Source organism: Schistocerca americana, chromosome 1 (assembly GCF_021461395.2).
Source record: "Schistocerca americana isolate TAMUIC-IGC-003095 chromosome 1, iqSchAmer2.1, whole genome shotgun sequence".
Classification (NCBI taxonomy): domain Eukaryota; kingdom Metazoa; phylum Arthropoda; class Insecta; order Orthoptera; family Acrididae; genus Schistocerca; species Schistocerca americana.
Window position 1 is genome coordinate 712,501,325 of NC_060119.1, and position 72,089 is coordinate 712,573,413.

Below are 72,089 nucleotides of genomic sequence, written 5' to 3' on the forward strand. Positions count from 1 at the left end.
CTCTGACCCTCATCACATCATTAAGTAGGAGCAATCGACTCCTGCCTGTTATCCGGTAGGTGGCAATGATTATACTGCAGCGTTCTCACTACAATCGTGTGCTTATTAATTTTATTTCATCGATTACATGAATTGGCAACATGGAGCTACAAATTGGTGCAGTTATAATGAAAACCGTAGTACATGCACGTATATACGATGGTTGTTCTACAAAACCGCCCCGATGTTTTTTTTTACAGCCGTTAATATAAACGCAAGAAAACATCCTATTACCCGCTTCAAACGTAATGTTTCTTCTGCACGTGTGCGGAGTTTTGAACAATTCCGGCGTATGTCAGAACTCAAGTGAATCATTAAAATAGCTTCTACGCAAGACACTTGTTACAAGCAGCGTGGTATAGTTGAATTCTTGGTTTCGGAAGCATTCATAAACATTTGTAAGCAATGTATGGTAAAGATGCAATTGATAGGAGAACTGTTAGACCATGGGTGAAGAGAATTAAACTCAGAGATCTGATCTGCCACGTTCGAGACGTCCTGTGAGACGGTACTGTTCCAACACGGTGAATCGTGCGTATGCTATTATTGACGCATCGCAACTCGACATTTGGCTCTGCAGCTATAGATGAGAGATAGAACTGTGTATGCAATGAATGAGACTTTTGGATATTCAAAGAGTTTGCTCAAGATGAGTCCCACGAATGCTCCTAACAGACCGGAAGATTGAAAGAATATCAATTTTTTCCGAAGTGATGGAGCTGTTTGACTCCAATGGAGAGGCCCGCATCTCGTGGTCATGCGGTAGCGTTCTAGCTTCCCACGCCCGGGTTTCCGGGTTCGATTCCCGGCGGGGTCAGGGATTTTCTCTGCCTCGTGATGGCTGGGTGTTGTGTGATGTCCTTAGGTTAGTTAGGTTTAAGTAGTTCTAAGTTCTAGGGGACTGATGACCATAGATGTTAAGTCCCATAGTGCTCAGAGCCAATCCAATGGAGAGGCTTTTCTGTCTCAAATCGTTACAGGTGACGAAACGATGGTGCATCAATTTCAGCCGGAAAGAAAAAGGTACTCACTGGAATGGCCCCACTCGCGATTACCAATAAGGAAATTAAAGGCAGTTCCCTCTGTGGGCAAAATCATGACGACAGTCTTTTGGGATAGCGATGGTGCTATTCTCGTGGATGTTTTGCCGAAAGATTCTGCCATTAATTCAGAGGCACATGTGAAGACTCTGAATAAACCCAGTCACCGTTTCCGATTTCTTCGGTCTCACAATAATTCAAAAGAAATCTTCCTCCAATACGATCATGCACGCCCACACACACGTGTCATAAAACCCGGTAACACGTGGCCAGACTGGATCAGACATCACGGCCTGACCGACCCTAATGCCAGACCGGGTGCCCTCGGACGTCCATGTGTCTGGGCCATAACACGACGTGGCATGGACTCGGCTAATGTCTGAAGTAATGCTGAAAGGAATTGACACCATGAATCCTGCAGGGCTGTCCATAAATCCGTAAGAATACTAGAGACTGGAGATCTCTTCTGAACAGCACATTGCAAGGCATCCCAGATATGTCCAATAATGTTGATGCCTAGGGAGTTTGGTAGCCAGGGGAAGTGTTTAAACTCAGAAGAATGTTCCTGGAGCCACTCTGTAGCATCTGTGGGCATGTGGGCTGTCGCATTGTCCTGCTGGAATTGCCCTAGTCTGTCGAAATGCACAATGGACATGAATGGATGCAGGTGATCAGACAGGATTCTTACGTACATGTCACCTATCAGAGCCGTAAGTAGACGTATTAGGAGTCCCATATTACTCCAATTGCACACACCCCATACCAGTACAGAGGATAGAGCAGTTTGAACAGTCCCTTGCTGACATGCTTTGTCCGTGGATTCATGAGGTTTTCTCCATTCCCGTACACGTCCATCCGTTTGATACAATTTGAAACGAGACTCGTCCGACCAGGCAACATGTTTCCATTCATCAACAGTCCAATGTCGGTGTTGATGGGCCCAGGCGAGGCGTAAAGCTTTGTGTCGCACAGTTATCAAGGGTACATGGGTTGGTCTTCGGCTCCGAAAGCCCATATCGATGATGTTTCGTTGAATGGTTCGCACGCTGACACTTTTTGATGGCTCAGCATTGAAATCTGTAGCAGTTTGCGGAACGGTTACACTTCTGTCACGTTGAACGATTCTCTTCAGTCGTCGTTGGTCCCGATCTTGCAAGATCCTTTTTCGGCCGCAGCGACCGGAGATTTGGGGTTTTACCGCGTTCCTGATATTCACGGTACACTCGTGTAATGGTCGTACGGGAAAATTCCCACTTCATCGCTACCTCGGAGATGCTGTGTCCTATCGCTCGTGCGCTGAGTAAAACACCACGTTCAAACTCACTAAAATGTTGATAAGCTGTCTTTGAAGCAGCAGTAACCGATCTAACAACTGCGCGAGACACTTGTTGTCTTATATAGGTGTTGCCGAAGGCAGCGCCGTATTCTGCATGAATTCATATGCCTATAGTAGCTTCTTTGGCGCTTCCGTGTACATGTTCTGAGGAAACAACTGTGGCTCATTGTTTATTGAACTACCTACGTGCACCATGGGACTGTTTACACATGTTTATAAGAATCACATCCAATACCGATTTTCAATTCTCAACGAATATCACTAAAACAATGGTCACATGACATATACTTTTGATACTTTTATAGATGTTATAAGAAGAGATCAAGCTGTCGCCGTATATGTTCCATTGACATATCTTCTCTTCTTTCCTTTACTTTGTCAGAAATACTACATTACGACCTTCATTGATAATAGAGAGGATGCGGGCATAGGAAAATGAGTTCAATCTAGTCTTCTCCTTCTTTGAATTCTCTATCGTATTTCCTTGCGTGACAGGGACAGTACCACGTTCATGATTTGGCAATTAACTTTGTTTCGATCACGGTCTGGGTATGGCAAGCTAGCGCATTGCTCGTTCAGTTGTAACAGCAGGTTCCATCAAATAACCATAGGCTTCATAAATGTGGAACAGAAAATTTTTATAGATGTACATTATATTAGTATACGGGGTGGTAGAGGTTAAGTGCAGATAATTCTGTTGGTGACTGCGGAAAGTGTCCTGAACAACATCATATCATGCACTTGTACTATATACGGCGTCTAAGGTGGAACGTCAGTGAATGGAACATGTCAAGCTAACGTAAACAGATGTGCTACTGTGATTTTTATTGCATACTGTGATTTTTACGACGTAACAATCATCTGTGAGAGATACATATACGGACATGGCTGTGTGCACAAGGTGGTTTTTTATTATAAATGTTTTATATCTGACAAACCTTTATGTAAAGTGCTACGTTTCATCCACTAATATGACAAATTGACCTGAGGCCCCGACTCACAATTTTCCCTTAGGCAGCAGGTTAGGTGTTGAAGTGTGGACGCATGGACGCAAAGGGGTTAGTCTACACTGACAGGCATAGTCCACTTCGTAGTGCAGAAAACACCAGGCAGTGAACTCTGTGACGTGTTTGCGGAACGACTGTTTGAGAGAAAAAACAAGTAACACACTGTAGTGGGTACATATTAAGATACCAATGATCACACTATCTGCACTTATACCGCTAACACTAAATCATTTGTTGTACCATTCATATCATTTATCTTTTTAATTTTTAATTTTATATAATTTTTGTTTTCGTTATATGTACGCTCCTTGAAATTCTGGTTTTGTCAGCAATGAAATATAGGGAGTGAAAGATTATCTATAGCTTGTACAGAACGCAGCCGGTAGTTGAGTCGAAGGCACTTAACTGAAACCGATTGAGACAGGAGCGCAGCCAGTGTCTGGAAAAGAAGTTATTATATGAATATCAAGAAAAGCAAAACACAGATCACGAAGTGTGGTGTAGGTGAGTCAGGTGACGCGAACATTAGGAAATGAGACACTGTAAGCAATAGGTGAATTTTCCTATTCGGGCAGGAAAATAACTGTTGGCAGTAGAAGTAAACAGGAATTAAACTGCAGACTGGCAATTGCAAGAAAAGACTTTCTGTTAGAGAAACTTTGTTAACAAATAATACCAGTTTGAGTTAGAACGCGTTTGGAGAACACCTTCGCACGGATGTGAAACGTGGACGAGGAGCAGTACAAACAAGAAGCTTGTGAAAAGCGGTCTGACAAAAGAATGCTAAGTGTTAGATGGAGTCATCGGATATGAGTAACTAATGAAGATGGATTGGGTCAAATTGGGGATAGTAATACTTATGATAGAACTTGACGAAAAGGAAGTATAAGAGTCATTCTGAGACATCACGGGACTTAATTTGCCAAAGGAGTGAAAAGCGAAGGCTTCACTACAGTAAGTAAGTTCAAACGAAGTCGGCGTCAGTAGTTACACAGAGATGAAGAGACTTGTACAGGACAGACTAACGTGGAGAGCTGTATCAAACAGTTCTTCTCACCGAAGACAACGTTTAAACTGTGTGACTCCTTTAAATTAATTTAAAAAAGGTAAGTAAACTCACACCCCTATATCTTTCGCAACGAACTGCATTTAGATCTAGAAAGAAAGCCAAATAGTAAATGTATTTCATTACAGACCAGTGATAACACATCCATGAAGCAAAACGCGTTTGCTGACAAAGATGCACAATTTCTTGTTGCTGCAGAGACCGATTTAAAATAAATGAAGTCGTCTCAGGTTGTTAGCTGAGTCATGGCATCGTGTTCTCACAACATTTTGACGTGTTTCCTACATGTTATCTTCAGGCCTTAAGATGATGAGTAGAAACCTAATTGAAACGTTGCGACAGCACGACGCCATTAGTAGGCTGATAAACAGAGAAGATTTCATGAATGATGTTCGCCGAGAAAGTCTGAATTCTCGTATAGGTTTTAGAATACTTGCAATATCTAAAACCTGTTCACGACCATGTGTCGGCCATCTGTGTCGTAAATATCAACGATTTTAGTAAGATACGCATCAACGATTTTAGCAAAGTACGCAGTACAGTTAGTTAACAATGGAGTGCCCCGAAGTCAACATTACTAACATTTTACCAGGACGGATGAGCAGTTTGTGCTCTTACGCGCCTAGAGCACTCCTGACTGCCCAGAGTGTGTGTGAATATTGGTTACACATGACGCTACATCGGAAAAGTCGTGTAGTCGCATGATATAGAAACATATCTTAACTGTCAGGGAACGCTCTTGCGTGCATGTGATGTCATGTACACCATATCTAGTATTTAAGTGTGTTGTATTGCGCGTAAATCCAATGATAAAGGGAACTACGTTGAGTTCGGATTGTTTATGTTAATATTTTGTGTATGATCATCCGAGTGGCAGGTGTGCGTTATTGGGAGAAAATTGTTTGGCTTTCTCGAGTGCGTCGCGCTCTAATTCTCTACGTTGATTCTTCGTGACAAGAGCAAAAACTTAGTCTGGAGGCGCCGGGTATCGATCCCGGTACCTCTCACATGCTAAGCGAGCGCTCTACCATCTGAGCTACGCCCCCAGTTGCTACTTACGCACCGGTGGACCCGTTCTCAGACAGTCCTCGAACTCTCAACTTTCACCGCTCCACTTGGAAGTGGTCCAGAGCTCCTTGTACACACTGTGACTGGGCGCCATCATCCAGCCGGGAGACTCAAATGCGTAGACATATGATCCGTTAGTAAGTGCTGTGATAATCTTGTTCAGAAAGTACATCGCTTACTTACCAAATGAAAGGAATCGACTCAAAACAGAGTGAATTTCTTCGAACTTTCGAGCGGTTCTAGGCGCTCCAGTCTGGAACCGCGCGACCGCTAGTTCTAGCTAGTCCTAAGTTCTAGGGGACTGATGACCTCAGATGTTAAGTCCCATAGTGCTCAGAGCCATTTGAACCATTTTCTTCGAACATTCCGCACCACAGTGTTATTTCATTTTACTCCAGACATTTAGAGTAGCAGTACTGCACGTTGTCTAATTGCTGTGTACGAATAGGTATACAAAATGGTATTGTTTCAAAATGAACTAGGAATGGCTTGTCAATTTGATTCTTGGGAAATTAGGACAAGATTTTCACTTGGCACAAATTCCCTACGCAATACGGGTTAAATGATACGCCATCCAACGTGAAACGGCATGCGTCATTAACGAACTGCTTGGTAAATAAGTGTTTACTGTTCTGAAAATGCTGAGCTGTTTCCTGACTACGTATTCCGCACGGATAACACAGAGAATCTGTTTACAAAGTAATGCTATTTAGCGAGATGACACAGTGACTTAGACAGTGGACTCGTATGTAGGGTGATAGTCTTTCAAATCTCCATCCGGCGATTCTGATTTAGGTCTTGCTTAAGGCAAATACTAGGATGGTTACCTTGAAGGACACACTTTAATTGCTTCTACAGCCTTCCCCGAGCCTAACATGGTCCGGTCTGTAATGATTGCGCCTTCGACGCGGCACCAAACCCTAAATGCATTTCTCCTGCGCGTATTTACGAACATTCCTGGCTTGAGTATCCTTGGTGTACTTTTTCGGCTATTATGGAGCGCGTTGTATGTAAAGGAAGTGAAATGAATCGGCAACTCATTTTCTAAACACAGCAAGTACTACCATTACAGGAGAAAGCGAACCGAATACGTTGCCAGGCTGGGAGCACGACATTGCTTATGCCTAGAAGAAAACATGGAGGAGGGGGGTCAATAGTACCGTACACTCCAGTATTCTTACAAGAAGGCAGTTGTCATACTCTGTATGTGCATACGACAATGTCATGCGTAGCACAGCGATGAAACAACCCATTAGTTTGAGGCTGTGAACACATCCTGCATAAAACGAAATATTGACCGGCAAGTTTGCTCCACAATATTCCTTGCGCACCATCACTTTGACAACATTTATTCACGGTGTAATTTGTACGAATCACGTTTCGTCTGCATAAGCCACTAGTCACGATAATTCGTGTGCAGAAATTTTGTAAAATGAGATGGAACTATGTCCTTTCGTTTGCACAAGGTGACCCTTTTATTGTGAAAGCTGTTGAAACCTTATCACATAAACAGAATATTTTGCGTCAGTTTCCTTGTTAGTTCTGATGCCCACCCCCGTGCGACAAAAGCTGTGAAGTTTTCGCAAAGTTGTTTTTCCTCGTAACGTTCATAAAATCGTAGATACCGCTGAGTAGTAATAACCCCTTTATCCACGTCGTCAGTGCGATATTTATTGTATGTACTTTACAACAACTTCTCTGGGGTAGGGACTTGGATTCTACTCCGCTAACGAGGGGATCACGGTAAGCGGCGTAACCGGATTTCCAAGAAACTTGGCTCACTGCCGGAGGGGTCAAACTAATCGAACGCGTGTCTCGGCTTTTCCGTAGACGTTAGACTGTTTCTGAGAAATCGACGATCAAAGTTTTGGCGGTAATTTATGTGTCTCTTACCGAGCAAACAGTTCCACCGAGACGGTGGCACAGTGCCTTTCGCGCCCCGGATTGGGAAGTCGACAACTATTTTCGTTTTTATTTTTGTTTTTCATTTATCTATCCGTGTTCGAGAGGATTACTACACGAATATTTTCCAATGTATATTGAAATGAATGAATTAAAAGAAAAGCAATTAATGAGTGGAAAAATTATTTGAAATTGTTTTCTGTGAAATTCCTGTAGTGTATAGTGACCATCATCAATTGCAAACGCCAATTATTGGAAAAGTAAACCGTTATGAGTGGTATGCCGCGAAATTATTGACGGCGCTTTGAATTTTCAGCGATGTTAACGGGGTTTTGTTTCCAGAGTGGGATCCTTAACGAGAAATGTCACTGTGGCAAATCCGTTTTGGCGCGACGCTCGTGGTATTCGGAATCTGTTTCGAGTGTTCCACGATCAATATCATCCAAGGAAATGCATACCAAATGTTCTTGAAGAGTAAACATAAGAATGAAATTATGAAGTAGGAACGGATATAAGAATGAAATATGAGAATTGAAAAAGATTGTAACCCATGAACATATATTGTATAATAAATGTGCGAGACTTATTGTGAAACCTAGATGTAATTTTACAATTAATAAAACGGCCCTGTACGCCCTAACTTTATAAGAAAGATTCATGAAGTAACTTTCTACGAACATGGCTAGGTAAATGACAAAAAGAATAAAAACAAGTTTCGAACAAGGGTCCCAAAGTGAGCGGCCGCGGATCTAGTCACTGTATCACCAGATGGGCTGAGCTTATCGCCCGCTAAAAGGCACCTCAAGTACATCGAAAACTTTGACGGTCGTTTTCTCAGAAACTGTCGAGTATCTGCGGATAAGCCAAGACACGTGTTCGCTTATTTAGGCTCCTCTTCTACTGAGCGAAGCTTCTGGGAAATCGGGTTATGGTACTTACAGTGCTCTCCTCGTAAGTATTGTGAACCTCCTTCCGTTTTTTGTACGTTGTAGACTTACTGAACTTTTAACATTTTGCTTCCACGTTCTGTAACTTATTGCGTCAGCACTGCCACTCTTTTCTGCTTCTCGTCGTCAATAACTTTAATGAAGGTAATAACAAGCGAAGGAGTTTTCCTCGATCACTTTCCGTGTTAGCGTTGCGAGATAACAACACACTTGACTTTGAACTGGAACGTGGCTTCAGTTGGTCACGTGCCCAAGTTGGTTCCCTCTGCGACCAGGTGCAGGTCGATTAATACCCCTCATTTACTCTTGTAAACGTATGATTTCGCGCCAAGTGTTACATTATGTGAATTGATGAACCACATAGTATTAAAAAGTTGCTTGATCCAAGAGATATATTTCTAACGGCGAGTGCATAATATGAAGATGTTTTGCAGGGTACAGAATTCAACTATTCTAAAGTTAGTTGTCGGATATAGTTATTTGCCCCGAGTGGTATATTTCAGCGGAACTCTTGTTTTTCACAATTGACTGTAAGCACTTTCTTCACCGCTCAGCAGTGTGTTAAGAGCAACTTTCGGTGTCAAATCAGCGTCTAGAACTCTGCATTGATCCTATCAGATGCGATTAAGGGCATTCCGGTCGCTCCGGAACTGGCTCGCAGCCAGTGCAACTTGGCTGCGGTGCGGGCAGTCTGCACGGCACGGCGGAAAACTACTTTCAAGAAGTACTTCCGTGTGCCAGCAGCAACGTGATGCGCATGCGCTGCGGGTAGCGGATGTAACAACACACTCACTACGGCCAAATATTAGAGTGTGTTGCTGCATCGAGAGGATAATACTACAGGATTAATTTTGAGGCTGATAACAGTGTGCGTTTTAGAGCTGCACGGAAATGGAAATCTAAGGAGAAGTTCACACCCATTTCAACGAGCTGAGCAACTGACTATTGAGCTTTTATGCTGGAAACCTCGAGATATCGACGGTGCCTTTGGGAAGACTGCTTATCACCGTATGGTTGTCGATTATTTATCAATGTTTTCGAATCTGTGTAGTTGAAAAATATCCATCGTTGGAATTTGATACTTCGTGGCTGCTGAAGCAGCAAAATGCCATTTCTGGCTAGTAAACAACGTGCCATTTTTCTGTTAAATTACGAAGCTTGGTGCTGTGGATAATAGCCACTATTGACGATGAGCCGTCCTCGGAGAGAATGGTGGGTCCGGTAGTTCCACTGTGTTTTCTGAGGGGAGTCAATTGTATACTGGTAATGTCTCTTTTTTTCCCCAGAACTTACAGTTCTACAATTTAGGTGAATATGATATCTACGTGTAATATTAGCATACTAAAGACACAGTCGTGCATGAAACTAGCAATGACGGTGAAAAGTGTATGCAAATCTGCAAAACTTCCGCCTTTAGAGTTTTGTTTCATTTACGCCCTCCAATCATTAATGAGACGGAATTATACTTTCTCGTTTCCGTTATTTTACTTGCAATCGCAATATGGATTACATTATGTGCTAGGAAACTATATTGTGACGAATTTCAGTCCATATAACGATTCCAGATCGAAAAGAGCTTGCAGGGCCTCAGAAAAATTGAAACTGAAATTTGTGGGAAGTTCTATGGGACCAAACTAATGAGGTCATTGGTCCCTAAGTTTACGCACTACTTAATGTAACTTAAACTAACTTACGCTAAGGACAACACACACTCCCATGCCCGATGAAGGACTCGAACCTCCGACGGGGGCAGTCGCGCGAACCGTGACAAGGCGCTCCAGACCGCACGGTTATCCCGCGCGGCAGGGCCTCAGAATACGGTTTCCTACCAGGATCGGGTATAGTGCTTGTAACGGTAACACCGACCACCTTAAACGGCAATCGATGCTAACGTTAAATCCCTGCGAGGGATTTTTGAGTAAGTTGTGACCGTGAGATAACAGATAACCTAATGGGAACAGAACAATCAGGCTGGGATTCCTTTCCGAAACACTGCACCAGAGTGTAACCAACAGCAAACAGATGGGTCAGGAATGGACGTTCTCCCAGCGCAAAAGCAAGCTGCAATATTGCGTATTAATATCGGTCGCCAGCCTAATTAGGCATTCTTGTGTCAAGCAATATAATAAAGCAGAAGGCAATGCTAAGGCTAACCTAAGCTACCTTGACAGACACTAAACTCTTTCTTTATATCTGTTCACACTACAATACAGGAACCTAACCTTGCAAATAAATGTACTACTAAAATGGTAGTCAGACAACCACATGGCCAATGAGATAGCAAACAGTAACATGTGCCTCTCAACAACACGTACCTTAAATGAACTAAATGCAGCAGTTCGTAGACCGTATCACCAACACACATTAAACTAATAGCAATGCTAAACAGGAAAAAGCATGTAATGATTCTGAGTTAAATCAGGGGTCTATTAATGATCATACTCTACATTGCTTAGTACAGGGTCTCTGTGCCTGTGCATTGACCAACTTGTTGTAGAATAGCTAACACAGTAAATATTTATTTCTTAAGTTCGGTTTGAAGTAATTAAATAGAATACAAATGTAACTACACTGGCTCTGAAGGAGCTATTGATTTGCTTTACTAACGAAGTAGCCTAGCACATAAGGGCCTTCAAACTTTCATGGTTTGAAGAACCATGCTCATTAAAAAAACTACAGAAGTATGTATGAGAAATGGTAAGTATTATCATCAGTAATTATTAATTAAGTAAAGAAGAACAAAGTATAAATCTTTAAATAACAGTCGTGCTTTGATAAGCAGTCTTTTAACCTACTCAAAATATAGTTGTCTGTGCAAATGCCAACACAACGTTAAATCCAAGTTCAAACACTTTCTCATGAAATGAACGCTGATAAAACTTCGTACTTCTGATAAAAGTTCATAAATGCAGCAATTTATAATCTTTTTCAATTCAAATCAATATTATTGTTGTTTTAACTAACAACTTTTCTACTTTCAGGCAGCTTTTCAAGGAAGGCAAGTTATTTAAGATAATGACTGCAGATTAATTTAAAAATGCCCTGGAAATGAAGTTCTCAGAATATGAAACTGAACTTTCGACTCTATAACTCCATACATTAGAAAGCTATCACAACTAATTTTACAGCTGGCGAATAAACTAGGACACTTGGAATTAAATTCACAAGGATAGGATTCCTGTCCAGGTTTCTGATTTGGGATAATCGCAGGTGTAAGATAGAGTTTTTAGCAACACCACAATTATTATTAAAATCAACCAAATTTCACAAACACCTTAGTCCACTTACAGGGTGCCAAATGGACACAATTTAGATGAAGGCTGGTGGCACTGGTGGTGTAATTTGTAGTGGCTGTTAACCTGGCGACGATGCAGTCATGGCAGTAGTGTTGGCCTCGGCCTGTTACAGCTCATTTTGACGTCGGAACTATATTTTTACAGGGCCAAAAACCATGCTATGATAATAGTATCACCAGATGCAGCATCCGAGGCCCATACATACTGCTATTAAGTTCCTCTGGCCTCAAAACTCCAAGAACATGAGCCACAATGATCCGCTAGTGCTAGCGAGATGTTAACCAAAGCACTGCTCGGCCCAGACTCCTTAACCGTCACAAAAGACGCCACTTGTGCGCCAACCACACCATTTTCACTCCGCCAGCCTACTTCCTTAGCTGCGGGGCTTCCCCCACGTCTTTTAGGTTCAGTCCTACATTCCCTAACTATGGAACAAGTTATTTACAGTACATTATATAACAACCATTCCAGTAGTTATTTAAACCAAGAAGCACAGTTTAATCAACATCGTTCAAAAAGTTCCCATAACTGAAATATGTATACACTGTCAAAGAATTGCCGTGGCAGATACAACACTCTACATATGCAGAACTACAAACTGACATAGAAACACCGATACAAATACAAAATAGGTCGAAAATAGGTGTTACATGCTGAGCCGTATGTGCTGGCATTACGGATGGTTTCACTATTTTAGCCTGATACTGATTAATCTTGTATCACGATATTTGCCACTGTGCGTAAGCCATTGTTATTCTAGCCCACTTGTCTAAGGTTTGATTTGCAAAATGCTGCTATCCAGAATGTTTGTCAGGTTCAGATTTCTAGCGTATTCGAAATGTCCAACATGGTGAATTAAGTTATTTCAGTAAGCGTCAAATATTTTACTCATGCAACAGTAATGTTTTGTTTCGATTCGAACGTTACTGGTAACAGCAAAGGTGCTGATCATTTATTGTGGACGTGACTGGAAAGTGTAATAGAGGCGTGCTACCATTATAATCACAATGATGAAAATGGCTTTAAAATAGCTGGTTGGTGACAGAATAATAGTCACAGGCTGTTTCTGGACCCACTTATTATTCTTACGCGTTTCGGGCTCTGCCCATTTCAGATGACAGGTTGAGAAATTGGCAAAAGAAAATTTTTTTTTTACTATCTTGCAAGGTTACACAAATGTCTTAAAAGAGGACACATGCCCAAACACAACTGAACATCAAAGACATTTAAATACGGCCGATACATAATTACTAGTAATAATTACATCTGTTGCAATATTGATACTATTTTTTCTTATATTACAAAGAAAAGTAATACCAACAGTAGGCACAGACAGATTTAGAGACTTGCAGGGTTTTAGTGACACACTCTTCTGACGTTGGATGGCGTAAGTGCTTTGACGCTGCCGTATATCACCTGCACGTAATTAAAAGTGGTAATTTGAGTACATATTATGGACATAAAGTATGTACAGATAGTTTCCTTACATTATGAATAAAAATTAATGCGAACTTGAGGTAAAGACAAGTTTGAAATACATACAGAGTTTTCAGTAAAGACATTTTATAATTTTATGCAGAAGACATGTAGTAAAAAGAGGAACAAAACTAGGAGCCTGTGTCTAGAGCTAAAAGTTGCTAAATAAACCATAAAATACGCAGGAGAACACAACCTAACCGAATGAAATATGGGAATGCAGTGTTTTGTTCGCATTTTTACTCTTCATTTGTTCGGCAACCATTCGCCAAAAATGCTGAAGAACCATTGTCTACTGCTAGTGACCTACTCATTAACTATTAGCTTTTGGGTTTAACGGCGGATAGTGTAAATTTCAATCTCTTCCATGATATCTAGTGTTCTACCTTTCTGTTCCGAATATTTAAAAAAAAACTATTTACTTTTGAATCCGTTGGATTTCCAAATAATTAGATTAGATTCAAATTTAAATAATCAACTAGAACAGACTTAATTATTTCGCCACACTGTTGTCACCCGGCCGCACATAAACGAGCTGACTTTACTTCAATTTTTTATGAGACTGCAAAACTTGTTTTAAATAGTGATACGACTGATTGGGAAATTGACACAATGGTTCAAGGTGGGGAAGCAAATGGATTTACCGATAAAGCAATTGAAAACCTAAGTATAAAATTTTTCTGAAAGGTGGCGAAACAAACAGTCTGTACTAAAATTCAGTCGCCCATATTTCTCATTCTTATATCGGCTCATACTCCGAAAAAACTGCCAACGTTTTTAAAAATCTGACATATAAGTTGGTTTTCGAATAAATAATAAACTAGGTCTGATTTTGCGCCAGAGCGTAGATGAGGGTACACAAATACAGCGACGAAGATAATTATAAAATAAGGTGCGGGTCATGTATTAGTTTTTATAGACGAGTAGAGAATTTAAGATAAGATCAGGGAGCACACATATGCCAGAAACGGCAGCACCCTTGGTTGTCACCTGAGAGAGCAAAATCACTGTTTACAGTCAATCGAAAATAGCCTAAGTATTTTACACTCGTAACAAAAAGGCAGAACAATAGATATCATCAAAGAGCTTGAAATTTGCACTAACCGCCGTTCAATCCCGGATCTAATAACTGGTGAAGAGATCACCATCAACAGACAATGGTTCTATAGCATTTTTGACGAGTTTTTTTCCGAACAAATAGAAGGTAAAAATAAGAAAAACAATCTGTCCTCAACAAATGGTAAAAATGTGAACAGAAATCTGAATTTCCATACTTCATCCGGTTAGGTTGCGTTCTTCTGCGTGTTTTGTGGTTTGTTTAGCAACTATTACCTCTAGACACAGGCTCCTAGTTTTGTTTCTCTTTTTACTGCATGTCTTCTGCATAAAATGTCTTTGCTGAAAACGGTGTATGTATTTCAAACTTATCTTTACCTCATGTTGGCATTAACTTTTATTTGTAATGTAATAAAAATCCGTATAAATATTACAATAGATATTGCAGTTATCACTAGGAATTATATTTCGGTCATACAGCGCAGCGCCGCAGCACTTACGCCATCCAACGTCAACGAGCTCTCTTATGTGGGACTGTCTGGCAGCCACATAACTCGGTTGTAAACAGCATACACGCTAGGTCATAAAGGTATTTGCTGAGTGGACTAATGAACTTTACGTTTCCTTCGATGTTAATTGTCATTCTTGTCAAAGTTGTACATTCATTTTGTACTAAAAAAATGGTATGTATTCTGTTTTAAATGTCTTTAATATTCAGTTGTGTTTTAGCATATGTCCTCATTTAAGACAGGTGTGTAATTTTGCAAGATTTAAAAAAAAATTGTTAGCAATTTGAAGATGGGCAGAGCCTAAAACGCGTAGTGATAATAAATGGGTCCAGAAACTTCCTGCGACTACTATCTTGCGACCAACCTGCCATTTTAAAGCCATTTTCATCATGATGATCACTTACACTCGGTAGCAGCATCTTCTTACGCACCTCTGATACTTGCTTGTTGATCGGTGTGTTTTTGACGAACGTTGATGAAAGTTGATTGAAATAGCTGACTGTAGGCACATCTGTAGAAGAGAATGATACACTTCACGTGGATAATTAAGTATGAGAAAGCTTTGTGCGAGATGTATGTAACTGGAGATTCTCCTTCCAAAAACTGCGCTGGTGTTACTATTTCCTCACGGTCTCCAATAAAGACCGTTTCAAGTTTATATGGAACAGTAGCGGGTGTTTACAAAATATGATTTATCACTGGTTACCCTAACACTTTAATCTCCAGATTTCTGTGTTCTCTAGAGTTGGTGTCATGTCTGATTATTTTGACTATATGCTATGTGTCTATATCCATAATGTAAAGCAATACTAAATTATTGACCACGTTCTGTCTATTGTGATATTTTCTATTGTGCATGTATTTATATCAGTGCAACCCGTTCGCCATATGCATTAATAAAATCACGTAAAAATTAAAGAGCAGTAATTCTCCCAGTTCAGTGAGCTTATATATATTGGAACTGAACAATTTTTGCATTCCCCTTACTTAACAGTCATATACAACCGTTCGCTCGACGAAAGATCCGTAACCAAAGACTGGAAAGTTGCACACGTCAAACCAATATTTAAAAAAGGCAGTAGGAGTAATCCACTAAATTACAGGCCCATATCATTAATGACGATATGCAGGAGGATTTTGGAACGTACATTGTGTTCGAACATTATGAAGTACCTCGAAGAGAACGGTCTATTGACGCCCAATCAACACGGGTTTAGAAAACGTCTTTCTTGTGAAACACAACTAGTTCTTTAGTCGCACGAAGTGTTGTGTGCTATTGACAAGGGATTTCAAATTGATTCCGTATTTCTATATTTCCAGAAGGCTTTTGACACTGTGCCACACAAGCGGCTTGTAATTAAATTGCGTGCTTACGGAACATCGTCTCAGTTATGTGACTGGATTCGTGATTTCCTGTCAGAGAGGTCACAGTTCGTAGTAATTTGCGGAAAGTCATCGAGTAAGACAGAAGTGATTTCTGGCTTTCCCCAAGGTGGTGTTACACGTCCTCTGCTGTTCCTTATCTATGATTTAGGAGACAATATGAGCAGCCGTCTTAGGTTGTTTGCAAATGATTCTGTCGTTTACCGACTAGTAAAGTCATTAGGTGATCAAAAGAAATTGCAAAACAGTTCAGAAAAGATATCTGTATGATGCAAAAATTGGCAATGAACCCTAAATAGCGAAAAATGCGAGGTCATCTGCATGAGTGCTGAAAGGGATCCGTTAAACTTCGGTTACATGATAAATCAGTGAAATCTAAAGACCATAAATTCAACTAAATACCTAGGAATGACTATTAGAACAATTTGAATTGGAAGGAACATATAGAATGTGTTGTGGGGAAGGCTAACCAAAGACTGCGTTTTATTGGCAGGACACTTGGAAAATGTAACAGATCTACTTAGAGACTGCCAACACTACGCTTGTCCGTCATCTTTCTCGTAGAATACTGCTGCGCGGTGTGGGATCTTTACCAGATAGGGCTGACGATGTACATCGAAAAAATTCAAAGAAGAGCAGCACGTTTTGTATTATCGCGAAATAGGGGAGAGAGTGTCACTGAAATGATACATTATTTGGGGTAGACATCTTTAAAACAAAGGCGTCTTTCGTTGCTGCAGAATCTTCTCACAAAATTCCAATTACCAACTTTCTCCTACTTATGCGAAAATGTTTTGTTAACGTCGACCTACATAGGGAGAAACGATCATCACAACAAAGTGAGGGAAACTAGAGCTCGCACGGAAAGATATAGGTGTTCATTTTTTCCACGCTCTGTACGAGACCGGAATAATAGAGATTATTATGAAGGTGGTTCGATGAACTCCTGACAGGCGCTAAAATGTGATTTGCAGAGTATCAATGTAAATGTACATGTAGAAGATAGTTGATTTGTAGGATCAGTCTGTCAAAGGCAAGTGCCAGGCTGTGCATAATACGTCATAGTTACATTAAGGAAGGATACAGCACTTCGAAACTATTCTAACAGGATGGTAATGCTTTCATTACTTTGTCTGTGTTCCACCTATTTGTTTGAAAGCGCTCAAGTACAACAAAATAATATGAGATTGTGAGATAGGGTAGTCAAGAAAAGGACGCTCTGTAGTGGACGTCATAGAACGAATGGAAACTGACTTTCACAGTCAGCTGTACGTAAAACACATTATACAGCAAACAATTAAATTTACGTTTGAACATTGTCTTTTCTCGCTACAATGACATCGTTATTATTTAGGCTGTAGTCAATAATTTTTTGATACCTGAAGGTAGAAACCGGTAGTAAATGAATAATTATTTTATCAGCACGTCTTGACAGTTTGATATTTAATACTTTTCAGAGCACGAAGTCGTGTTTGTCAAGCATGGCGCAGAGCTGGTGATTGAAGAGTGGACTGTGGACAGCAACTATAAAGACCGAAGGCAGTTAGTCGGATGTATCTAAAATTAAATGGCGAGAGCAGAAGTTTGAGAATGTGTAGTTTCTTGTATATTGCTTGGAAATGAGAGCGTGCATTCTCTGAACGCGTTGTTGAAAGTGAAAAACAGATTATGTGGGTAAATTCTACGATGAGAGTACGTACACCAGTAAATTTATGACTTCACGATATTCCAGTCTATTACACGTAATGGAAAAGCACGCTACAGGACTCAATTAATTAGTAAACAGTACTGACCGAATATTATTGACACTTACAGCTTCATTATAACACATAACACTGATCTACATACTACTTATTTTCTATGTAATGAGACAGCAGTTTTATTTTAATTTTTAAGGTCTTGGTTTAAATAGTAATTTTTTTTTCAGTGGATAAAATAAGACTATTTTATCAATTACAGACGGATGTAGGAATTAAAGTTTCAGAATTAGCAAAGGAATGGAGACGTGTGCATGAGTGGGGCCACCTTTAAGTCTGAAATAACATTGTTTATTTCACATACACAAGAACTTAAACAAAAAACGATTGAAATCAATAGGGCATCGTGGAGGTAGGAATAAAAATAAACTACATCGATACCAAATTCATACATAGTAAAATTACGCTTTAAATACAAATAATTATTTTGATGTAGCATGATCGGTATGTTTGATACATTTGTGAAAGAAATTTGAGTAGATTGGTACTTATTTTTCATGCAATAACTTCTTAGTAGCTGGAAAAGTTACAATTTTTTCATCAACTTCCGTTAGCACTGAGCTTTTATTTCTGAGAGACTATGAAAGAAATAATAAAATTTGCAAATTAGTGTCCTGCAAATAAAACTGACAATTTTGTGTTTTTATTTTTAATAGTTCACATGAAAATGTTCATTATGTGGCAGGAAAGTTAATTTGCGGAGAACGCTGTCTTAAGTTGCAACAGCAACTTGATGACGAGTTCTCTAGGGCCTCAGAAAATCCTTTTGGCGGTCTGATACTTCATCTACGCATCTTTCAACAACTTTTGTCACTTGTCTAGCTTGCCTCACCAAATCAGTCTTTTATCAGCTCTCTCACAGTCTATGAATGCCATAGTACTGATCATATATTTTCTAGAGTACATCACAATAATTCTTCTTTTGTTTCCTGTGACAACACCATCTTATACTCCGAAGTATGGAGTGCAATATTCTGTGTCTGTCTACAGATCTTGACTATTTCCATGTATTATGACCGAAGGGATCAAACATTTAGTGCAAATAAATGGATACCAGGGATCAGAGCATGTGTACCCGTATAACCACAGTCTACAAAAAGCTGTCGTGGACATTACGAATCCCCATGAACCATGGACTTTGCCGTTGGTGGGGAGGCTTGCGTGCCTCAACGATACAGATAGCCGTACCGTAGGTGCAACCACAACGGAGGGGTATCTGTTGAGAGGCCAGACAAACGTGTGGTTCCTGAAGAGGGGCAGCAGCCTTTTCAGTAGTTGCAGGGGCAACAGTCTGGATGATTGACTGATCTGGCCCTGTAACACTAACCAAAACGGCCTTGCTGTTGTGGTACTGCGAACGGCTGAAAGCAAGGGGAAACTACAGCCGTAATTTTTCCCGAGGGCATGCAGCTTTACTGTATGATTAAATGATGTTGGCAACCTTTTGGGTAAAATATTCCGGAGGTAAAATAGTCCCCCATTCGGATCTCCGGGCGGGGACTACTCAGGAGCACTTCGTTATCAGGAGAAAGAAAACTGCCGTTCTACGGATCGGAGCGCGGAATGTCAGATCCCTTAATCGGGCAGGTAGGTTAGAAAATTTAAAAAGGGAAATGGATAGGTTAAAGTTAGATATAGTGGGAATTAGAGAAGTTCGGGGCAGGAGGAAGAAGACTTTTGGTCAGGTGAATACAGGGTTATAAATACAAAATCAAATAGGGGTAATGCAGGAGTAGGTTTAATAACGAATAAAAAAATAGGAGTGCGGGTAAGCTACTACAAACAGCATAGTGATCACATTATTGTGGCCAAGATAGACACGACGTCCGCTCATACTGCAGTAGTACAAGTTTAATGGCAACTAGCTCTGCAGATGTTGAAGAAATTGATGAAATGTATGATGAGATAAAAGAAATTATTCGTGTAGTGAAGGGAGACGAAAATTTAATAGTTATGAGTGACTGGAATTCGACAGTAGGAAAAGGAAGAGAAGGAAACGTTGTAGGTGAATATGGATTGGGGCTAAGAAATGAAAGAGGAAGCCGTCTGGTAGAATTTTGCACAGAGCATAACTTAATCATAGCTAACACTTGGTTGAAGAATCATGAAAGAAAGTTGTATACATGGAAGAACCCTGGAGATACTAAAAGTTATCAGATAGATTATATAATGGTAAGACAGAGATTTAGGAACCAGATTTTAAATTGTAAGACATTTCCAGGGGCAGATGTGGCCTCTGACCACAATCTATTGGTTATGAACTGTAGATTAGAACTGAAGAAACTGCAAAAAGGTGGGAATTTAAGGAGATGGGACCTGGATAAACTGAAAGAACCAGAGGTCGTACAGAGTTTTAGGGAGAGCATAAGGGAACAATTGGCAAGAATGGAGGAAAGAAATACAGTAGAAAAAGAATGGGTAGCTTTGAGGAATGAAATAGTGAAGGCAGCAGAGGATCAAGCAGGTAAAAAGACGAGGGCTAGTAGAAATCCTTGGGTAACAGAAGAGATACTGATTTTAATTGATGAAAGGAGAAAATACAAAAATGCAGTAAGTGAAGCAGGCAAAAAGGAATACAAACGTCTCAAAAATGATATCGACAGGAAGTGCAAAATGACTAAGCAGGGATGGCGGGAGGACAAATGTAAGGATGTAGAGACTTATCTCACGAGGTTGGTTGGTTGTGTTGGGGAAGGAGACCAGACAGCGAGGTCATCGGTCTCATCGGATTAGGGAAGGACAGGGAAGGAAGTCGGCCGTGCCCTTTGAAAGGAACCATCCCGGCATTTGCCTGGAGCGATTTAGGGAAATCACGGAAAACCTAAATCAGGATGGCCGGACGCGGGATTGAACCGTCGTCCTCCCGAATGCGAGTCCAGTGTCTAACCACTGCGCCACCTCGCTCGGTTATCTCACGAGGGGTAAGATAGATACTGCCTACATGAAAATTAAGGAGACCTTTGGAGAAAAGAGGACCACTTACATGAATATCAAGAGCTCAGATGGAAACCCAGTTCTAAGCAAAGAAGGGAAAGTAGAAAGGTGGAAGGAGTATATAGAGGGTCTATACAGGGATGATGTTCCTGAGGACAATATTATGGAAATCGAAGAGGAGGTAGGTGAAGATGAAATGGGAGATATGATACTGCGTGAAGAGTTTGACAGAGCACTGAAAGACCTAAGTCGAAACAAGGCCCCGGGAGTAGACAACATTCCATTAGAACTACTGACAGCCTTGGGAGAGCCAGGCCTAACAAAACTCTACCATTTGGTGAGCAAGATGTATGAGACAGGCGAAATTTCCTTAGAGTTCAAGAAGAATATAGTAATTCCGATCCCAAAGAAAGCAAGTGTTGACAGATGTGAAAATTACCGAACTATCAGTTTAATAACTCACAGATCCAAAATACTAACGCGAATTCTTTACAGACGATTGGAAAACTGGTATTAGCTGACCTCGGGGAAGATCAGTTTGGATTCCGTAGAAATGTTGGAACACTTGAGGAAATACTACCCCACGACTTATCTTAGAAGAAAGATTAAGGAAAGGCAAACCTACGTTTCTAGCATTTGTAGACTTAGAGAAAGCTTTTGACAATGTTGACTGGAATACTCTCTTTCAAAATCTGAAGGTGTCAGGGGTAAAATACAGGGAGCGAAAGGCTATTTACAATTTGTACAGAAACCAGATGGCAGTTATAAGAGTCGAGGGACATGAAAGGGAAGCAGTGGTTGGGAAGGGAGTGAGATAGGGTTGTAGCCTCTCCCCGATGCTATTCAATCTGTACATTGAGCAAGCAGTAAAGGAAACAAAAGATAAGTTCGGATTTGGTGTTAAAATGCATGGAGAAGAAATAAAAACTTTGAGGTTTGCCGATGTAATTCTGTCAGACAGCAAAGGACTTGGAAGAGCAGTTGAGCGGAATGGACAGTGTCTTGAAAGGAGGGTATAAGATGAACATCAACAAAAGCAAAACGAGTATAATGGAATATAGTCAAATTCAGCCGGGTTATACTGAGGGAATTTGATTAGGAAATGAGACACTTAAAGTAGTAAAGGAGTTTTGCTATTTGGGGAGCAAAATAACTGATGATGGTCGAAGTAGAGAGGATATAAAATGTAGACTGGCAATGGCAAGGAAAGCGTTTCTGAAAAAGAGAAATTTGTTAACATCGAGTATAGATTTAAGTGTCAGGAAGTCGTTTCTGAAGGTATTTGTATGGAGTGTAGCCATGTATGGAAGTGAAACATGGACGATAACTAGTTTAGACAAGAAGAGAAAAATGGTTCAAATGGCTCTGAGCACTATGGGACTCAACGGCTGAGGTCATTAGTCCCCTAGAACTTAGAACTAGTTAAACCTAACTAACTTAAGGACATCACAAACATCCATGCCCGAGGCAGGATTCGAACCTGCGACCGGAGCGGTCTTGCGGTTCCAGACTGCAGCGCCTTTAACCGCACGGCCACTTCGGCCGGCACAAGAAGAGAACAGAAGCTTTCGAAATGTGGTGCTACAGAAGAATGATGAAGATTAGATGGGTAGATCACATAACTAATGAGGAGGTATTGAATAGAATTGGGGAGAAGAGGGGTTTGTGGCACAACTTGACTAGAAGAAGGGATCGGTTGGTAGGACATGTTCTGAGGCAACAAGGGATCATCAATTTGGTACTGGAGGGCAGCGTGGAGGGTATAAATCGTAGAGGGAGACCAAGAGATGAATACAATAAGCAGATTCAGAAGGATGTAGGCCGCAGTAGGTACTGGGAGATGAAGAAGCTTGCACAGGATAGAGTAGCATGGAGAGCTGCATCAAACCAGTCTCAGGACTGAAGACCACAACAACAACAACATTTGGAGATGGGTCTGATAATGGGGTTATTAACTAAATGTATGTATGGACATGTACATATTCGTGTTGGGTGTGTGAACAATGTGATGTGCTACAGAATTGTGGTCCTCTGATCCATAAAGATTTTTTGCATAAGGTGCCGGAGCAGATGTCTCCTGGCACATAATCCCACTACTGCTAGCAGCATTCGTCAGCATTATCGCAAGAGACTATCGTTACTCCGTTACTGATGTAATGTCCTGTAGGTTTCTTCATTTAGAATACCTCTGTCATTTAATCGTACCATATCTGCACTGATCAAACAATATAATACACACTGCAAAAACAATGTCAGTACGTTATTCTGCAGACTCGGCGTGTAAAACGCAAACAATTGCCTGGAGTGTACCACGTTAGGCTACTGTGGGAACATGTCCCACTAATATATTATCTGCGGAATTACTGAAAAGTTTGAATGACACGTAGTGGCAAACAAGTGTCAGCGTATTTAAAGAAAATTAAAAATACTTAGAATGAATCTTTATGTAAAATATATATGTCATTTTAAAGAATGAAGTCCCTAGTATTATTTTAGTTTGAAAAAAAAATTGTCATTTTCCAGATCTGGGTTTCTGAAACAATAAATACACGGTATATTTGAAACCACAAATCTGTGATCAATGTTTGCTGCAAATTCTAGTCTATGACAGTGAGATATAAACATAGACGTAAAAAAATCACAAAATTAAAGAACTGTGTTGAGAATAGCAAAGACAGCAGCATAGACGAATAAGTACGAGTAAATGGTTAACCAGAACGGCAGGAGTTGCGTATATTAAGGAAACTGTTGTTCTGAAAATGAATCCAATATGTGTAGAATGTGTAGCCTAACAAAATTCTCTGCTGGATTTCTCGTGAATATAAATGACTTAGACGACTATCGAATGGAAAATGAGTAGATGACATCTGCAGAGATCAGTACTAGTTGCGGGAAGCTACTCTTTTAACTATAGTTACTACCAGAACCATTGAAAATATCAAAAACTGTTTTCGTAAAACATTATGTTTGAAACAGGCGAGTATTTTGTGCGTTGTTACTTTTCGAACATTTTTAAACATATATTTTGACGCAAGTATAATTTTTGTATTGGAAAATGTACGCATTAATGGATTTCGAGAGCGTTTCAAAAGTGGGGAGTAGTTAAATGGCTCTTTTTGTGTTTAGCAATAAAGCTTTGCAGAGGAGAGCGTGGAATGTGCTATATACAAATCAGCAGACAGAAGGTACTGAGCTGTCTCAACTGCTAGGCCACATAACGGTCGACGACTGTGGCGGAACATAAACTGTGTTCACGTGATTCACCCTTACAATGGACACATTCCCCATCTGTTTTATGAAAGGTATCTGCTTAATACAGCATGACAGCAAAGAAGTCCTGTAAAGAAGTGAACGGGGTCTATCATTAAAATTAGCTTCTTTACAGTGGATCCATCCAGTTTCTAATAATCTTGGATTTTCGCAGCTTTTGTATCATTTCTCTGCCTATGTTGTTAGCGATGACGCACTAATTTCGTGCGTAAAGATGTAGACAGAACCATTCACCTAAGTGACCGAGGAAAAGACGGAGAACATTAAATGGATGATTGTATTCAGATTTTAACTGGGCTCCTTTCACAATACTCACGGTAGCATCATCTGTCGTAACTGGTCTGTTATAGTCCAAACGCTTTTCTTTAATACGGACCACACCGGCCACTTGTATAGTCACTGCACAGAACACTCACCTAATAACTGTTACACAAACCAGTGCAGTAACGACTTGAAATGGTTGGTTAAATATTAGTGGTTCAGTGCTACTGACATATCAGAGTAACACTAATCGTGAGAAATGAATGATACTAATGAAAAATGTGACAAAGTAACAAGAAATAACACCATTAAATCACTATAGAAGCTGGATTAATGTGTGCATCATTCCTGGATAACATATATAACGCTTACAACATTCAACAGATTTATGATACGTGAGATAAAGTAACTCTTAATATTTATGTATATACAGGGTGGGTTTTTGTCACGAGACAACGAAATATCCCAAAAACGAGGCATTGGATTAAAAAATCGGAAAAACTGAAAATGGTATCCGGCAATTCAAAGGTTGATCACCCTGCCACACCCCCCAGGGGTATGGCGTGGCACAACTTTGGAATCGTAAATGTAGTTTTTATTGTTGAATCGGATTCTGCGGGAACAATTACGTATATTTTGTATGTGACACTTTTGTCGTTGCGTGATTGATGGCGCTGTAATCGACAAATAACACAACTGACTTCCCAAACGGTATTATCTTGAGAACATTGGATCAAAAACAAAAACAGAGGCGAGTGTGGGAAACGGCTCAGTGTTTTGTAGTTTTTTTGAAATATTCATTCATTCATTCATTTTCTGACTTGATCTCACTATGTGCACGTTGTCCCTCACTTCTTAAATACTTTCCTTCATAATCTATGTTATCAGTTAGAATGCAGATTACTACGATAAAAGAGAAAATTGAAAGTCTTTACATTTATGGAGAAAGCAGTAGGAATGTCGATAGGGCTATAGCCCTTACGTTCAACGTTTTCCAAGCAAAGTACCATCATGCTCTTCTGCCGAGGAGGCAGGAGTTTCGTATGTTCTATAAATTATTCAGCATCGGACACAAATAGACTGATAATGCTGATGGTATTGATGATATGATACGAACTCAAAGGTGGAATCATATTTAAAAGACAACTAAATAAGGGGAAGTACTGTGACCGATTTGTGTACACCATAATTTTTATAATCCATGGGCCATAAAGGTGCATAAACTGAATGTAAAAGGATGCCACTAGAGGACTGGCCCGATGAACTGCCCCGTCTACGTCATTGCCAGCCTCAGCAAGCATTTGCGTTGTTGCCGTTATCGAGTGCTTCGCGTTCTCCAATTTATTTTGTTTTGTGTGTTGCGCGTTGTTTTCTGTTCTGATTTTTAAAGGAGTGGTCCATTACGGGATTCGAATAAGACTTTCACTGCAACAGAATGGGTGAGCGACCCCTATAACCATGCGTTAGTTCTACTTTCGCAGAAGATCGAATCACAGGTGTAGATTGCCAATCCTACGACAGAGAAAAGGGGGGGGGGGGGCTGCTCTCCCTTCAGGCGGTTCTGATTTGTTTACGTTTGCTGTCGACTGCCACTATACCGCCACCGGTGCTTCTCTCTATTTTCATGGGGAATGTTTACTTCACTTGGTTTTCTGCCTTACGGCAGGTATTGTCATGGGGGAAGCCTTGTCAGAGAGGTCCACCACGTGAGTGTCTAGGGAAGTTATTCCAGTGGTGGTTTCTCGTTGCCTGCGGCTGATGATGTAATGATAATGAGGACAACACAACACCCAGTCCCTGAGCGGAGAAAATCTCCGACCCAGCCGGGAATCGAACCTGGGCCCTTGGCGTGACAGATCGCCGCACTGACAACTCAGCTGTCGGGGCGAACGGGGATTGTTTAAGCAGATGCATATGTAGAATTCTTCTGGCATCCTAATTCGGCTGGAGATACCCAGTTATTTTCGTGTGAATCCGTCGCGCTGTCCTCTGTATATCTTAAAGGACCTGGAGCAACTGCCCATTTCTAAGGAACCAGTCACCGACGAATCTTTAAACCCTAATCTTTCCTTCCTTGGAACAATATAGAGATCGAAAGCAACCAATTATTGACTATTTGTTTTTTTCGAAAGAGTAGAAAAGACGGAAGTCAGTAGTGAGCAGACGTGAGAAAGAGAAAAAAATTATGACATGTTGTCCAGATCTGAGTATTTTATTTTTCACTATTTTTGCTGCGGTTCTCACAGTTCCATATTCTACCATTTGTGCATCTTTGTTAGGGAGCCGCGATACAAAATTCCTACTACGTTAGTATGTATTATTACATCATTTGAAAACAGTCCCGAGTTACTATATTCGCTACTCAACGAAAATGTGACCATTGTCTGAGTGCCTTATCTAAGCATCGGCGTAGACTAAAACGAACGCAAAGTATCACAACTGAATTACAAATATTTTCCCTTTCGTTGTTGACCAGAATCCGTCAGTGCACACAAGTTTGCTGGTATTTTTCAAGAAGGACCCCTCTCTCTCTACCTGCTCATTGTCACATTACACTAATGACGAAAGAAATTTCTTGGTTTCAGTGATTGTACCAGGAACACAAGTTGCAGAATATGGAGCCTGGATTCGGTTCGGCTATAAATTACGCAGGTTTAAAACATGTAGGTGCAATAGCGAAGGACAATTTTCTTCATCCGAATTTGTTCCTCTCTGCAAAGAAGTTATAAATAAAAAAGTTCATAAGCGGTAGAGCACTTGCCCACAAAAAGACAAGGTCCCCAGTTCGAGTGTCGGTTCGGCACACAGTTTTAATCTGCCAGGAAGTTTCATATAGACGCACACTTCGGTGCAGAGTGAAAATTTGATTCTGGAAACACCCCCAGGCTGTGGTTACACCATGTCTTGCGCAATATCCCTTCTTCCAGGAGGGCTAGTCTTGCAAGTTCTCAGGAGAGTTTCTGTGAAGTTGGGATGGTAACAGACGAGGTACTGGCGGAAAAAGAGCTGCGAGGGGAGGTCCTGAGTTGTCTTGTGTAGCTCAGTCGGCAGAGCACTTGCCCGCGAAAGGCAAAGGCCCCGCGTTCGAGTCTCAGTCCGCCACACAGTTTTAATCTCGCATGGAGTTTCAAGTTTGATTAAGATAATTGATGACTGAATACACCAACAGTATTTCATGCTCCTCTGTAGAATAGTATATTTCAGCATACATAATTGACACAGCGATGCAATTTCGTATTATTTTTGTTTTTAGTATCTTGTGTCATCGTTATTATATTGTGTCATCGTTATCAGTATAATGTAAAGCTGTCAACAACCCAAAGGTTAATTTGGACGCCACTGTACCTATAACCCTACCACTATTATTGAAATTTAGTATGTTTTTATCTAAATAACAGAAACTCTGTCTCTGAGTTGCCACGTATAACCCTCTTACTAAAATTTAATTTAGTTTCCAAATAAAGTACACTACGGGAGGATAGTCCTGTTTGTAGGAAAAGCTAATCAATAGCGTTACCCTTTTTACAGGATTTGGCCGTGTGTTGTGTCTAATGGATAAATAAATCAGACTACTTCTTTTCCTAAGATATTACCCAGCGATTAGAGAGAAACGCAGTATGAATAATATTATACTGAAGCTAGGACAACTCAGTTCCAATTTCATTTAGTGGTTTACAACATGTGATAATGGTCACCAGCCTATCCAGGCAATGAAACAGTGAAGTATTGGAAAAGCGGAAGTATGAATTTTGCCTACTTTCTTGCTACCGTTTAATTTGGTTTTCCAGATAAATATTATTCCACTTAAACAATGTTTGACTACGCCCTTATACATTACGTTTTTAAAAGGGAAAAAGCCCAGTAAATAACTTCAAGGAAGCTAAAAATGTTTGGCGAATGGGGACCTTTAGAAAAGCACTTTCCATAATCAACAAACTTAAATACTAAAATACTTCGACATTACAGCACACACTTTTTATACTTAACATTTCACTGCAAGAAAACCTCTTTCTTACTGGAATTTGCTTTCAAAAGCTATTATTCTTTGAACTAATTCTGTATAGTCATTTAACAGATTCTAGTACATTGGCTTCACTCTGATTGAATTTTACTTAAGCAAAGTGTTACTACAACGCTTTGCAATAGTTAATAAAACTTTTTTATTATTTACACAAAAATAATTTAAATGGTACCTGTTTATATTAACTTGGCAATTCATAAGTCTATAAAACAGGATACTCGGATTAATCAAACACCAGGAAGGAACCCTACTAGTATATAGGTGTATGTTTAGGATGAAATAAGAGGGTGAACCAGTTTCTTTAAAGTTCAAGAATGATTATTAAAACACAGTTTAAATTAATGGTTCACGCTGTACAAAAGTAAAAGAATACAAAAAAATCTTATCTGTTGGCTGTATGCTTGGGTATGGCGAACAATTATGACGGCTATACTACTTACAGTACAGTCTGCAAGTATCTTGCTGTTTGGGCTCAATTTCTGTTCTTGGCGTCGTTGAGTTTTACATACAGTAGCCCAACAACTCGCAGCTATGCCGTAAACCATATGCAGTCTTCATCCGAGGCATTTTTGTGCAAATCTGCAGGCAAAGCTTTTCGTGTTCCACAAGAGGTTTGCCTCAATCTCTGGTGCCTATAGACTGTGTGACTTATTCCCGCACTTGCTCTAGGTAGCCCGCCAGTTCACCCTTGCCACCTTTTCCACTCCCCAGAGCCACTTTCGTTTCAAACAAAAGCACACTAGAGGGTTTTACATAACACCTATTTCTTACATTGTTCCTAAGCGTGGCCATTTCTTAAATTTTCAAATTTACATCAATATGAATAATTTATACACAAAATGTCATTAGAAAATTATTTAACATAATAAACAATTTACATAATATTTTACATGCATAACTCAAATACAGTGCAAAGAACTTCGAACTCTAGTATAGCACACTTTACTTTACATCTACAGAAAATGTAGTACCAATATGCGAAAATTTTAAAGCAAAAAAAAAAATTATAAAAATTTAAATGAACCCTAAACAAATAATGTTATACGCTTTACTAGATATGGTCCTTTTGCCATTGCCTTCTATCGACTTTTGAACTGATATATTCAGCCAGTTATAGATGGACATAAAACTTAATGTGCATTCTGAATCTCAGTGCAGTTCGGCATTTTTCAGTTTAACTAACATTTTCAGGGATGAAACAAGTGATAAATGACAGAAAAAAGTTTTAGGACTGATCGGGAATCGAATACCACACCTTCGAACCCATAGAGCGGCACTTGACGCTTTAGGCACCGAGTCATACAAAAATGGACCTGGAGGCGCCGGGTATCGATCCCGGTACCTCTCACATGCTAAGCGAGCGCTCTACCATCTGAGCTACGCCCCCAGACGCAAAGAAATGACAGCTTTGAATGCTGTAATGGAACAGTAACCGGGGACTCGTGCTTTCTCTGCCCCTCGCAGGAGCTGCCAAACCAGTTTTGGCACCGACCGACTAGCAGATTTCACCAAACGCGTGTACTACAGTAATTTGCCGGTCGCCATGGCAACTGGGGGCGTAGCTCAGATGGTAGAGCGCTCGCTTAGCATGTGAGAGGTACCGGGATCGATACCCGGCGCCTCCAGAACATTTTAATGTATTAGCTCTAACTTTAGCTCACTACACGACATTTGGAAGAGTTCCTGCATAACTAATAGTTATGACAGCATGCCGTAAGCAAACCAATATTTTTTGTCACTTGTGAGCTACTGTTTCACCATGAGTCAACCATTACTTTGTTGTCTGTGAAAAATATCCAACGTTTCTCCCGTAGTTTATCAGTTTCATAACGATGGATGTTTAACTCTGTGTTCTGCCTTACGGCAGATCTTGTCACGGGGAAAGCCTCGTCAGAGAGGTCCACCGCATGAGCGTCTAGGGAAGTGATTCCAGTTGTGGTTTCCCGTTGCCTTCCACTGATAATGATGAAATGATAATGAGGACAACAAACACCCAATCCCCCGAGCAGAGAAAATCTCCGATCCAGCGGGGAGTCGAACCTGGGCCCCTTGGCGTGACAAACCGCCGCGCTGACCACTCAGCTTTCGGGGCCGACGATGGAGGTGTAGCATGTACTATTATTGTAAATTTTTATCTGCATCCAGTAAGTGAGATGAGTATGGTTGATACATTACTTTACAGGTCAGAAAGAGAGTGGGGTGGTTGAGCAAGATTCATATCCACTCTCAGGCGCTCTCGTTTAGGTCTGTCAGAGTTTTCCGGAATGGTTTGAAAGGAATGTCAGTAGGTTTCTTAAACAATGAATTCCATGACGTACTGATCAGCAGATGTACACACACAAGTTTATTGATGGAACTGAATTCACTCTCTGTAGTACTGAACTCTGTCATATTAAATATGGTTCGCTAGCAGCTCTTCGGCCAATGACACACAGTTAAACGTATCACTACTACAAAGTTAATAAATGTCCTTAACAACGTAACTACTTTCGAAAAGATTCCGCGATTCGACCACTGAACTAAAAATTTTTATACCGCTAACAGGTCACACGCTGCCTGAAGCTCACTCCCAGCAGCTGCCACCGGTAACATTCATAACGATAAATACAAGGACGACAGTTGAAAGTGAATATAAAAAAATCCAAAAGAAACGCCACACGCAGTTTTCACGGTAACAAATTGGAATTTATTTGCTTCAATTAAAACTCCGTCCCTCTCACTAGCCACAAATATCTATCTAATTATTTTCGTCAGCAGTCGAAATAACGTCGAAATGACAATGTAATTAACTATAATAAATAAATACGAACAAATATTAATGGAAAGGGAAGATAACGTCTGTTTTTATCCATTCCGTACAATTGCTGTTTCAAGTTCAAAAATGGTTCAAATGGCTCTGAGCACTATGGGACTCAACTGCTGTGGTCATAAGTCCCCTAGAACTTAGAAGTACTTAAACCTAACTAACCTAAGGACATCACACACATCCATGCCCGAGGCAGGATTCGAACCTGCGACCGTAGCACTGTTTCAAGTCCTTACCACCTCTCATAGAATTACAATCAGATACCTCAGGTTGCCCCCCATGAACCATGGACCTTGCCGTTGGTGGGGAGGCTTGCGTGCATCAGCGATACAGATGGCCGTACCGTAGGTGCAACCACAACGGAGGGGTATCTGTTGAGAGGCCAGACAAACATGTGGTTCCTGAAGAGGGGCAGCAGCCTTTTCAGTAGTTGCAGGGGCAACAGTCTGGATGATTAACTGATCTGGCCTTGTAACAATAACCAAAACGGCCTTGCTGTGCTGGTACTGCGAACGGCTGAAAGCAAGGGGAAACTACAGCCGTAATTTTTCCCGAGGGCATGCAGCTTTACTGTATGATTACATGATGATGGCGTCCTCTTGGGTAAAATATTCCGGACGTAAAATAGTCCCCCATTCGGATCTCCGGGCGGGGACTACTCAGGAGGATGTCGTTATCAGGAGAAAGAAAACTGGCGTTCTACGGATCGGAGCGTGGAATGTCAGATCCCTTAATCGGGCAGGTAGGTTAGAAAATTTAAAAAGGGAAATGGATAGGTTGAAGTTAGATATAGTGGGAATTAGTGAAGTTCGGTGGCAGGAGGAACAAGACTTCTGGTCAGGTGACTACAGGGTTATAAACACAAAATCAAATAGGGGGAATGCAGGAGTAGGTTTAATAATGAATAGGAAAATAGGAATGCGGGTAAGCTACTACAAACAGCATAGTGAACGCATTATTGTGGCCAAGATAGATACGAAGCCCACACCTACTACAGTAGTACAAGTTCATATGCCAACTAGGTCTGCAGATGACGAAGAAATTGAAGAAATGTATGATGAAATAAAAGAAATTATTCAGATTGTGAAGGGAGACGAAAATTTAATAGTCATGGGTGACTGGAATTCGAGTGTAGGAAAAGGGAGAGAAGGAAACATAGTAGGTGAATATGGATTGGGGGACAGAAATGAAAGAGGAAATCGACTGGTAGAATTTTGCACAGAGCACAACATAATCATAACTAACACTTGGTTTAAGAATCATAAAAGAAGGTTGTATACATGGAAGAACCCTGGAGATACTAAAAGGTATCAGATAGATTATATAATGGTAAGACAGAGATTTAGGAACCAGGTTTTAAATTGTAAGACATTTCCAGGGGCAGATGTGGACTCTGACCACAATCTATTGGTTATGACCTGTAGATTAAAACTGAAGAAACTGCAAAAAGGTGGGAATTTAAGGAGATGGGACCTGGATAAACTAAAAGAACCAGAGGTTGTACAGAGATTCAGGGAGAGCATAAGGGAGCAATTGACAGGAATGGGGGAAATAAATACAGTAGAAGCAGAATGGGTAGCTTTGAGGGATGAAGTAGTGAAGGCAGCAGAGGATCAAGTAGGTAAAAAGACGAGGGCTAGTAGAAATCCTTGGGTAACAGAAGAAATATTGAATTTAATTGATGAAAGGAGAAAATATAAAAATGCAGTAAGTGAAACAGGCAAAAAGGAATACAAACGTCTCAAAAATGAGATCGACAGGAAGTGCAAAATGGCTAAGCAGGGATGGCTAGAGGACAAATGTAAGGATGTAGAGGCCTATCTCACTAGGGGTAAGATAGATACCGCCTACAGGAAAATTAAAGAGACCTTTGGAGATAAGAGAACCACTTGTATGAATATCAAGAGCTCAGATGGAAACCCAGTTCTAAGCAAAGAAGGGAAAGCAGAAAGGTGGAAGGAGTATATAGAGGGTCTATACAAGGGCGATGTACTTGAGGACAATATTATGGAAATGGAAGAGGATGTAGATGAAGATGAAATGGGAGATATGATACTGCGTGAAGAGTTTGACAGAGCACTGAAAGACCTGAGTCGAAACAAGGCCCCCGGAGTAGACAATATTCCATTGGAACTACTGACGGCCGTGGGAGAGCCAGTCCTGACAAAACTCTACCATCTGGTGAACAAGATGTACGAAACAGGCGAAATACCCTCAGACTTCAAGAAGAATATAATAATTCCAATCCCAAAGAAAGCAGGTGTTGACAGATGTGACAATTACCGAACTATCAGCTTAATAAGTCACAGCTGCAAAATACTAACACGAATTCTTTACAGACGAATGGAAAAACTAGTAGAAGCCAACCTCGGGGAAGATCAGTTTGGATTCCGTAGAAACACTGGAACACGTGAGGCAATACTGACCTTACGACTTATCTTAGAAGCTAGATTAAGGAAAGGCAAACCTACGTTTCTAGCATTTGTAGACTTAGAGAAAGCTTTTGACAATGTTGACTGGAATACTCTCTTTCAAATTCTAAAGGTGGCAGGGGTAAAATACAGGGAGCGAAAGGCTATTTACAATTTGTACAGAAACCAGATGGCAGTTATAAGAGCCGAGGGACATGAAAGGGAAGCAGTGGTTGGGAAGGGAGTAAGACCGAGTTGTAGCCTCTCCCCGATGTTGTTCAATCTGTATATTGAGCAAGCAGTAAAGGAAACAAAAGAAAAATCCGGAGTAGGTATTAAAATTCATGGAGAAGAAATAAAAACTTTGAGGTTCGCCGATGACATTGTAATTCTGTCAGAGACAGCAAAGGACTTGGAAGAGCAGTTGAATGGCATGGACAGTGTCTTGAAAGGAGGATATAAGATGAACATCAACAAAAGCAAAACAAGGATAATGGAATGTAGTCTAATTAAGTCGGGTGATGCTGAGGGAATTAGATTAGGAAATGAGGCACTTAAAGTAGTAAAGGAGTTTTGCTATTTGGGGAGCAAAATAACTGATGATGGTCGAAGTAGAGAGGATATAAAATGTAGGCTGGCAATGGCAAGGAAAGCGTTTCTGAAGAAGAGAAATTTGTTAACCTCCAGTATTGATTTAAGTGTCAGGAAGTCATTTCTGAAAGTATTCGTATGCAGTGTAGCCATGTATGGAAGTGAAACATGGACGATAAATAGTTTGGACAAGAAGAGAATAGAAGCTTTCGATATGTGGTGCTACAGGAGAATGCTGAAGATTAGATGGGTAGATCACGTAACTAATGAGGAAGTATTGAATAGGATTGGGGAGAAGAGAAGTTTGTGGCACAACTTGACCAGAAGAAGGGATCGGTTGGTAGGACATGTTCTGAGGCATCAAGGGATCACCAATTTAGTATTGGAGGGCAGCGTGGAGGGTAAAAATCGTAGAGGGAGACCAAGAGATGAATACACTAAGCAGATTCAGAAGGATGTAGGTTGCAGTAGGTACTGGGAGATGAAAAAGCTTGCACAGGATAGAGTAGCATGGAGAGCTGCATCAAACCAGTCTCAGGACTGAAGACCACAACAACAACAACCTCAGGTTGAAAAACAGCGGCGTTAGGCGACATTCCAATCCCACTCCCCGATTTATTACTGCTCCCCTTTTATGGCTTTAGACTCCTGTAACTGCAGTCTGATTTCTGTAAAAATTGTAAATGACCTTTCCCTCCACTATTTTATCACTGGTACCTCCAGAATTTCAATGAGGGTGTTCCAGTCAACAGTGTCATATCTTTCCCTTAATCTTCAGATACTTTTCTTTAATCTACCTTCAAAGATAAATTGAAGGGTCAATATTGACTCACGTGCTCCTAAAGGTCGATTTGTACCAGTCTTCTCACTGTTCTCTAAATAATTGATATTAGTGTTTTGGAACGAGGATTTTTTTTGTTAGGTGTCGACTGAGCTGTTTAGCATACCACTGAGAAGGTACAGATTCTATCGCTAGTGACCAGCAGAGATGGAAAGCTGCCCATAAGCTCATGTGGATTAAAATAAAACAAGGTCACGCACCGAATAACTGCTTAGTGGAAGTGGCCCATTGGAGCATGAAGGTGTGGGTAGCACATCTCATACAGACATATCGATAATGAAGACCAACGGACTACAAAAGGACAGTAATGGTCACTATAAGAAAACGGTTTACTGCCGAAAGACAGCAAACATGCTTTATTCTCTGAATCAAAAATGCGTACAAATAATAAGTGGACAAGAGATTGCAAATACGTACCATAGCATTGGCGCAGGATGGCGGGTCCATGAAAGAACGATATAAGCTGTGTCGGAATATGGGCAGTGATTGTGGTTGTCGGAATATGGGCCGTGATTGTGGAAAAGGTTAATGAGTTACAGAAAGGTCACAGAAATGTATGAACAAACACCGTTACTCTCAGACAAGTGTATGGTGAGTGCAACTATCTGGCTGTGAAAATGAAATCAGTATACGAGACCCTGATTCATATTAAGTGACTTTGTGCTTGCGTCGTCTTGTGTCAGGCAAATCCAACACCTTCCATGAAAACCCTGACATGATAAGCAAATCCAGTAGTATGTCACATAGCTCCGAATAAATCGTGACATTAAATTAACCAAAGTAATACGAGTAACGATTGAGCAAATGGAATACCACAGACCAACACAAGAATGCCTAAATGCATGTCATACCTTCCCACCGTCAGACAGACGCAGTTCCGAGGGGAGAAACGAGAACAGAAGCCGAGAGCAGAACCGTGTTATGCTAGAAGGCCCTACGATAAGGGACAGACACCCACGTCGCCAGCTAACCGACAAGACCACCGCCCAGCCCATGTTAAAAGCTAGAGCCCTCCAGAAGAACAGTATAGATCTTACGATAACACTAAAAGGGCCACACCAGCTGCAAGTTTTAGCGTGAGACTTTTTCGCGTCTCTGTTACGTTGCAAACTTTAAAAACATTGCCCCACCACGAAAAGTATAACGTTTCTCATTGGATAGACAGAATTTTTGTAGTCGGAGCTTAAGGTTAACATTGAGACCCTGATTGGTCAGATGAAAACACAGCCAGATAGTTTTTTTAACCAACTTCGGTAAATTGTAGTAACGAGAAGTTTAGAAAGGAGTTGCTTCGGAGACGGCGAGATGCATGGAGCTGCGCCGGCCGCCGCCCCCTGACGAACACCGACAAGGTAATGAACGCACGCGATGCCGCATTTTTGAGCGCATAAGGCTTCACTCAGAACTGCAGAAGTCTCATCTGTTACATCCCCTTTTTACGTAATACTAGTGTCGATCGTCAATTGAAGCTCATGGTATTCACATTTGCTACGTAAGTTAAAATCTGAAACGCGATGATTTTTCTGTTATATAATTATTGAGAAGCCACATCAGCCACTGTAATTTACGACAAGTTAGATAAGTAATTAAAGATAATTGAGGGTCACTGTAGACCATTTTCATAGTTTTCTCTTTTGTGTAACTTAATATAAACCTAGATTATCAGGAGAAAGAAAATTGGCGTTCTACGGATCGGAGCGTGGAATGTCAGATCCCTTAATCGGGCAGGTAGGTTAGAAAATTTAAAAAGGGAAATGGATAGGTTGAAGTTAGATATAGTGGGAATTAGTGAAGTTCGGTGGCAGGAGGAACAAGACTTCTGGTCAGGTGACTACAGGGTTATAAACACAAAATCAAATAGGGGGAATGCAGGAGTAGGTTTAATAATGAATAGGAAAATAGGAATGCGGGTAAGCTACTACAAACAGCATAGTGAACGCATTATTGTGGCCAAGATAGATACGAAGCCCACACCTACTACAGTAGTACAAGTTTATATGCCAACTAGGTCTGCAGATGACGAAGAAATTGAAGAAATGTATGATGAAATAAAAGAAATTATTCAGATTGTGAAGGGAGACGAAAATTTAATAGTCATGGGTGACTGGAATTCGAGTGTAGGAAAAGGGAGAGAAGGAAACATAGTTGGTGAATATGGATTGGGGGACAGAAATGAAAGAGGAAGCCGTCTGGTAGAATTTTGCACAGAGCGCAACATAATCATAACTAACACTTGGTTTAAGAATCATGAAAGAAGGTTGTATACATGGAAGAACCCTGGAGATACTAAAAGGTATCAGATAGATTATATAATGGTAAGACAGAGATTTAGGAACCAGGTTTTAAATTGTAAGACATTTCCAGGGGCAGATGTGGTCTCTGACCACAATCTATTGGTTATGACCTGTAGATTAAAACTGAAGAAACTGCAAAAAGGTGGGAATTTAAGGAGATGGGACCTGGATAAACTAAAAGAACCAGAGGTTGTACAGAGATTCAGGGAGAGCATAAGGGAGCAATTGACAGGAATGGGGGAAATAAATACAGTAGAAGCAGAATGGGTAGCTTTGAGGGATGAAGTAGTGAAGGCAGCAGAGGATCAAGTAGGTAAAAAGACGAGGGCTAGTAGAAATCCTTGGGTAACAGAAGAAATATTGAATTTAATTGATGAAAGGAGAAAATATAAAAATGCAGTAAGTGAAACAGGCAAAAAGGAATACAAACGTCTCAAAAATGAGATCGACAGGAAGTGCAAAATGGCTAAGCAGGGATGGCTAGAGGACAAATGTAAGGATGTAGAGGCCTATCTCACTAGGGGTAAGATAGATACCGCCTACAGGAAAATTAAAGAGACCTTTGGAGATAAGAGAACCACTTGTATGAATATCAAGAGCTCAGATGGAAACCCAGTTCTAAGCAAAGAAGGGAAAGCAGAAAGGTGGAAGGAGTATATAGAGGGTCTATACAAGGGCGATGTACTTGAGGACAATATTATGGAAATGGAAGAGGATGTAGATGAAGATGAAATGGGAGATATGATACTGCGTGAAGAGTTTGACAGAGCACTGAAAGACCTGAGTCGAAACAAGGCCCCCGGAGTAGACAATATTCCATTGGAACTACTGACGGCCGTGGGAGAGCCAGTCCTGACAAAACTTTACCATCTGGTGAACAAGATGTATGAAACAGGCGAAATACCCTCAGACTTCAAGAAGAATATAATAATTCCAATCCCAAAGAAAGCAGGTGTTGACAGATGTGACAATTACCGAACTATCAGCTTAATATGTCACAGCTGCAAAATACTAACACGAATTCTTTACAGACGAATGGAAAAACTAGTAGAAGCCAACCTCGGGGAAGATCAGTTTGGATTCCGTAGAAACACTGGAACACGTGAGGCAATACTGACCTTACGACTTATCTTAGAAGCTAGATTAAGGAAAGGCAAACCTACGTTTCTAGCATTTGTAGACTTAGAGAAAGCTTTTGACAATGTTGACTGGAATACTCTCTTTCAAATTCTAAAGGTGGCAGGGGTAAAATACAGGGAGCGAAAGGCTATTTACAATTTGTACAGAAACCAGATGGCAGTTATAAGAGTCGAGGGAAATGAAAGGGAAGCAGTGGTTGGGAAGGGAGTAAGACAGAGTTGTAGCCTCTCCCCGATGTTGTTCAATCTGTATATTGAGCAAGCAGTAAAGGAAACAAAAGAAAAATCCGGAGTAGGTATTAAAATTCATGGAGAAGAAATAAAAACTTTGAGGTTCGCCGATGACATTGTAATTCTGTCAGAGACAGCAAAGGACTTGGAAGAGCAGTTGAATGGAATGGACAGTGTCTTGAAAGGAGGATATAAGATGAACATCAACAAAAGCAAAACAAGGATAATGGAATGTAGTCTAATTAAGTCGGGTGATGCTGAGGGAATTAGATTAGGAAATGAGGCACTTAAAGTAGTAAAGGAGTTTTGCTATTTGGGGAGCCAAATAACTGATGATGGTCGAAGTAGAGAGGATATAAAATGTAGGCTGGCAATGGCAAGGAAAGCGTTTCTGAAGAAGAGAAATTTGTTAACATCCAGTATTGATTTAAGTGTCATTAAGTTATTTCTGAAAGTATTCGTATGGAGTGTAGCCATGTATGGAAGTGAAACATGGACGATAAATAGTTTGGACAAGAAGAGAAGAGAAGCTTTCGAAATGTGGTGCTACAGAAGAATGCTGAAGATTTTATGGGTAGATCACATAACTAATGAGGAAGTATTAAATAGGATTGGGGAGAAGAGAAGTTTGTGGCACAACTTGACCAGAAGAAGGGATCGGTTGGTAGGACATGTTCTGAGGCATCAAGGGATCACCAATTTAGTATTGGAGGGCAGCGTGGAGGGTAAAAATCGTAGAGGGAGACCAAGAGATGAATACACTAAGCAGATTCAGAAGGATGTAGGTTGCAGTAGGTACTGGGAGATGAAAAAGCTTGCTCAGGATAGAGTAGCATGGAGAGCTGCATCAAACCAGTCTCAGGACTGAAGACCACAACAACAACAACATAGATGTGATATGGCATAGGTCATCCTTCGATCCAATGTAGAACTTGGAAACCCATTCAGGGAATATTCGTTCACATTTTTGTTGAACGCAGTGGTTTTCATCCTGCATTAAAACATTTCCTTTTATCAATAGTGCAATTTATAAACAATGTTTTGTGAGTTGAATAAAATTTCCAGTGGTAAACTTAACTGCTTTTTCGACGTTATTTTACGAGCTAACTAAAAATAGGAAAGCCTTGAACCCCTTCCACTAAATTTAGTTAGTATTAAGATTCTTTTACAGGGAGTGCAGTGGAACTGACGCTGAAATCATTAAGTATTTAGTTGTATCATCGCTTGTGTCACTGAACTCTACATGTCATGTGTGGTCTGCCGTCTCCTTACCAGCAACAGGTCCCAGGTTCAAACTGGTCAATTCCCTAAGAAACAGGCTCAGAGCGTCGTTGCGCGAAAGTGGTAGGGAGACACGACTTAGAACAAACAGACACCACGCAGAATGTTAGAGTCTCAGCGGGCACAAAGACAGTCCATGCATAGCAACCTAAGGGTGTGCAAAAGCCGACGACGGCTGTAGTGCTCGCTGATAATTCTAAGTTCAGCACGGCCTTTACGTTCTGCTATAAGCTGGAAATACCTCTCTCTGCGGCTCTCAGACCCAGCGGACAGCCTTAATCCCTGGACCAAGTATCTTCAATGACGCCCTGATGAGTGTTCTGCCACTCTCCCCTACGCAATTTCGCCGGTTCTGTCAGTGTTAGAATCTCGCCAATTAACTGCAACAGACTTTCCGAGTTCCAACCACTTGCAATTTAATAAACACTAAACTGAACTCCGTCCGAAGAAGTGTCGGAAGACCCAATGGTACTGACCATCCGCCGTGACATCCTCAGCTGATAGGCGCCATAGGATGGAGACATGGAAGGTCGTGAGCCACGCACGCCGCTCTCCAGACGGTTGTTACTTTCCTTGACCGGAGCCGCTGCTTCTCAGTCAAGTAGCCCCTCAATTTGCCTCACAACGGCTGAGTGCACCCAGCTGCCAACAGTGCTCGGCAGATCGGATGGTGACCCATCCAAGTGGTAGCCAAGCTCCACGGCGATCGAGGGAACAGGTGTTACTATCGCAGCAACGCCTTTGGGAATTTAACGAAGGAGCTTAATAAATTTCCTACCCTTGCGAATATTGTTGTGGTTAACTGGTGAGGCATACTTCTCCCTCAAGACGGGGAAAAAGGCAGAAAATCTCCCCTACTATGTATCAGATTTCAAGTCACGGCCAATGCAAAGACGTCCACGTACATATGTGCTGGAACTTCCCTCCCCCCTCTCCCCCTCCCCCCAGTAACGAAATTAATTACTAAGATCACCACAAAAATTAGTCACCCACTTTGCACGCACAGACGAATCGTAAAGCCTTTACAGATGGGGCCGCGATCGATTCACATGCTCAATCATGCCTTTACATGGCATAAGACTGTAGCAATCACTGAGACATTTATGTTTCATGTAAACAGTGCACGTTAACATGGGTAAATATAAAGATGTGACACAAAGGAAAAGAGGGGAAATGGTGTTTGTCTGTGTCCATGGCCATCAGATGTATGCTGGATTAGTTGGTGTTTTGCAGTGGACTGTTCAGCATGTGTGGTGTAACACGCATAGCCACGAAACACGATGTCTGAACAGTGGTAGGGAAATACCCTTAGAGTGACCAGAGACGCGTTTCACGGGCTGTGAATCAAAATCAGTTCCAAACCTGACAGAAATTATAGTGAAAAATGCAATCATCGGCAGTTATTACTGCTGCTTGCAGTTTTCATGCAGCGTTAGAGATCTGACTTGATTTACCGGTTGGATATTCACATTGGATTAACAAACAGGTTATGTGTCAATTTTTGGAAGCAGCTGCCACATAACATATTCGCACTTGTAATCACCTGCCTTTCTCCGAATTGGAATTACTATATTCTTCTTGATGTCTGAAAGTGAATACACAACGTGTTAAAGTAGATCAGCATGTCTCTTGATAAATGAAACTGAAGTGACATAAAATAATTATTTCAGTTTGTAAAGTCCTATGCAGTAACATTACTTATTTCAAATATCATATTGCAGTGGTGGATCAAAGAATAAAATGGCTACCAGAACTGTTTTTAATGGTGCTGTTCACAACATTTGTTGGCATGTTCAAGAAATATAGGATGAGCAATGTAATGTACTTCAATCAGTGTTTTTGCTGTTTCGAATGCCTGAAGGTGGTGTTACTTAAACGTTTGCTCACGATGAAAGTACGCTGTTAGTAGCAAGAGGATAAAGTGAATGCCATGTCGAGCTTCTTGTACCCACAGATTTTGCAGAAGTTCAAAAGTTAGGTCATAGTGGCATTTATTGTGATACGATGAAGAGGTCTTAGTTATCTAGAAGCTGCACTCCATCTCTCAATCAAAACAGCAGACAGTGCTATCTGAGATTGTCTGTGGGGTCATCTACTGCCACAGACAACGCGAACAAAACTGCGAAATGCCTATGGACTTCTTTTGCCCATTTATTTTACTTGCGAAATAGGACTTAAAAGGAGGAAGTTCACGAGAAAATACTGTTGCTCTACCTGCAGCACGCACATATTTACGGATTCTCCCTTGGCAAATTACTTGATAGCTTTTTCAATCACGCACGACAACAATTTTTAGTTTGCGCACAATGTAGCTTCATCAACTGCGCTCTACAAAAGCATCAGACGTCTTCTTGCACGATACTAAACACACAGACTTTCATTTGAACTGACGACACGGAAATGTCTCGAAAACTACATATCGGATAAAAAAAAGTTATAATTCCAATTTGTTTGTCTCGGAGTGGGACATCCAACGATACCACTCTCGAACAGCCAGCTCAACCCGTGCGTGGGTGGCGGGGGCAACTTTGAAATCTTCAATGAGAACCCGCGTTTTTTGTTGCAGATCACGATTCTATGGCAAAATCTACAGACGTTTTGTCTGATGCATTTTCTTCGTTTCGCCACAGATGGCATTGTAATAGGAGGAACAGAAATGGATATACAATCGTAATTTACGACATGCTACTCAATGGCGCTTAAATATCGGATGGCACGTGGGAACCCACCTCTATGTTGAGAGGGTAGAACGGAACAGTATTTCATAACTTCTAATTGGGAACCCCACTCGCAACGTTGTAATCCTCCGACGTATCGAACATGGTACTGCTCGACGGGAACTACGACTTACCATAACATGCAGTACGCTGTGACAGGAGATCACGTGTCGTGCAGACGTAGAACATATAGCAACTGTAAACATTGTAATACGTGCGCAGTGTTTATTGCCTCTACATCTACCTGTTATTTGGACTACAGATGTACTAGTGAACGATGAATGTTGCAACCACAGAAGAAGAAAAATGAAATGATCCTGATTTACGGAGAATGTAAGAAAATATTGAGGCTGCTGTTGCGTTGTTTGCCAAGCGTTTTCCAGAGAAAGCTTGCTCTCGTTAGTTCTTTTATGTCTGATGGCAGCGTACAGAGAGGCAAAAGGAAACGAAGTAAACTTGTTACAGGAGAAGCTAATGAAATAACTGTATTAGCGCAGTGCACCACAAGCCACGGATAAGCACTCGGCAATTACATCGCGATTCCGTATGTTCGTAGGCAGTATTGTCACAATACTGTATTGTCGGAAGTACGAGGGTAATCCCAAAAAAGTAAAATCTCCTATTTTTTTATAAGTAGATAGACCTGTTTATTTCTACAGTGGTTTCCATCAGTTTACAGCTTGAACATTTAGCTATTTTTCGACATAATCACAATTTCTGTCGATGCTTTTTTGTAGACGCTGTGGCAGTTTTTGTATGCCCATGTCATACCAGCTTGCCGCCATGCTCTTCACAAAGCTATGATCCTCTTCTTTCACCGCGTCGTCGGAGCTGAATCGCTAGGACTATAATTAACGCTGACAGGTACTGTGAGACTCTGAAAAAACTCAAACGGGCAATTCAGAACCGGAGAAGATGAATGTTGGGCAAGGGTGTACACATTCCCCATGACAATGCTCGCCCACACATCCCTCGGCAAACAGTTGCTCTCCTGCAACAGTTTCAGTGGAGGATAATCACCCACACACACTGCAGTCCTGACTTGGCGCCCAGTGACAATCACCTGTTCCCTAGGTACGAAAGAACATTTGACCGGAAAGCGATTCAGCTCCGACGTCGAGGTGAAAGAAGACGTTCATGACTTTCTGAACAGCATGGCGGCGAGCTGGTATGACATGGGCATACAAAAACTGCCACAGCATCTACAAAAATGCATAGACAGAAATGGTGATTATGTCAAGAAATAGCTAAATTTTCAAGCTTTAAACTGATGTAGACCGTTGTAGAGATAAACAGGTCTATGTATTTTTAAAAAATAGGAGACCTTACTTTTGGGATTACCCTAGTATCATTCATACCACGCGTCACTGCACCAAGAATTTCATGACACCAATTTCCACAACCGGGTAGTGTTTTGTGAATGAGCACGTTCTTTTCCGAGGCACTACTTTCCGATGAGTCTACGGTCACAAACCATGGTAGCGTTAACCGGTATAATACGCATTACTGGGGTGTAGACAGTCCCCACTGGTTACAAGACGACCATCAACGACCCCCGTCGGTTAATGTATGTTGTGGCACCATGGGTAAGAAGCTCATTGGTCCGTACTTTATCGACGGCACGTTGAATGGATGCAAATACCTAACGTTTTTGGAATAGGAACTACCGCTACTACTGCAGAATGCCCTGGACGTTCGACAGCGTATGTGGTTTCAGCATTACGGTTGCCAAACGCATTACGCAGCTGAAGCACGGGATGTATTAGATCTGACACCGGTAGGTACGTCGGCATAGGTGACTCTATTAATTGGCCCTCTAGGTCGTCGGATTTGACATCGCCGGATTTGTTTTTGTGGGGATATTTAACATATAATGTATATCAGCAAGTGCCAACAGACCGTGAAGACATGGTCGACCTCATCAGAAGCGCCTGTGCTGACATTCCCGCAGCTGTGCTTCTGTCCCGTGTACGGTCATTTGAGATGCTGGACACTAAGTGTATTGAAGTTGCCGGTACTATGTTTGAACACTTACTCTAATTGGAAGTAGAGTAGCGTTCGCCTCGACCCGCTGCTGCAGTGACGCGTCGAGTAGTCCCATGTTCGATATGTCGGAGGAATACAACGTTGCGAATGGGGTTTCCAAGTAGAAGTTATGAAACCCTCGCAGCTACCCTCGCAGCATGGAGGTGGGGGCACATGTGCCGCCAGCCGGTGTGGCCGAGCGGTTCTAGGGGCTTCAGACTGGAACCGTGCGGCCGCTACGGTCGCAGGTTCGAATCCTGCCTCTGGCATGGATGTGTGTGATGTCCTTAGGTTAGTTAGGTTTAAATAGTTTTACGTTCTGTGGGACTGATGACCTCAGACGCTGAGTCCCATAGTGCTCAGAGCCATTAGCACATGTGCCACTGGATATTCAAGGGCCATTGAGTAGCAAGTCGTAAATTACGAGTATGTACCCGTTTCTATACCTCCGATTACGGCGCCATTTGTGTCGAAACGAAGAAAATGCTTCATACGAAGTGTATGTAGATTTTGCAGTAGAGTCGTAGTCTCCAATTTCAAAGTGCCCACGCCATCCACGCACGGGGTTGGGTGAGGCGTCGAGTGTGGTCTCTGCATGCGACCCCCGCCCCCGTCCGGGACAACCAAACTGGAGTAATTATAACTTTTTTGAATACTATGTATTTTTTGTGTTCTTCATAGAATGTTTAAAGCAGTTGCTGGGATCGTTCCTTAGAAAAGAATAAGCCTGTTTCCTTGCCCGTCTTTGTTCCTTGAGGAGCTAGATCTCAAATAAAACTAGTCATTTGGGTGTTAAACCTCAGTCTTCCTTCCTTCCTTAATTTGTCTTTCGCATACGTTGACTGCTGAGCCTCAGTGACTTGCTCCTTCGCTTGCGATTGTAATTGTCACTCTGCGAATGCTAAACCAGTTCTACCGTAAGCAATGAACCTGCTCAGTTCTCAGCTGTAATGACACAGCATTTACGTAGCTGTATAAGAAATATCCTAACAGATCCGCACCTGATCTTTCCTTACAACATAAAAAAAAATTCTTGTGTGCACACAAACACACACAGTCATCAGTTCACAAACGTTGATTCTCACTAGAGTTCTGTAAGGTTGAATGGCGAAACTTTGTGGAAAGACAAAGAATAACTGGAGGCGCCGTATATCGATTCCGGTAACTCACCCCTTCTGAGCGAGTGTTGTGCCACCTGAGCTAAGCCCCCAAACAGAAAACGGAGAGATATGAAGATCAATTTGTTGCGCTTGGTTTTTGGGGTCAAGGCATGAGCAGTCACCCCGCGTCTCTGGTTCCATCCAGCACAACAGCCGCTTGTGTGCGTGGCTGCACGATTTAGGTCGTGCCCAGGTCGCGTAAACTTGTAAAACACCATGGTGCTGTAGTCCAGATGACACAGCACTTACGCACATTGTAACGGCAGCTAGACTGATACCCGATAGAATATCTGACGTCGAGAGAATCGTATCCTATAATCATCTTGCCGATTCTGAAGCTCTTATTTCTGCGTTCAACCGGATTTGCGAGGCAGATGTGGTTTTGTAGCTCCACATTATGAAAAAAAAACATCTGCGTACATTGAAAAGGATAGCACATGCTCCAGTTTCTCGATGCATATCTTGAAAGAAATTCAGTACCCAAAAAATATTGAAACTGAACTAAATAAACTATAGAAAGAAACGGTTGCATGCAAAACATAACGATTATAACAAAACATACAAAACATAACGTTATAATGTCCCCTGTTGCCTCATTGGTTTTGTTCATCTATATCTACGTGATTACTCTGCTATTCACAATAAAGTGCCTGGCAGATGGTTCAGGGGACCGATGACCGAAGCAGTCTGGTCCCTTCAATCCCACAAAGCAACCAACCAGAGGGTTCAGTGAACCACCTTCAAGCTGTGACTTCTGAAATTTTCCCGGCGTATTTCTTCTTCTAATAATTTCCGGGTATGCAGCCGAATCCCGTCAACAGAAATTGTTAGAAGACACCTTCAAGCTGTCTCTCTACCGTTCCACTTGAGAACGGCATGCGGGAAAAACGAGCACTTAAATTTTTCTGTGCGAGGCCTGATTTATCTTATTTTATCGTGTTAATCATTTCTCCCTATGTTGGTGGGTGCTAACAGAATGTTTTCGCAATCGGAGGAGAAAACTGGTGATCGAAATTTCATGAGAAGATCCCGTCGCAACGGAAAACGCCTTTGTTTTAATGATTGCCACTCCAATTCACGTATCATGTCTGTGACACTATCTCCCCTATTTCGCGATAATACAAAACGAGCTGCCCTTCTTTGTACTTTTTCGCTGTCATCCGTCAGTCCCACCTGATACGGATCCTACTCCGCACAGCAATACTCCAGAATAGGGCGGACAAGCATGATGTAAACAGTCTCTTTAGTAGACCTGTTGCACCTTCTAAGTGTTCTGCCAATGAATCGCAGTCTTTGGTTTGCTCTACCCACAATATTATCTATGTGATCGTTCCAATTTAGGTTATTTGAAATTTTAATCCCTAAGTATTTAGTAGAATTTACAGCCTTCAGATTTGTGTGACTTATCGCGTAATCGAAAGTTAGCGGATTTCTTTTAGTACTCATGTGAATAACTTCACACTTTTCCTTATTCAGGGTCAAATCGCACCATACAGATATATTATCTAAATCATTTTGCAAGTCGTTTTGATCATCTGATGACTTTACAAGACGGTAAATGACAGCATCATCTGCAAACAATCTAAGACGGCTACTGAGATTGTCTCCCGTGTCGTTAATATAAATCAAGAACAATAGAGGGCCTATAACACTTCCTTGGGGAACGCCGGATATTATTTCTCTTTTACTCGATGACTTTCCATCTATTAGTACGAAATGTGACGTTTCTGACAGGAAATCACGAATCCAGTCGCACAGCTGCGGCGATACTCCGTAGGCACGCAGTTTGGTTAGAAGACGCTGTGAGGAACGGTGTCGAAAGCCTTCTGGAAATCTAAAAATATGGAATCAATTTGACATACCCTTTCGATAGCACTCACTATTTCATGAGTATAAAGAGCTAGTTGTGTTCCGCAAGAACGATATTTTTCGAATCCATGCTGACTATGTCAATAAATCGTTTTTGCCCGTTGTTATTTTTATGACGCTTAGGAGTGAAATTGGAACGTAATATTGCCTCGCGGGATTAGCCGAGCGGTCCAAGGCGCTGCAGTCATGGGCTGTGCGGCTGGTCCCGGCGGAGGTTCGAGTCCTCCCTCGGGCATGAGTATGTGTGTGTTTGTCCTTAGGATAATTTAGGTTAAGTAGAGTGTACGCTTAGAGACTGATGACCTTAGCAGTTAAGTCCCATAAGATTTCACACAAATTTGAACATTTTTTTTTTTTAACGTCATATTCTGGAACTGAAATTTCAGTATCATGTAATAAATGAAGAGCCAGTAAAATACTTTTTCACAACTGTGGTCGGTTTCACATACGTCTCCCTGTAAGGACGCGTGAGTCGCCGAAGTGGCGTCCAAGTGCAAGAACTTGCGAGCAGGCGGCTGAACGTCCCCCTTGAGGGACTCCCAGCCAATCATAGCATACCAGTTTACTTTCCTTTCCACGCTGGGGAAAAGTGCATGATCGTCAGGTAATGAGTCAGACGTTTTACGAACACCCACTGAGGATGCCTTGGTGAAAAGGCGAAACGCGTCGGGGTGTATAAATGAAAGCTAATGTGCGGCATATAAAAGTGTACTTTTTTGCTACCTGCTATACTACAATTATAGTTCATTAGTCTTTGATTCACTACTCTGTGATGTGCAAACGAGTACCAAACAGGCTGTAGCTTCATATGTTACCACGAGACCATTAATTTGTTACTACGACTTTCCACCTGAATTTTCAGCCATACAGTTTATGAATTTTAGTCCGCTTTAAAACGTAACGTTTTAATGCCGATGATTTGGTTTCGTGGGAGTACCGGTAATAATAACCACTGCTTTTGTTTATGGATGTAATTGAAGTTTGTATGACGAAATGGCTTTACTGATAATCTCAACTGCCTTTAGTATGGGAGAAAAAAAAACTAAAATTGCAACCTTTCCTCTCCAACCTCTACCTCATAAAAAAGAACTTCCACTGTTAATTCTGCCTCGATAATTAGTATCGCCGTCGTTCGCGTTTACGAACCGTTTAACGTCTCTTTTTTCTTCTTATCTCTAAATGCAGTTAACAGGGCAGAACGAAATTGCATTTATTGACAGAGTTAATACTTCAGCTCGAGGCTGAAATGGGAGGCTTTGTGTGCTGAGCTGGATAATGTGATAAATTTTGAGGGAGGTTACTCTAGAATGAAACCGTACGAACTCTTCTGAAAACTAAGGACTTTTAAGTCATTCCCGTCGTGTAAGTTAACTTTATAAGCCTATATGAGCGTGATCTGTTTCAACTATTCTGGAAATCACGTATTTTCAAATGGTTTCATCAGTGTATCTGCAGTCCTGTGTTCATATTAATGGAGTCTCAAGTAGGGGATAGGGAGATATTTAACACTGAAGAACATAAACATTATTGTTGGATTTATTTTGTTTGTTGTTCGGTTTTCTGCTGAAAAGTCTTTCATCATACGCGAATTGTTATTGTGTGGGACAGTAGATCGATGATGTTAAACAATTCTGAAAAATCAATATTGTAATGAAAACGAAGATAGAAATCGTCTTTGATACTGCAGCAAAAATAATGAAACATCAAACGTGAAAACTGTTCAAAAGTACTTAAATTTAGAAGACAGAATAACATAACTATAGAAAACTATATATTCCGACAGCAGACGATTCAGATATATAGTACACAAACGCACAGTTTAGATGACAGGAGCCGGCCGCGGTGGTCTAGCGGTTCTAGGCGCGCAGTCCGGAACCGCGCGACTGCTACGGTCGCAGGTTCGAATCCTGCCTCGGGCATGGATGTGTGTGATGTCCTTAGGTTAGTTAGGTTTAAGTAGTTCTAAGTTCTAGGGGACTGGTGACCACAGATGTTAAGTCCCATAGTGCTCAGAACCATTTGAACAAATTTTTTTAGATGACAGGATAACATAATTACAGAAAACTGTGTATTTCGACAGCAGACGATTCAGATATTCAGTACACAAATTTAGTGTGAAGAAGTGGCTGTATGCTTTAGGCTACACAACTACGTTAGGAATAGGGAGATATTAAGTTATATTTATTGAAAACCAAACACATAGTAATCGATATTTACATCATAAAAGTAGGTGTATAATGTGCAGCTGCTAAAACTCAGAAATTAGTCTGAATACGATCACTCCCTGAAGAAGGTTACCGTTTTTACCTCAAGGGCGTTCTTTTGGAGATATAACGGCTGGGTAGTTTCGCCCTCTAGAAATTTCTAGAACATTCGAGAACACTCCGCAACATTCCGGAATGTTCTGCAATGATCCAGGACGCTGTGGAAAGTTGGGGAATAGTCTGGAGTATTCGGGAAGATTCCAGAATTTTTGGGAACGTCTCGGAACATCCCAGATCGTTTTGGAACATTCCAGAACACTCTCGAATGCTATGGAATGTTTTAGAACATTATGAACCATCGAAGCCTTTTTGGTATGTTTTGGAATTCGCTTTATACATCCCTATCGCATTGATAGGAATGTATAAAGCACGACCCGTCGTAGGTTCGAACGTCAATTTCTTATCAGAGACCAAAGAAGGAACCGAAAAAGTAGTGCACTGGGTGAATAAAAACAAAGAGTGAAGTGTGAGTGGTCAAAGTGATACAGTGACTGAATATAAACCAAAAATAAAATGTGAAAAGTGTGTGAAGTTTTCTTAGTGTAATTGTTAATAAAAAGTTGGTTTGATTTATATTTTAGCTAATGCCCAAACGTAAAAGAGGAAGAGATCTTGCCAGCTCTGAAACAAAACGGAGAAAACAAAAGGAGGAGTGAAAAAACGAAACCGATGAAGAGCTCGAAGCACGGTTAAGTTTCCCAACGAACGACAATGAGCACCGTGAGAAGCAGAGAAGCCGAAGAACAACGAAATGAACGGATTGAAGAATCAATAATTACAACACAATCTTATAATAAAAGACTGCGAACTCATGCCAGCCATGAAAATATCACCCTACCTGAAGCGCGGACGAGGACAAGTAAACAATACAACCTAACAAATGAAGCATTCCACTAGGACCCGACGAAAGAACATGACAAACGCAGACACCTCGTAATCGGAAAAATGGATAAGATCTGAAAATTTTGCAACGCGAAAAAATTCAGTGGAGAAACACAGGGATTCTGTTGCATGAACGGATAATTTCGATTACTACCACTGGAAGCACCTCCGCAGGAATTTTTACATTATATGACCGGGAAAACTCCTGAAACAAAACCTTTCCTCAAAATATAAAAGCGTACAACGCCTGCTTCCAAATTACTTTCGGTGTCACATCGATCAACACTAACAGAGGTGAAATCGATTATGTTTTTAGCAGCCAAGGGCAAATCATCACAACGTGAGAGCATCATTAACATTGTCCAACGAAGACCAAATATTTTAGCAAGTATATTTCACCTGAAATGAAGAAGTAGAAATTGATCAACGACGTACAAATATCAGTGGATTGAGACGAAAAGTAGTCCAAGATGCACAGAGGATCTTCCACGAATACAAACTGATTCACATATTCAAAACAGCACTAGACCGAATGATTTCTGACGGCAATAAAGTAATAATTCGAGCCGACAAAAGACCACCTGGAGATAACGAACGTCGATTTAATGCACTTCAGATAGCCGGAGTCGCCACCGTAATTGCGGACAATGAAAACACAAGCCGCGACACAGAGAGAGGGGGAAGAAAGAGATGAACAGAAAGGAGGGAGGATGAAGTGGGCTAATAGGAAAAGAAGTAAATACCCCGTCAACGCTGGGTTTCTCAGCTAATTTATTATAAGTAACAGCACTAGATTAAAGTTTTTATTTTTTGTAGGTCAAATGGAGAACACGAGAGCCGTTGTAACTTTTACTTTGTAATTGCTCAGCAGATATAAAGTCACTCTTAAACAACGTACAGCTACGCCTGTGTTCATATATTTCGCCACCTCAGCTGCGGTTGCTCTGTTCGAGTCGCCAGTATAAAACTTATCAGAGTGTAAGAAATAAATCCATACGCTCCACTTCCTCTTTGGTATCGAGACTATACTTAATGTGTTATCTCTTACACTGACTGAAATTCTGTAGCTATACGGTGTCAGTATTTTAGCAAAATTCTGAAGGAATGGTTCTAAGTATGTGACAATATACGATTTAATATTATGGAAGGAACTACAAAGAGGGCACAAGGAAGGGAAGGCCATGATAGTTGGTATTTGTTTCTGTGGTGGGATACTGTGAGTTAATACAGAGGTACACATATTGCTGGGGGCAAACCAAGTATTTAGGGGAAATCTTAACATCCTCTGGTGTTTGCTAATTATGCTGCTTAAATGTCCAAACACCTTTATACCAGACGCGACTAGAAGAATAGTGGAGCCACTTACATTTGTTCCACAATAAATGAGTTAGATCTAAACTTATACTGCGCTATTCTAAACACAAAAATTAAGGGACCGGAAGTACTAAATCACACTGTGTGAGTGAAATCCCTAGGCACCCAGATGGATAACAAATAGAGTACATGAATAAGTTAAAAGAAGTAGAACTTTTTTCTGACTATTTTCACTTGAAGATGTGTTTGCTCACACAATTTGCATGGTTCCACTCGGTACAGCCCTCTGAAGATATCTTCTGGGGCAAAGTACCTAAGGTAAAAAAAGAAAGCATGCACTATGAATATTGCGTAGTGCCAGTAACGCAACATTTGATGGTAGTTTTCTCAAGGACGTGCTAATAAATGTACTCCTTAATGCTATTGTTGGAAACTAGCACCACTGAGGTGAGTGATACGTGATGTTTCGCCTCTATCGACGGAGAATGGAGTAAACTTCAAGGTGGTGCGCCATTGAAACAGCACAAAAATTCCCTTAGTCAGTGAATTTTTACTCAGGAAATTCTCGTCAGACTTTTAGAAGAGTTGTCCCTTAGATGTGTTACTGTATTGTAAAAAACACAACACAGTCTCCTTACAGAAATGCTAGTGACTTCTGTAGTTGCTTTTTTTTCAAGACTGTATCATTCACGTGGCTTCTGGTAGCACAACGAAACAAGATGATTAACATGGAAAAGGAATAGCGTCTTTGATTACTAAACAAAACGCTCTAGGTAGTGGCTAGTGATGGGAGGACTCGAATGAAGACAATCAATTCAGTCAGTTGTTGGAAAACATTCGACTCGTTCAGTTTTAGTTTTAGTTAACGCTTGAATTAATCATTCATTGTTTTGAGTTAAACCAGCCAGTGGCCACAGTCCCCTGAAAACAATCGATCCGACGGTAGTAGTTTTACCTGTTAGTTGGAATATTAGTGGTTCAGTCTGTAACGCCGGAAATGCATATCCTCCTATTTCCATCTATTTTACTATAAATTTTTTCATTATTTTGTCACCTGAAGATATGACATTTCTGTCTCTCTATGTACTGTAATTGTTTTACTGTTTGTGTATATATATTTATGCATTTATGTCGATGTATAATTGGTTTGTTTTGTAAATATTATTTGTATTTTTACGCTGGGTCTTGCCTAGGGAAAACTATGCTATCGAACGATTACATCGATAGGTCGTGTGAAGAATGAAAGTGTTTAGGATCTTTGGGAGTGTTCTGTCTCGTGGAGCGCGGGCAGAGGAGAGTCTGGCTGGAGGAGGGCAGTGGAGCAGGTGTGTTGTGTGACGCTCCCGCGAGTTGCCGCGCTTTCGGGGTTTGGCAGCATGTAATTGCGCTCGACTTGCTATGTTAGTTTCTGACATGGCGTCGCGGACGGGAACGTTAGCTGGCACACATCAAGAGCCCGTTTCAGCTGGAGACCGTGTCGAGAAGAAGGCGCGCCAATATCCAGCTTCTGCAACAGCGACGGCCGACAATAAGTGACTGTCGCCACCTCCTCGATCGACGACTTCAAACCTTCAATCAACCAACAAGGAAGACTGGTAGCACGTAAAGTCTTAGAACTGTATGGCAGACCTCAGCTTTTCAAACTGTTAAATTTTTCTCATTAAATTACAGCAACGTAGCATGAACCTTTGTTGCTCATTGTCCCAATTGCATTACCAAGCAGGGTCCCTTCCTTTTCCGGAATGAACTCGAGTGTCGTTGAAATTCAAACGCCAGCATTAAAGTAATATCATTCGATTTCACTGCTTCAATTTCAAAGTTCAGTTAAGGTATTCATAGCTGGCTACAATATTTAGATTACACAAGCACAAATTAAGAGTGCGAGTTTTGTTACCTTATTTTAGCTTACCTGTGACTGCAGCTCAGATTGGTACGTACTAAATTTTACTATTGTTAATTGTTCAGAATCATTTAATTCAAGTTCAAAGTTAAATCTCTTATTTCTAAATTGCGTAGATTCAAGTAGTTTTTGAAATGATTGTTGAGGTAGCCCAAGACTAACCTTATTTTTCTGAATTTCGTAGTGCTTCAGAAACAAAGTTCACTATTAATTTCAGTCACTAAATTAACTTTCAATTTTCCGGTTTTATTAATTCTTTTGCTAAATTAAGTCAGATTGTAGCGAAATTTATTACTTCTGACTAACTTTCAGTTTTCACACTACACGTGTCAACCTTCAGTTGCCGCGCTTCTAGTGCTAATTATATGTGTAATAACCTTTCTTTTTCAGTTACTAAAGTAATTGTCCATAGGACTGGCGACCGTAATTTCCCCCAAATCTCAAATATCTAATTACCGCTTGTTAATTGTTAACGTAACGGCCGCACATTTACTTTCTTTATTAACTTTACCCCTTTTCAAAATTAATTTCCACCAGTTTCATTTGCATTTTTCCTTTCATTTGCATTTTTCCTTTCATTTAGATGTAACCCTTTCCTCCCTCTTTACCGACAAATTAGCCTTCGGTGACGATTGCTTTTCCCAAATTTCCATTAGGTACACGCGGTTTAATTTTTCACTGTCATTAAGGTCGATAAGTGAGGGGGAGGTTACAAGTCTTTTCGAGTGAAACCAGTCTGTGGGAACAACCGAACTAAAACAACCGGCACAGTTCGTTGTAGGTTTTCATATTTACTGAAGTTTGAATTCTTTGTTTTCAAGCGAATATGCATGTAGACGTGTGTCGGTTCTGTCGAAGATGATGATGATGATGATGTCTGGTTCGTGGGGTGCTCAACTGCGGGGTTATCAGCGCCCGTACAAATTCCCTACCTTTGCTCTGTCCAATCTCGCCACTTTCATGAATGATGAGGACAACACAAACACCCAGTCATCTCGAGGCAGGTGGAAAAACCCTGGCCCCTCCGGGAATCGAACCCGGGACCCCATGCTCGGGAAGCGAGATCTGTCGAAGGGACTGACAAGGAAACATCAGCAACTTCGCCTCATATTTTAAGGGGAAAGTACATTAGTAAAATACACTAAGGTGACAAAGGTCGTGAGATAGCGATATGGACGTATAAAGATGACGGTAGCATCGCGTACACAAGGTATAAAAGGGCAGTGCAATGACGGAGCTGTCATTTGCGCACAGGTGACTCATGTGAGAAAGTTTCCAATGTGATTATCACCGCACAACGGTAATTGACAGACTCTGAACGCAGAATGATAGTGGGAGCTAGATGGGTGGGACATTCCATTTCGGAAATGGTTCAGGAATTCACTATTTAGAGAGACCCACATTTTCAAGATTGTGCCAAGAATATTAAATTTCAGGCCTTTCCCCTCACCACGGACAACGGAGTGGCCGATGGCATTCACTTTAAGACCGAGAGCAGCAGCGTTTGCGTAGATTGGTTGGTTTTGGGGAAGGAGACCAGACAGCGTGGTCATCGGTCTCATCGGATTAGGGAAGGATTGGGAAGGAAGTCGGCCGTGCCCTTTCAGAGGAACCATCCCGGCATTTGCCTGGAGTGATTTAGGGAAATCACGGAAAACCTAAATCAGGATGGCCGGACGCGGGATTGAACCGTCGTCCTCCCGAATGCGAGTCCAGTGTCTAACCACTGCGCCACCCCGCTCGGTGTTTGCGTAGAGTTATCAGTGCAAATAGACAAGCAAATCTGCGTGAAATAACCGCCGAAATCAAAGTGGGACGTATAATGAACGTACCTGAATTTCGCATTAATGGGCTACGGGAGCAGACGACCCACTCGACTGCCTTTTATAACAGAACGGATGGAAAACTGTGAAAGAAAACTGTGGTGTAGTCAGATGAGTAGCGATATGCGTTAGTAAGAGCTGATGGTAGGGTTCTAGTGTGGCGCAGACCACACGAAGCCAAGAACCCAATTTTTCAGCAAGCCACTGTGGCTCCATAATAGTGTGGGCCAGCTGAACCGATCATTGACTGGAAATGATTGTGTGTGGCTGCTTGGAGACCATTTGGAGACACTGGTGGACTTGATAATCCCAAAAACGATGGGATTTTCATAGATGATTATGCGCCATGACGTGAAGAACGTTCTGGACAATTCGAGCAAATGATCTGGGCACCAAGATCGCCCGACATGAATCCCATCGAACATTTACGGGAAATAATAGAGAGGTCAATTCGTGCACAAAATCCTGCGCCGGCAACACTTTCGCAATTATGGACGGCTATAGAGGCAGTAGGGCTCACTATTTCTGTATAGGACCTCCAACGACTTCTTGAATTCATGCCATGTCCAGTTCCTGCACTACGCCGGGCGAAAGGAGGTCCGATACTATAATAGGAGGTGTCCCATGACTTCTGTCGCCTCAGTGTATCAGCACGGATAATCGAACCCCGCGAAAATTTGGGCTGAAAATCTTATGGTATGCAGTTATGACCTTCTAAAAGGACTGCTTTTAAATTTTCCCGTCCACCGGTTGTTTGTCGCTCGCTCCGGCCCCACTGCAGCAGCCTAATGCCCGAGTAAGAGGTACTGTACTGTACAGCGGAGTGTCGGCCAGGGCTCTCTTATTCACGGTATGTTGAAGAAAGGAGAGGCAGGAGCAGGACACATCTGCCAAACGTGTTTTGAAATCTTCTTCCAGAACACATGTTGTGCGAATAATAATAAGTGATATGGCAATCTCACACACATATAAGTTCAATATTATTTTAGCAATAGTACCCGCCAGGATAGCCGAGAGCGCCAATGCGCAGTCCGCCTTTAGCCGCGGAGCAGCTCGGACTTGTTTACGTCCCGGCTGCGAACGTTCGCGGAAGAAGCGGTGTTTACACCGTCGTCACTCGCGTGTGTTACTGTTTGAATCGAACGCAGTGGCACACAATTTCCGAAAAACCACGATACAGTTCACGTTCTGTAACGAGTATGCACGACCGAAGGCATTCGAAATCGAACGTTTCTTGAGGGACGAAGTCCAACTTAATTACACGGAGGTTCTTGGAATTCATTTATCGATCGTGAGCAGCAGTCTTTACGTAAAGATGATTGACGACGCAGCATGCGATAGGATGATTGAAGCCGCCAAACGAGGATTCCAGTTTCGACACTCCGATGGTCATATTGGCGAAGTATTAGTCGCTCATTCGGGCCTGGGTGTGCGTACGATTCGAGTCTTCGAGCTGCCTTTCGAGGTACCAGAATCCTTGGTCACTGAATCGCTCCAGCCATATGGCAGAGTTATCAGTCATACGGCCGAACGTTGGGCAAGTTTTAGCACGTATCCTGTGCTCAATGGTGTCCGACAGGTGCGAGTTGCGCTTACGAAACATGTGCCATCGTACATCATCATCGTCGGCTGTCGAGCTATTGTCACCTATGATGGACAGCCCCGGACATGCTCCGGGTGTGGTGGTGAAGGACATCTTCGATCTGCGTGTATGCAGAGGAGACTCGTGCAACTCCCCAGCGGAGACCTCCAGAATCCGACTACACCAACGTCACTGCCGATGACTTACGTGGCGGCGCTTCGCGGGCAGGTGACGCCGAGGTCGGAGCGCACTATCGAACCGACGCCGCAGTTGATTGAGGCGCCTTCGGACCCCACTGAAGAAGGAATGGCTCCCACCAACCTCCAATCCCAGACATTACAGGTGGTGCAGAAAGAGGACGACAGCATCACAACAGGCATGGAAGCTGAAGTGGAACGGCCCCAGGGCGTTGTGGCGGCGGCGAGAGCGCAGGTGATGCAAGATTCGCCAACACCAGAGGCCGAGGTTAGGGCCCGCAAACAACACTCGCCAAAGCGCCGCAAGAAGCGCCGACTAAACTCTGTGGAGACGCTCCCTTCTCTTCTTGGGAGCCCAGATGAGTCTTAACACTATGGAACTGTCTGACTTGGAACCACAAGCTTCGGATGTCGCAGACCATATGAATTCGGACAGTGAAAAGATGTCATGTCGCTCAGAAGACGCATCCGCTCAGGGGCCTGCTACCCCTTCTGCGGTGGAGTCTAAACAACAGATGTCACACATCAATGCCGCACAGGAAAATTTGGAGCACCCCAATAATATCAGCTGGTATGAGCAGGACGACGAAATCACCGATGCGGACCATTCTACTGGTGGGGACTCGCATCCGTCCGCATCTCAAGAAACCTAATGCCGCAGGGACACGTCCGTCGGGCGACCCTTTGCGGATGTGCAAAGGGACTATCGATACGGTGAAACTTTGTCATTTTAACATCATATGGAGATGACAGCTACTCGACCCCAGGCATACAGAATAGGGACAGTGATTGTAAATACCACTAGATCGCCCGTGAAACAGCAGTTGTTTAGGGACATGATATACGCGTCGGATGTGGATATACTGATGGTGCAGGAAATTTACATTCCTGAGTTCCAGGAAGTCCATGGATTCATCTCCTACACCTCGCCGCACTCGAACAACGACAGTGGAACGGTGGCATTGGTCCGGGACGGGATTCCGGTTCGCGACCTGTCTTATCTACCTTCGGCACGAGGACTGGCGATAACTGTTAATGGAATTCACATTCTCAATGTTTATGCCCCTTCCGGCACAGACAACAGACGGGCGCGTGCTAGATATTATTCGGAAGAGATTGTGCCCTTATTTACCGGCTGATTCGATCATTTCATTATAGGTGGTGACTTCAATTGTGTTTTAGCGCAAAAAGACCAGACTCCACATTACAATACCTGTCGTGAATTGCATGTGCTATGCCGGGATCTGGAGTTAAGCGACACCTGGGACATGATTCATAGGAACCGTGAGGGATATACTTTTTATACCAGTCAGTCGGCGAGCAGACTCGATCGAATATATGTTTCGGTTGGCCTACAGGATAAGGTGATCGACGCGGAAAGATGGCCTGCGGCATTTACTGATCATCTGGCTTACATTTGTACCATATCACTCCCTAGGCAAAGTGTGTGGAGAAGCCGCGGGACATTGAAGCTCAATTCGTCACTTTTGGCGGACCCCGAATGTCGTCAGAGTGTCGAGGAGGTATGGGCCACATGTCAACGCCGTCTACCAACATTTACCTCCGTGCTTCAATGGTGGCTCGAGAGTACTAAGCCGGCACTAAGAAGAGCTCTCATACAGTATGGTCGGGATAAGACGAGATGGCAAAGAGACACTCTTGATTATTATTACACCATGCTTCGTGAGCTGTCCTTCCAGGTGCCGTCTGCAGAACATCATGCGGAAGTTTATCGTGTCAAGGCACAAATCCTATCGATCACGCGACGACGACTGGGTGGCATCCCAATACGGGCAAGATGTCTTGACACCATCACTGGGGAACGTACCTCGATGCACCATGTGTCGCGGGAACATAAACGTTACCGCCGGGCATTGGTAACAGTGCTCCACGGTTTAGATGGCCGTCAACTGACAACGCAACAGGACATTGCAAACGAATTTTTAGAGCATTTCCGCCACCTCTATGCCAGTACACCGACGGACCGTCTGGTGGGGGAAGAGATACTGCAACATCTGCAAACGGCACTGACAGAGACGGATAAGGCAGCGCTTATGGAGCCACTCACAGAAGACGATATAAAGGTGGCACTCACAAAAGGAGCGGCCCATAAATCACCAGGGCCAGATGGGATTACGCTAGAGTTTTATCGAGAATTCGTGGACATGATGATGCCACAGTTGGTGTCGATGTACAATGAGGCGATGCGTCCGGACATGCGCCTACCGTCGGATTTTGTGACGGGCTTTCTTCTTCCCATCCCGAAGATGGCGGGGAGTCGCAGTGTTAATCAATATCGGCCTCTCACTATGCTAAACACCGACTATAAAATCTTTGCACGACTACTAGCGTCTCGTCTCAAGCTGGCGATATCCAGGACAATATCCCCTGATCAGGCTTGCGTAGGGGTGCGAAGCAACATCTCCTCGGCGTTAAGTGAATACCGTGACGTTATCGCCCTTGCGGAAACGTGTAAAATGCGAGCAGCGATGATATCTGTGGACTTCGATCGTGCGTTCGACAGGATAAACCATGACTTCTTGGTGTCAGTCATGAGCCGAATGGCGATTCCTCCTGTTTTCATCTCCATCGTTATGAGGCTAATACGAGGGGCTACATCGAAGGTGATTGTAAACGGTCGGGAAGCGGGCTCGATTCCTATTAACAGCTCAGTCCGACAAGGGTGCCCACTCTCCATGATGCTGTGTGCGATAGCGCTTGAGCCGCTGATGTGTGTTATGAGGCGCTCACTTACTGGGATAGCGCTTAATGAGAACTCTTTCGTTTGTCGCGCATATGCGGACGACCTGATCCTTCTTGTCAGATCAGGACATGAAGTGCGTCAGGCTGTTGAACATCTAGACTCTTACGGGACGTGTCGTTAACATGACGAAATCCAAAATTATGCACATTGGACGGGGTCTGGACGACGTACCGGGACCGTTTCAGACGGTGGAATCGCTGAGATGTCTGGGGATTACAATTACCCGTTCACTACGGCGGTCAGCGGCGGCGAGTTCTCGGCGGCTTCTGCAGAATGTTCGTCTGACGATACGCAACAACTCACTGAGAGCCTTTGACATGATCCAACGTGTGGCATACACCAACGTTCACATAGCGTCACGACTGCCCCATTTAGCGCAGATCCTACCAATACCGAAGGGTATCGCCGACCGCCTCATGGCTGCCTTTGGTTACTATGTTAGTACTGGGATGTTATTTAAGATCGAATATGATACGTTAACGCTACAGTTCCGGAACGGTGGCCTCAACCTCACAAACGTGCGAAACAAAGCTCTGGCGCTTTACATGCGAGCGATGATACGAAATTGGCAACAAAGAAAGCATACCATAACGTCAGCTCTGATAGAAGTACTTGTTCCGCCCTCGTACGAACCCCCTATTGCGGTGGGCAATATTTCGCCTTCTCTTGCACACATTGCCTCATTTCTTGTTGATTACAGTTACGTTCGTCTGAAAGTACCTTCGACGAGAATACCCACGACTCGGGAGATCTATAGATGCTTGATGGATCACCATGGCCGCAACATAATGGAATTCAAACACCCGTCGAGAACGTGGAACCACCTTTGGTGTGCAGTGCATGCTCCATTACTGTCAACAGCAGCGAGATCGATGTGGTATATTCTTATAAACCGCAAACTTGTGACCAGGAGTCGATTACATACAATACATATGGTCGATTCTCCTCTTTGCACAAACTGTGGACTGTTAGCTACGGAAGAACATGGTTTAGTGTGTGGCGCAGCGAGGGACGTCTGGATGCTGACGCGTCGAATACTGGCCTTCCTTCGGCGCACTAACTACACAGAAATCACATGGGATGTACTTTTTCTACCGGACACGACCTTTTTTCCGAAACAAAAGACGTATGCGGTCAATTGGATCGCTGGACATGCGACGAAATATTTGTATTCGTGCGATATTAAGTCCGTGATGGATTACTGGATGTATTTACAAGAACAACACGAGCTCATACGGAGTCATACGAAATACAGGACTTACTTTTCCAATTTTTTAGGAAGTGTTTTTCACAATCCGCCCGACAGCTGGGGTGTCCCAGAACTGGGAAGACTCCTGCTGCAGAACGACTAGAGACAGTACTGCGCGGTTCAATTATATTGGCCTATAGCACACTGAGAAGAAAACTGGCCCCTACCTGTTGGCGCCAGTTATGACTGCATTATGTTAACGTGAAAAAAAAAAAAAAAAAACACACACACACACACACACACACACACACAACGATGGTAAACACCGAAACCGCCTCAGATAATGGTCCTTCGAATGGTCGACGCAGGAGAAATAAATACCGCCCACACTGGCAGAAATGGTCAAGATTATATGGCTTTCTGCCAGGTTTATGATGCGACACCGTGTGCTGCAGGGATTGTGATACAGATGATAACCTCATTTTCACTCCCGGTTTCCAAATTGTTTTTACTGTCTCGATACTGTTCTCATTCCTAGGACAGCACAATTGTACGAATAAAGATTGTTTGTTTACCCTGCCTTCCTGTTCCCAAAAAAAAAAAAAAAAAGCGCTGTTTCCTGGTCTCGGGTACGCGCGCTGGCCCCGGATCGAATCCACCCGCCAGATTAACGACGAAGGCCGGTGTGCTGGCCGACTTGGATGTGGTTTTTTAGGCGGTTTTCCACATCCTACGAGGTGAATACCTCAGTTACACGACTCGCAGACATTTGCAACACATCCCCACTATTTCACGATTTACACTAGATGCAGACAGCTGGGCACACTACTTCCTTCCGGGGGGTATGGGGTGGTGGCTGGAAGAGCATCAGGCCACCCCTTAAACTTAACCATGCCAAATCCGTACTTCACCCTGCCAACCCTGCGCACAATGCGGGATAAAGGCAGTAACAAAAGAAGAAGAAAGAAGATTATTTTAGCAATAGTCTCGTATTGATATTCTACAGCTTTATATATGCCTCAATACCAAACTCAGTAAACGTAAGCAACTGAAGAATTATTACGAAATGAATTTTCGTTTTACAAATTTAATAACGCAAATCACGTTGAAGAATACCTGCAAATGTCCTTCACCTTAACAGTGCCAGCATTAAAATTAAAAAAGAATGTTTATAATGAAACAGCGCTACCTTACCTCTTCAATCATACACCCGTTCGTTTAATTCATTTACAATGGATTTGTGAATCGCAACATACGAGGCGTCTTTTTTAAGTAAGGTCCGTTTTGTTGTAGATACTAATAGCTCGCGGCCGCATACCACAACGAGCGCGTGCGTCGTGTACCGGCATGCCTCGGGAACAACTGTGCTCACTTTCAGCTCTGTAGGTAACCTGTACGGTTCTGTTCTGTGCTTTCAAAATGTTTAAGACTATCAACTCGCCCGCCGCGTGTGGGGTTCGCTTAGTGATACGGTTTTTGCCAGCAAGGAACCTGTCTGCAGCAGAAATTCATCGACAAATTTGCGAAGTGTGCGGTGATACTGTTATGACTGAAATCAAAGTGCGTAAGTGGGTACGAGAATTCAAAGATGGCCGTGACAACGTCCATTATGAGGACCACTCCGGTCGCCCTTCTTTGATTACAGACGATTTGGTGGCTTCAGCTGAAGCGAGGATTCGTGAGAACAGGCGCTTCACAATAACAGGTCTCTCAAACGAATTTCCTGACGTGTCGAGATCAGTGCTTCACAACATTGTTTCTGAATACTCAAAGTTTAGGAAACTGTGCTCCTGTTCGGTCCCGAAACTCCTAACAGAGGACCATAAAAACCAAAGATTTGAGTGTGCGATGACGTTCTTGACTCGTTATAGCGAAGAAGATGACGTCTTCTCGGGTCAGATCGTAACAGGAGACGAAACATGGGTTTCGCATATCACGCCCGAATCGAAGCAACAGAGCATGGAATGGAGACACACACACTCGCCTGTGAAGTGGCTTCGGTGTTTTGGGATAGGCATGGTGTTTTTTTGTCGACTTCATGCAACGAGGAACCAATATCAATGCAGAAGTATATTGCCAAACCCTGAGAAAGCTACGCAGAGGGACTGAAAACAAAAGACGCAGCATGCTGACAAAGGGAATTTTCCTTCTCCATGACAGTGCACGACCTCACACTGCAGGTCAGACCCGCGATGTATTGGACAGTTTTGGCTGGGAAGTTTCAGACCACCCACCTTACAGTCCTGATCTTGCGCAGAGCGTTCACCATCTGTTCCTCCACCTCAAACAACATCTCAGTGGCAACCGTTACAATGATGACGACGACGTGAAAACGGTAGTGAACTCTTGGTTATCGGAGCAGCCGACAAGCTTTTATGAAGAGGATATTTTAAAATTAGTTGAGAGGTATGATACGTGTTTGAACAAATTTGGCAACTATGTCGAAAAATAGTGATGTATGTACTTTCTGAAAATAAATTTACTCTTTTGAAATAACCTTTCGTTGTGTACTTATGTTCAAACGGACCTTACTTAAGAAATTCGCCTCGTAAAAATGTTCAAAGCAAAGTAATCTGTGCCACCATCTACAGGCTAGAAACCATGCACTTCGACACGATAAACAAAGCATGTTACCAGTGTCAGAATAGTATTTTGCAAATCTGTTAAGTCACTCCAAGTACATTACTTCGCGATCGGGCGTTAAGCAGCCGCAGTGGGCCGGAGTTGGTTGGTTGCTTTGGGAGAGGGGACAAACAGCGAGGTCATCGGTCCATCGGATTAAGGAAAGATGGGGAAGGAAGTCGGCCGTGCCCTTTCAAAGGAACCATCCCGCCATTTGCCTAAAGCGATTTCGGGAAATCATAGAAAACCTAAATCGGATGGCTGGACAGGGGTTTGAACCGTCGTCCTCCCTAATACGAGTCCAGTGTGCTAACCACTGCCCCACCTCGCTCGATGGGCCGGAGTACGTGAAAGTTTAAAAACAGTTTTCAGAAGGTCATAACAGCGTACAATCGTAATTATGGCCCACATTTTCGCACTGGATCGATTTCTGGGGTTGATATATTGCAATGCTACTTTTTGTGCTTAAAATATGAAGTCAAGTTGGTGATGTTTCCTCGTGAGTGAGTCCGCAGCTCGTGGTCGTCCGGTAGCGTTCTCGCTTCCCACGCCCGGGTTCCCGGGTTCGATTTCCGGCGGGGTCAGGGATTTTCTCTGCCTCGTGATGACTGGGTGTTGTGTGATGTTCTTAGGTTAGTTAGGTTTAAGTCGTTCTAAGTTCTAGGGGACTGATGACCATAGATGTTAAGTCCCATAGTGCTCAGAGCCATTTGAACCATTTTCCTCGTGAGTGTTGTTTTCAGTCGGATTGTCCTCATTTATCTAGGCAAATGCTTGTCTGGTTGACCATCCAAAGAATATTAACGAATGATGACAATTTTCACGAGAAGTGGCAGTATGTGCTTAGAAAGCAGGTGATAAGTCACAAAATAAATAAAATTACTGCGGTGTATTATGCTTTCTGTTCGCGTCCCCTCGGCGCTTACCGAAAGAGAACTGTCGATGATGAGTGAAAACCAGCGTGAATATAGATGCATAGATTCAATAAATTTAAATTTAAAAAATAATTTTTCATTTATTTAAACATAAATTTACAGTCTAGAACCAATTATTACACTTTTAGAACGAACCAAATGTTGATATTTATTGCTAAATATCCGAAAAAATCGTATTTAAGTAAATAAATACGTAAATTTAGAAAATATTTCATTTGTAGGCATATATGCCTTTTTGTTTCTCTCCCTAAAATAACATACTTTATTTTTCGCTAAAAAGTTTGGTAACCGTAGTCATGGCTGACGTACAAACTTTCAGATGGCTGACGTGGCCGCAGAGACTAATTTTATCCGGTTCTTTCATTCGACTGAAAAAAAATCTGAAAGAAAAAAGAATCGTCAGGGCAACAGGTTGTTAAACCTAAACGCTTGTTCTGTCCCTGGTCCTGAGTTAGATCTCAGCGAAGGCTTAGATTTGAAATGAAAGTAATTAGCAATGGCGGTTGAGGAGTTTCCCCATTTCGCCAACGGATTTGTGAAAGAGCGAGGGAGCGGGCAGAGGTTCAGGGCCATTGAGGTAGGAATTATATCCTAAAGGTGCAAGAATCAGCAATGATCAACGACAAAGGATGGAGGCACTGGAAACTACCGCATTAAACACACATAATGGGTGTCCACGGCAAATGCGTCCAGTTGTTGAGAACATTTCATGATGATCTGTTCATTGGCAAAATAATAGGGGACTGCAAAGGGGGACGTGACCATAAAAAATACTTAAAAATCAACGAAAAAGTAACGCCCTAAGAGTAGGGACGTGCAATGACAGAAGTCTGAATGTGACAGTGAAGATAGAAAATCTGAAAAAGTTACGGAAAGACTCGATCTACATAGAGGGCGGGGAGCCGGGGGGGGGGGGGGGGGGGAGGAGAGAGAGAGAAAATCAGATGAATATAGTGTAATATCAACAGCGGCGAAAAATGAGAACAGGATTCGTCATGAACAGAAAGGTGGGAAAAAAGTGAGCATCTGTGAACAGCTCTTATCAGAACGTACAACAAACCAACACCATAAACAGTAAATCAGTTATACATGGCGACATAACAAGCAAAGTTAATGATACGGCAAGTGTCTACATGGACATTCGCTGGGTAACTGTGTGTGTAAAGGGAGACGAAAATCTGATAATCGATGGGTACGGGAACGCTATAATATGGGACAGAAATGTAGACAGAATTAATAGAGAATACGATCTCGGCCTTCAATAAATTTCAGCTAGTAGTAGCAAATACGCTGTTCTATAAATAAAAAAGGAAGTCGTACACTTGGAAAAGGCCAGGAGATACGGGAAATTGTCAGCCAGATTACATCGTTAAAGATTCCGAAATCCATTATTGGATTGTAAGATATATCCAGGAGCAGATATTGACTTATATTGCGATTTAATAATGAGGAGCATACTGAAGTTTAGGAGACTCGTCCGGAAATATCAATGCGTAAAGCGTTGGGATACTGAAGTACTGAGAAACGATGATGTGGGTTTGAAGTTTCCGGAGGCTGTAGATACTGCCATATTCAATACCAGAAGAGGCAGTTAAGATGAAGAGTAGTAGACTTCCACTAATAGGCAAGCACGGAAGTCGGGACAGGTACTACGAAGGTAACTGCGAGAAAACTTTGGAAGACATACGATCTACTACAACTGAAAAAGCGAAAGAAGGAAATGCAAATATGTTCAGGGAAAGGAAGGAATACAGCGGTAGAAGTTACTTAGGAATGAAATTAATATAAAATGGGAGGAGGCTAAAGCGAAATTGCTACAGAAAAGATGTGAATATATCGAAAAGAAATGGACATTGGAAGTAAAGCATATGTAAAAGTAAAAAAAGCTTTCGGAGAAATTAAAAACAAAGGCGTAAATATTAAGAGTTCAAAAGAAATTCCATTGTTCAACGTTGAGGGGAGAGTGAATGGGTGGAGAGAATACATTGTGGGCCTCTACGAGTGGAAAGGTCTGTGACGTTATAGAAGAAGAAATGCTTGCCCATTTAGAGGACATGGGGAATACAGTATTAGCGTCATACTTTGAAAGAGCTTTGGTTGAATTTCGATCAGAAAAGAAAGGATAGGTGACATTCCTCCGAAATTTTTGATAGCGTTGGGAGAAGTGGCTACCAACGGATTGTTCACTTTTGTGTGTAGAGTGTACGAGACTGGAAAGCATATCATCGGACTTTCGGAAGAATCCTTTAGATACTAAAGGCAGATAATTTCGGGAAATGTCGGACTATAACCTTAGCCGCTCATGCACCCAAGTTGCTAACAAAAATAACACAGAAGAATGGAAAAGAAAATTAAGAATCTGTTGGAAGATGATCAGTCTGGCTTTAGGAAAGCTACGGCACCAGAGAGGCGGTTCTGGCGTTGCACTTCATAATGGAAACAATAATTACGAAAAATCTATACACGTTCATAGTATTTGTCGACCTACAAAAAGCGTTCGACGGTGTAAAATGGCGCAAGCGAAATTATCAGAAAAATAAGAGAAAGTTACAGGGGAAGACGGATAGTATACATTGTGTATAAGAACCAAGGGTGAACAATAAGATTGGAAGAACAAGAGAGAAATGATCGGATTAAAAGTATACGGCAGGGACGGAGTCGTCTTTCTCCCCTACTGTTCAACCTGTATATCGAAGTAGTAGTGACGGATTTAAAAGAATGTTTCATAAGTGAGATTGAAATTCAGCGTGAATGGATATCAGTAATAAGATAAGCAGATGGCAATGCTATTCTTAGTGAAAGTGTGAAAGAATTACAGAACCTGTTGAATGGAAACAACAGGATAGTAAGCACAGAATATGGACTGATAGTAAATCATAGAAGGACAATAGTGCTGAGCAGCAGCAGAAAAAAGGCTAAAGAAACTCTTAACATCTACTTGAGAACCATGAGAAAAAAAAGCTTCAAATGGTTCTGAGCACTATGGGACTTAACATCTGAGGTCATCAGTCCCCTAGAACTTAGAACTACTTAAACCTAACTAACCTAAGGTCAACACACACATCCATGCCTGAGGCAGGATTCGAACCTGCGACCGTAGCGGTCGCGCGGTTCCAGACTGAAGCGGCTAGAACCACTCGGCCACACCGGCGGCCCCTGCAAGCAAAGTAACGTATTACAGATGAAGCAAGGACGACGTAAGAATCCTGCTAGAATGGGGAAACAGGGCATTTCTCGCCAACGGAAGTCTTCTAGTCTTAATTTGAGCACGAAATCGCTGAGGGCGTACGTCAGGAGTACAGAATTGTGTGCAGTGAATCATGTTGCGGATAAAATCCCGAACCTTCTCACTGTTGGTGGTGGTGTGTCAGTCGGCTGGGAACGTTGAGTTTGGCGGCCACCATCGTGCTGCTAAAGAGCTTTATGCTAAGTTCAGACACCAGATTTTATGACTTCCTTTTGTTTCATTTGTATCGGCAGATCAAACACTACGCACTCTTCTCAGCCTTCTAAAATAAACGCCGCTACAATTACGGCAAAGAATCAGTCGCCGCGAGTGAAAGAATAAGAAATCTTTCCCAGTTAGGTACTGAGTGACCCCTCAGCGTCTTCCGGCAAACAGTGCCGTACGACTCTTCGTAATGGCGAGACTTTAAAAACCTGTCTCATGAAAAAAATGTATGTTTTCAGCTGACTCGTCGCTAACTGTCGATGCAACTTCTGGTGTAATTTTATTGTCAGTGTGTTAATTGCCGTGGCACTCATCCGAACTACTAATTAATTTTTCTCTTCGTAATAAGTGACACTTCACTTACTCTTCTACAGATAGAATTTCCTCATGAATATGGATGCTATCAGACTCAAAATACACGACGCTGGATACCTGTTAAAATATGAACAAAGTAGGAAGCGACTGTCCTCTGTGGAGAGGCAACACATTTAAAACTTGGCAGGGGATATATTAAGCAGAGTCTACATTATGCATTCATCCATCAGACGAAAAAGCGGTGCTGTACTTTTCTACCCTTTCAGTTAATGCTACTGTAGGAATACTGAATGAAGGACGCCGAATAAAAATTGTAATATTTGTAGCTGAGAGCAGGCACTCATATTTTTGTTATATGACGAAGCAAAAATTTGATTTTTGTTGTCAGAATGCTCAACGCAGATGAAATTATTTCGTTTCTACAGTTATGCTCTCTTAAGACACTAAGTGATAATGTATGCCAGACCGGTAGGTGAATGAATGAATCATCCAAGCTCCTGTTAATCACTGGAGGTCACCTAAAGTGCGACTGCATCCCACTAAAATTTCTTTATACATACTGTGGAATATGGGAGTAAAGAGCGTGAAGTAACACAAATAAAAAATGCCGGCCGGAGTGGCCGAGCGGTTCTAGGCGCTATAGTCTGGAACCGCGCGACCGCTACAGTCGCAGGTTCGAATCCTGCCTTGGACATGGATGTGTGTGATTTCCTTACGTTAGTTAGGTTTAAGTAGTTCTAAGCTCTAGCGGACGGATGACCTCAGAAGTTGAGTCACATAGTGCTCAGAGCCATTTTAACACAAAAATCTCTGAGGTAATGTTTTGATTTAAGAATCCAGGCGACTTCAAAACTAATGCTAAACTCTGTTTGATGCTCCAAAAAGCCTGCTGACCAAAACGCGAAATGAAGCTGTCTTCCAGAATGTAAACCACTACCAAGCAAGCTGCCCCACTTATAGTTCGTCTGGTGAGTTTTACGTTCTTTACAGCGCTTGTAGTTCACTTTAAGGGGATGTTGGGAAATTAATATGCAGGAGATGACGGTTTTCTTGCGGACTACTTGTTTACTTAAGACAATAACAATTTGTAGTCTAAGATGTCACACAATAAGAAATAATTTATGAATAAAGTCAAACTTGTGCTTGTAGACGTTCGAACATAAGATTGAGTAGTGGTTGTACAATTACAATCCTTGTCCTTATAAAAGCTGCCAGAATATAATTTGAACGGAGTATTGTTGCAAGACATTTACTACCAGTTGGAAATTTGGTAGCTTACTTACTTTTCTAAAATATAACTTATTTTTGTTGATACACAGTATAGTTCTGTTAATTTATAAATTCAGTTTTCTTTATGTTTCACAATACACCATTTTTATATTGCATATGCATGGTCAGCATTCTTAACACACAGCTGGTTCTAGCCGAACTCTCCAAAATGTAGTTTTATAGTAGTCCCATTTACCCTTGATAATGTAACACTAAGAGTAAACCAAAGAAAGACTAAAGTAATTTATGAACAAACTATTATTTAAAGAAATTGATGAAAAAGCTGTTACTTATATTTATTATGAATGATGTGAGTGTTGCTAGTGAGCTCAGGTGCAAAAACTTGACAGAAAGTGGGTAAATCCCAATATAGGGAATTTGGACAATGCTCAGATGCTTAAGGGGACAGGCAGTGCATCTGCACTAGCAGAGCGTCAGATAAGCTGCAAGATGGCTTTTTACAGCTTTGTGAAATTCAGCAATAACTCACAGTTACACAATAAAGCTAATCTGAATATATCTACGATGTTAGAAAAATGAGGAGCATCCAGTGACACAACAATGTTTTCAATACCTTTAAAACTACAGTAGTTAGTATTTTACAGTGTCTAAACATTTTAACAATGAATGTTTGAATTAACAACTCTTAAACGCTTCATTCGATTTCAACAAACGATATCTCAGGTATACTGCATTGCACTATAGCTATCATCCGTCGTATCTGTATATATTTTATTTTTTGATTAATGATGTCCTTTATATCTTTTTCATTATGCAAATGTCTGTCAGAACATCGTGTTGTCCACAATAACACAGCAGATGAATGCAGCAAGAATACCCCATATGCTGACATAATTGTGTATTTCTTTAATGAATATGTTACTATTTTTCCGAAATATTCATTTCACTATTGATTACAAACACTAATGCAAAATCAGGGTAATTTAAAGAAGTGGACAATCGCATGTGTTAGTTGACACCACTATTGTAAAGAGTGCCAAAAGACGCTTTTGTCAAGAGGCCTAAATAGTTGTTTAAACAGTATTTTACGACAGTCTGTTGTCATCTAATATGAGAGCACTTGCACAAGAATGTTGGCTTACTTATTTATGAACTGACTCTTATGTATTTTTATTATAAATGATTTGAGTGTAACTGAATGCTTATAATATTTCTTTATTTAAATATTGTTGTAATATATCACAAGGTGTACAACGTTGCGTCCACCGTTTGCCGATAGATGGCGACAATGACAAGCAGCGGTCGAAAGAAACAGATCGGAGACGTCAGGCAGTTAGCTTGGACCTCGGTCAGCAAAACCTCATTCAGGCATCAGTCGATTTGTGTGTGCATCATAAAGTTGTTCTTGATTGAAAATGTCAGTTTACGAGCCTAATTCTCATCGTTTGCGGGAGGTGTTACCGTTTCGTTTCAATATGAAGAAAACATTGGTTGAGTCTCATCGAATGCTCTCAGATACGTAAGGTAAGGACACTGTTAGTGAAAGAACGTGTCGTGACTGGTTTCAACGCGTCAAGAACGGTGATTTTAACGTCGTCGACCGGCATAGTGGTGGAAGAGAAAATGTTTTCGAAGATGCAGAATTGCTGAGTGAAGACTCGCGTCATCAAGAAGAATTGGCACGATTAGTGGGAGTGGCACAGCAAGCCATTTCAAAACGTCTCAAGGCTATGGGCATGATTCAGAAAGAAGGAACTTGGGTCCCGTGTGAGCTAAAACCAAGAGACGTTGAAAGGCGTTTGTGTGTTTGTGAACAGTTGCTTCAGAGGCAAAAACGGAAGGGATTTCAGCATCGCATTGTGACCGGGGACGAAAAATGGGTTCGTTA

At 41.9% G+C, this 72,089-nt stretch overlaps 3 non-coding genes across 3 annotated transcripts; 1 reads left to right on the plus strand and 2 right to left on the minus strand.

Annotated features, from left to right (window-relative positions):
* Positions 1–5,461: 5,461 nt before the first annotated feature.
* Trnaa-agc lies at positions 5,462–5,534 on the minus strand. The gene has a single exon. It is a non-coding gene; the product is annotated as a tRNA-Ala (tRNA).
* Positions 5,535–29,682: 24,148 nt separating this feature from the next.
* Positions 29,683–29,755, minus strand: Trnaa-agc. The gene has a single exon. It is a non-coding gene; the product is annotated as a tRNA-Ala (tRNA).
* Positions 29,756–29,920: 165 nt separating this feature from the next.
* Positions 29,921–29,993, plus strand: Trnaa-agc. Its single transcript has one exon. It is a non-coding gene; the product is annotated as a tRNA-Ala (tRNA).
* The last annotated feature ends 42,096 nt before the right edge of the window (positions 29,994–72,089 follow it).